The following is a 72,089-nucleotide window of genomic DNA, read 5'->3' as shown; positions in this document are numbered from 1 at the left end:
TAATTTATGGTACTGTTTTCGTTTGATAAAATCACTGTGTCTTTAATCATGAGTTCAAAGAGCTTGCAAAATCTCTCATGATCCAACTTTTGCCAACCTTCAGAGGTTGATACCAGTCATTCGAATGTGCAGTTCCCCTCATGTGTCAAACTATATGTTCCCATCCCTTGCAATGGCTCACATCCCTGCCACCTGCTGAACCTCTACACATCCTTCAGAAGTAAGCTCAAATGTCTTCCCTTTGTAAAGCTGCTCATGATTTCCACAGGTGGAGAAAACTGCCTCTCCAATACACTAGCCATTGCAGCATTTTGTTCACATGACTGTCTTTCCCACCTGACCATGAGCTCTTGCAGAGTAGGGACTGCATGTCTTTGTATCCCCAGCATTTGGGACTTAGATATCTTAGACTCAAGTTACAGATAAATGTATTAACTAGCACTTAATCAAAAATTAATTGGCTGTCTAGCTAAAAGGATGTCTTCATGATCTGAATGGACTCAAAGTTAATCCCCCCTCAAAATAAATCAGATCCTGGTTATTAGGAACATCGTACCCCAGAGAGATATACATGATACTAGCAAATCTCTCAAACGAATTTTAGTAGGGAGGACCAGGATACAAAAGTTTGAGGACAGTTAAATACATACATACCCTGCTGCTGTTGCTTCTCAGTCACTTCAGTCGTGTCCAACTCTGTGCAACCCCATGAACTGTAGCCCACCAGGCTCCTCTGTCCATGGGATTCTCCAGGCAAGAATACTGGAGTGGGTTGCTGTGCCCTCCTCCAGGGGATCTTCCCAACCCAGGGATGGAACCCGTGTCTCTTACATCTAACCTATATTAGCAGGTGGGTTCTTTACCACTAGCATCACCTGGGAAGCCAGCATACATACCTACGACCCAGAAATTTCACTCTGAGGTTTATACCCAAAAGAAATGAACATGCGTGTCCACACAAACAGTTGTACGTGAATATTTGTAGTAAAACTGGAAACAATCCAAATATCTACCAACAGGTAAGTAAATAAACAAACTGTGGTATGCTCATATAATAGCATATGAATATTACAAATAAAAAGCAGAAAGCTATGAATACATGCAACAACATGGATGAATCTCAAAACAATATGTTGACTATTCCATTCGCATGAAGCCAAACAATAAACCAAACAATAAACCAAAAGCCAAACAATAAACCAAAACCAAATAAAGCCAAAACAATAAACCAAAATATTTATAAACAATAAACCAAAACCAAAACAATAAATCATACAGTGGTTGTCTTGGATGGGAGGATTTGTGCCCCCCTTTTTAAAGGGGGCACATGGGAATTTTCAAAGATTAAAAAATGTTTCATATCTCAATTTGAATGATGATAATCCGATGAATATATTTATCAAAAATTGTTGAACTAAAGATCTGTGCCCTTTACTACATGTAAACTATTCCTCAATAAAGAAAAAAGTTTGAGGACTACTGCTTTATAAAAATCACACACTTCAAGAAGTAATACTGTAGACATTTCCCCTTGGGAGGTGGGAAACCTGGAGTATAGCTCTATTTGAAACATCAGCTCATAGGAGGGAATATACAGTGCTATAGCCAGCATAACGACAATGCAAAATATAAACCCTATTAAAAATGACAAACTGTCAGTCTATTGAGGCATCAAAGAGGAAAAACTGTTGTTCAAAAGCCTTCATTAAAATTTCACTTTTGCTTGCCTGTCCATAATAGATCTCAAATCAATTCTTTCATGATGAATTGACTATTATAATATTGCCTATTATATTTAGCCTATATTTTATGAAAGTGGAGAAAAATATTCTAACTTGAGGAGGCAATCAGGGAAATGTGATTGCAAATAACAGCAAACAAAGGCATTTTATGAAGCTGGAGTGATTGGTAAGTGCTTTGAGATCTGTGAACTAAGAGCTATGCAGCCTGAGCCTGGTCGCTGAGTAAGAAAATGCTTTTATTTTCAATAATCTGCACAACTGATGCCAGTGGTCAACACATTTACCCCCAAACCTATACTTTATATTTACTCCTCTGAAGTAATTCAGTGTTTCTAAGCCTTTAATACTGAATATCCTCCTTGATGTCCTGGTAAATATTGCAGAAACAGGAACTCCTTTACTTGTGTACACACACACACACACATTTATCTTCCACTCACTGGGTGTGCTCTAGAGTTACGGTCCAACTCTCCCACTTATTAGCTCTGGAAACTTGAGCAATTTATTTAATCTCTGTTTTCCAGATCTTTCATCTGTAAAATGATATAATAACAGAATGTACCTCAAAATCATTTACAGGTTAAATACAGTTATGTGTTTAGCACAGAATCTAGCTCATAGCAAGCATCAGTAAATGCTAGAAAAAAGCAACCATACAGTAGAACTTATCAATTAATAAAAAAAAAAAGATACTGATGCTGAAAGGGGAGGAATTGATTTCCTAAAATCATGCAGATGTTTGATGACAGAACTGGTACTAGAACAGAAATTTCCTGACTCCCCGACCAATGGTCTTTCCAAAATCCCTGCTCTTTTCTCTTCTGTCCCCCAACTTTTACTACGCCATGACTAAGAAGACACTGTGATGATCAGAGTCAAGAGACTCACATTCTACTCCCAGACTGACACTTCCCTGAACTTCTCATTTCCTTTCTATAAAATGAAAAGATTGGAAACAAGACTGCAGAGATTCTGACCAGCAAAAGTATTCTGTGATTCCATTAGCAAATCTAAACCCTGCACCATTTTTATGGATGCAGAGTGGGTCAGAAATCAGTTACACCACCAACTGTAGTCTTCTGCTTTGACTGATCACTTGTCCAGTTGTCCAGTCTTTCACTCATTACCTTGATATCTGCCTCCAAAGTTCTCACCCTCTGCCTGGAGCAACATGGGCAGGAATGTAATGAACACAGGTGAGGCAGGGAAAGGCAATATAGGAGACTTGAGAGCATGTTCCTCATGCCTGATGGTTTATACAACAGCCACCCAAATTAAAGCGCAACCAGCAATTCTATTAATATAAGAGCATATAGCATGTTTTATGAAAATAAGCAGTATACAAAGTCTGGGAACTAAGTTCGATTCTGACTGCAAGAAAATGTATTCCTCTTCCTTCTCTACCATGAAAAAAGAGTGCTCATTTAGAATAACAAGTTCTGTACACACAAGTTTTATAAGAACTCCCAGGTGTAAGTAAGCATGTGAATGCCATAGGTTAAAAGAAGAATAGAGGTGAGCTACACCACTGTGATGAGCTAGAAGCCAACTCATCATCTCTCTGCTGGCTTTTAGAGAGCTTACGACAGACTCAGATGCACTGCCTGTCTTGTCCCTGAATTCTTTTTTTCCTAAAACCCCACATAGCCCATCATGTCCACAGCAGAGGATCTGACCCACATAGGTGGGAACAAGTGGTTTATCAGCTCATCAAACATGAGGTAAAAGTAAGGACATTGAATAGTCTTACCCTTCACCCAGAGAGAGAACAATACAGGGATCCCCTTCATAGGAGGAACAGAGGAAGGAATTGAGGACATTTAGCTTAGAAAAAAGGTCAACTGAAGCAAAAAAGGAAACATCAGACATGAAAAGGGCCAAGCCATGGTGGAGAAAAGCAGTCACTTCCGTTAACTAGAATGAACATAACTCTCATTGTCCCTAGGATGCTACTGGCTTATGTCTGCGGACCCAGGGCCAGTTTAGCCTTCATCCCATTGGAAATATTTTTATTAAAGCTGCATTAAGATAACTCAGAATGGGTTTGGTAGACTTCCACTTTGTACTTCCAGCTTCTGCCTTCATTCTCCTTTAGCTTTGTCTAAGACCCCCATGCAATAAACAGATAGCTAACTTTAACACATGGTTTCCAACTGAGAGATGATTAACAATGCATCTCTCTTTTCCTGACCCTTTCCAGAGGCAAGGTAACCAGCACTTCCCTTTCAACAACGGTATACAGTGTGCCCTCTTACCCAAATGATAAAAGATATTCATACACAAACAGGAGAAACTACCCATCTCAGTTCTGGAAGACAGATTCAGGATTGCTTCCTCTACTGGCAGCTTGGTAGACTGGCCGCTGAGATGCTTAGATGCACAAAGAGGCCATGCCCCACAGTTTACCAAAGCATGGGCTGTTTTTCTTGGGTCATTAAGTCATATCCAACTCTTTGTGACCCCATGGACTGCAACACGCCAGCCTCCTCTATCCTTCACTATCTCCCAGAGTTTGCTCAAATTCATGTCCACTGAGTTGGTGGCACTATCTAACCATCTCATCCTCTACCACTCTCTTCTTCTTTTGCCTTTAGTCTTTCCCAGAGTGGGAAACGTGGGAAACTTAGAGTAGACTCTGGACAGTTCTGCCATAGAGAGAAACACAGAAAGTAGTCTAAACAGTCTTACTCTAGTATAGTTGTCATGTATTGTACGGAGTTTAACTGGTAATTTTTTTTATTTTTAACAAATTTTTTGGTAGCAATGATTTTTTAACTGCTTATTCATAAAATAGTAAGTACTAAATTTCTATTTTTCAAGAATGTTAAGAGTTGCCATCCATCATGGGGCCTATAGCAACATCACTGACCACATAGAAACATGAAGATGTGAACCTCTAAAAAGCATCAGCTTCTACTTCAAAAGTTATTTTTCAGAAGACTGTGACCCAAAATAAAGATTTAACACTTTCAGTTCCACAAGGTCTTTTTTTATGTCACTCTATGAGGCACGAATTTTGATCTAGATCAAATGACTGTTCTAAATTCATTTTACTTATTTTACATTCCAAATGTTTCTGTGCAGATACCAAAAATAAAAAGAAAGCTGTATGGATTGCCTCTGTAAGCAGAAACTGTCAGTTTTATATCAGTGTCAGCACTGAAGTTTCAAAGAGAAAAAATAATTGGTTAATTCCAAAAACAGATCTAATATTTTCAATATTTCTACCCATCTCATAAAAAAGTTCAACAGTGAATATTAAAATTCCTATGGTGGAAATATAATTTTTGGAATACAATATCATGGTTAATGCAATATTCTTACTAAATTAAGGAACCCATGGGGAGAGCAGCTGAAAAGAAAAGCTTGATTAAAATCCATGTGTTCTAGAAGACATACAGATGGCTAACAAACACATGAAAAGATGCTCAACATCACTTATCAGAGAAATGCAAATCAAAACCACAATGAGGTACCATCTCACGCCAGTCAGAATGGCTGCTATTAAAAAGTCTACAAACACTAAATGCTGGAGAGGGTGCAAAGAAAAGGGAACCCTCTTACACTGTTGGTGGGAATGCAAACTAGTACAGCCACTATGGAGAACAGTGTGGAGATTCCTTAAAAAACTGGAAACAGAACTGCCATACGACCCAGCAATCCCACTGCTGGGCATACACACTGAGGAAACCAGAATTGAGAGAGACACATGTATCCCAATGTTCATCACAGCACTGTTTACAATAGCTAGGACATGGAAGCAACCTAGATGTCCATCAGCAGACAAATGGATAAGAAAGCTGTGGTACATATACACAATGGAATATTAGTCAGCTATTAAAAAGAATGCATTTGAATCAGTTCTAATGAGGTGGATGAAACTGGAGCCTATTATACAGAGTGAAGTAAGTCAGAAAGAAAAACACCAATACAGTATATTAACGCATTATATGGAATTTAGAAAGATGGTAACAATGACCCTATATGTGAGACAGCAAAAGAGACACAGATATAAAGAACAAACTTTTAGACTCTGTGGGAAAAGGCGAGGGTGGGATGATTTGAAAGAATAGCATTGAAACATGTATATTACTATATGTGAAATAGATCACCAGTCCAAGTTCGATGCATGGAAAGGGGACTCAGAGCCTGTGCACTGGGACAGCCCTGAAGGATGGGGAGGAAAGCAGGAGGGGGTTTCAGGATGGGGGACACATGTACACCCCTGATTCATGTCAATGTATGGCAAAAATCAGTACAATATTGTAAAGTAATTAGCCTCCAATTAAAATAAATTAATTAATTTTTTAAAATAAAATCCATGTGTTCTAAACATGCTGTGTCAATGGTTTTTCTGATAAGTCTGATGTATTTCTTAGCACAAACAAACAACAACAAATGTAAGTACCACCTATGGAGCAGAAATGACTTAGCACTGGTTAAGATACAACATAATTTATAATTATGTCCAAATAAGTTGCAACATTCCACCAATAAAAATTAAATATACAGGTAAAATTTTACTAATTTTTTTATTTATATAATGGTTACAGTAGTTGAACCTGAAAATATTTTACTGAAGTTGATGTAAAATGCAGAAAGAACAAATTGCCCGTGAATTAGAAAATACTTCAGAAAACGATGCATTTTAATTATTTGTAGCTCCTTTCACTTTCAAAAGTCTTAATTTTTCTCCAAAGTGTTCTGAAGGGCACTCCATCTAAAACTCAGGAGAACAAAATGAATACAATCAGAGGAAGGCAGTAAGAGGCAGATTTCAATTCAAGGTAAGAAAGCTTTCATCTAACCAGAGACATTTGACAAGAGGGAGCGTAGTGTGGGAGGGAGATCACCTGACACAGTGTCCAGCGAGGCAGCTGATTTCATTATTGACAATGGGATGAGCCGCTGTGAGAGGCCCTGGGCTCACCATCACTGGAAATTAAACACGATCAGCAAAGGGACCTACCTGAGTTGTAGAAGGATCCAGAATATCTCTGAGCTTCCTTTAAACCCTGTGATTGATTCATTCAACAAATGATCGTTGCTCTCTCTTGCCCTGCTCACCCTGGAAGTAGCTAGTCGGCCACTGTGTCGTGTGAGATGATAAATGTTTGTTGTCGTAAGTTGTTAGAAAAAAATTGAGTGCCCCTTACATGTGAGGCATGGTTCCAGCGGTGGTGAACAACTGTATGAAGTGCCAATAAGTGCTTGATATCTGGCTACCAGAAAAATAGGCCAATAAATCAAGTAGTGAAAAATGTGAAAGTGAGTATGTGAAAAAGGACTGAAAACTCTCAAGTACAACACAGATGCGAGCTATAATTGCTGTTAAATTGAACTATGTATTTATGTCTTTAATTTATTCTTCATTTGATAATTAGTCATACACAGAGCTGTTTTATATACATGATTCTAGTCTTCCAGGTTCAGGTTTTCAGCTTTCTGTTTTCAGTTGAGTACCCCTTAATTGGTGTTAACTTGTTTTTAGTTTTGTGAAGCCATCCTTCCATGTAAGCATGTTCTACTTCCAGAATAGCTGTGTGAGTCTCAAGGTCAAGGTCCCATCTTGCCTCTTTCCACTCAGCACTCACAGTGTTTAGATCAAGGTTGGGTACTCATAGCAATCTCAGGACACCAGATTGGCCCCACAAAGATGCTTTCTTCCCCATTTGGTGTGAGTTAAGTCTCAAATTTTTCCCACCTTTTTTTTTTTCCCATAAGAAAAAAACATTTATTTCAGGAAATAAGAAAATCTGTGGTAAGAAGAAGCCATTAGCACATGGAGGATGTGCTAATAAGAGACAAAAATATTTTATCAGCCTGATATACATTTTTCTCTTGCAGAAGACTTTACCTACTAGGAAAGCTGTGACAAGCATGTTCTGATTGAGAAGAGGCATATTTTTGAAGGAGACAGTGCCTTGGACAGTGGAAGGAATGACCTGTGACAGTTGTCAGTCTTGATCCATGCTGGCAGGCTCTGCCTGGAGGGGGACCTGGCTCCCTGCATAGGAAGGTCCACATGCTGTCCCTGGGACTGTGCCACTCAACATTTTTATGACAGCTCTGGCCCATGGGAGTAGCTCACTGATGGCAGGCTGTTTGTCTCATCACTCCTCTTTGTTCTTAATACAAGAGAAACCTATGGTAGCAGTAAGGTGGACCTAATGGGGCCTGGAGTTCTGCTTTGTACCCATTTAATACTGAGGAATAAGGTCCATGGTGAAGCTCCATCTTCTCTTCTAAGATCTGTCCAACAACTGTCATGACGGCCTGAGCCTCAACAGCATTGCTGTCTGTAATCAGACTTCTTCTGACAGTTCCATGGCTCTGAGCAGTCCCTGCTGCAGTCTTGCCTTTTTGGTGGGGCTGTTCTGGTCTTTTGCCTTTCTGGGGAAAAATCCACTGCAGAAAGTGCTTAATCCTTTCTCTGAAGTGGTTTTCTAAAGAAACCTTCCCCTTCTTCAGGATTAACTGGTGAGACTTGCTTTGTAGGGACTCTGCTGATTCCTTTCTCTGGCCAGGGTGGCTCATCTTGCAGGCCAGGTAGGACCTCCATACTGCCAACCCCTTTTTTATTTTATTTTTTTTTAATTGAAGGATAATTGCTTTACAAAATTTTGTTGTTTTCTGTCAAACCTCAACATGAATCAGCCATAGGTATACATCCCCTCCCTTTTGAACCTCCCTCCCATCTCCCTTCGCATCCCACCCCTCTATGTTGATACAGAGCCCCTGTTTGAGTTTCCTGAGACATACAGCAAATTCCTGTTGGCTATCTATTTTACATATGGTAATGTAAGTTTCCATGTTGCTCTTTCCATACATCTCACCCTCACCTCCCCTCTCCCCGTGTCCATAAGTTTATTTTCTATGTCTGTTCCTCCATTGCTGCCCTGTAAATAAATTTTTCGGTACCATTTTTCTAGATTCTGGATATATGTGTTAGAATATGATATTTATCTTTCACCTTCTGACTTACTTCACTCTGTATAATAGGTTCTAGGTTCATCCACCTCATTAGAAATGACTAAAAGGTATTCCTTTTTCTAGTTGAGTAATATTCCATTGTGTATATCTACCACAACTTCTTTATCCATTCACCTATCAATGGACATCTAGGTTGCTTTCACGTTCTAGCTATTGTAAATAGTGCTGCAATGAGCAATGGGATACATGGGTCTTTTTCAGTTTTGGTTTCCTCAAGGTATATGCCTAGGAGTGGGATTGGTGGGTCATATGGTGGTTTTATTCCTAGTTTTTTAAAGAATCTCCATACCCTCTTCCATAGTGGCTGTATCAGTTTACATTCCCACCAACAGTGCAAGAGCATTCCCTTTTCTCCACACCCTCTCCAGCATTTATTGTTTGTAGACTTTTACAATGGGCATTCTGACTGGTGTGAGGTGCAATTTCATTGTAGCTTTGATTAGCCTTTCTCTAATAAAGAGCGATGTTGAGTATCTTTTCATGTGTTTCTTAGTTATCTGTATGTCTTCTTTGGAGAAATGTCTGTTTAGGCCTTTTTCCCACTTTTTGATTGGATTGTTTGTTTTTCTGGTATTGAGTTGTATCAGCTGCTTATATATTTTGGAAATCAATCCTTTGTCAGTTGTTTCACTTGCTATTATTTTCTCCCATTCTGAGGGTTGTCTTTTCACCTTGCTTACAGTTTCCTTTGCTGTGCAAAAGCTTTTAAGTTTAATCAGGTGCCACTTGTTTACTTTTGTTTTTATTTCGATTACTCTAGGAGGTGGGTCATAGAGGATCTTGCTTCGATTTATGTCACCAAGTACTCTGCCTTTCTTTTCCTCTAAAAGTTTTATAGTTTCTGCTCTTACATTTAGATCTTTCATCCATGTTGAGTTTATCTTTGTGTATGGTGTTAGGAAGTGTTCTAATTTCATTCACCCAGCGCACTGAGCGCGGGCGGCCACGCCCGGCGCACTAAGCGCGGCTGAGAGGAGCTACCCCACGTCCGAGGTCAGGGGCAGAAGCCGGGAGGACCCCATGCCTGAAGGTCAGCGGCCAAGAGGAGTTACCCCACGTCCGAGGTCAGGGGCAGTGGTTGAAATGCCAGACTGCAATGGCGCAGGAACGGCGAAGAGCTACCCAAGTCAGAGGTCAGGGGCAGCGACAAGAGGAGTTACCCTGCCTCCGAGGTCACGGGCGGCAGCCAGGAGGAGCTACTCCACGCCTCCAAGCCTGAGGCCAGGGGCGGTGGCCTCGAGGAGCTACCTCACGCCCCCAAGCCCGAGGCCAAGGGCTATGGCCAGGAGGACCAACCCCACATCCAAGGAGCCGTGGCTGTTCGGGCGCAGGAGGGCCTAGAGGAGCTATCCCACGTTGAAGGTCAGGAAGGGCAGCAGTGAGAAGATAACCCTCGTCCAAGGTAAGGAGCAGCAGCTGTGCTTTGCTGGAACAGCTGTGAAGAGATACCCCACACCCAAGGTAAGAGAAACCCAAGTAAGACGGTAGGTGTTGCAAGAGGGCATCAGAGGGCAGACACACTGAAACCAAACTCACAGAAAACTAGCCAATCTAATCACAATAGGACCACAACCTTGTCTAACTCAATGAAACTAAGCCATGCCCGTGGGGCAACCCAAGACAGGCGGGTCATGGTGGAGAGATCTGACAGAATGTGGTCCACTGGAGAAGGGAATGGCAAACCACTTCAGTATTCTTGCCTTGAGAACCCCATGAACAGTATGAAAAGGCAAAATGATAGGATACTGAAAGAGGAACTCCCCAGGTCAGTATGTGCCCAATATGCTACTGGAGATCAGTGGAGAAATAACTCCAGAAAGAATGAAGGGATGGAGCCAAAGCAAAAAGAATACCTAGCTGTGGATGTGACTGGGGATAGAAGGAAGGTCCGATGCTGTAAAGAGCAATATTGCATAGGAATCTGGAATGTCGGGTCCATGAATCAACGCAAATTGGAAGTGGTCAAACAAGAGATGGCAAGAGTGAATGTCGACATTCTAGGAATCAGCAAACTCAAATGAACTGGAATGGGTGAATTTAACTCAGATGACCATTATATCTACTACTGTGGGCAGGAATCCCTCAGAAGAAATGGAGTGGCCATCATGGTCAACAAAAGAGTCCAAAATGAAGTACTTGGATGCATCTCAAAAACGACAGAATGATCTCTGTTTGTTTCCAAGGCAAACCATTCAATATCACAGTAATCCAAGTCTATGCCCCAACCAGTAATGCTGAAGAAGCTGAAGTTGAACGGTTCTATGAAGACCTACAAAACCTTTTAGAACTAACACCCAAAAAAGATGTCCTTTTCATTATATGGGACTGGAATGCAAAAGTAGGAAGTCAAGAAACACCTGGAGTAACAGGCAAATTTGGCCTTGGAATACGGAATGAAGCAGGGCAAAGACTAATAGAGTTTTGTCAAGAAAATGCACTAGTCATAACAAACACCCTCTTCAAACAACACGAGAGAGGACTCTACACATGGACATCATGAGATGGTCAACACCAAAATCAGAATGATTATATTCTTTGCAGCCAAAGATGGAGAAGGTCTATACAGTCAACAAAAACAAGACCAGGAGCTGACTGTGGCTCAGATCATGAACTTCTTATTGCCAAATTCAGACTGAAATTGAAGAAAGTAGGGAAAACCACTAGGCCATTCAGGTATGACCTAAATAAAATCCCTTATGATTATACAGTGGAAGTGAGAAATAGATTTAAGGGCCTAGACCTGATAGATAGAGTGCCTGATGAACTATGGAATGAGGTTCATGACATTGTACAGGAGACAGGGATCAAGACCATCCCCATGGAAAAGAAATGCAAAAAAGCAAAATGGCTGTCTGGGGAGGCCTTACAAATAGCTGTGAAAAGAAGAGACGTGAAAAGCAAAGGAGAAAAGGAAAGATATAAGCATCTGAATGCAGAGTTCCAAAGAAGAGCAAGAAGAGATAAGAAAGCCTTCCTCAGCGATCAATGCAAAGAAATAGAGGAAAATAACAGAATGGGAAAGACTAGAGATCTCTTCAAGAAAATTAGAGATACCAAGGGAACATTTCATGCAAAGATGGGCTAGATAAAGGACAGAACTGGTATGGACCTAACAGAAGCAGAAGATATTAAGAAGAAATGGCAAGAATACACAGAAGAACTGTACAAAAAAGATCTTCACAAACGATGGTGTGATCACTGACCTAGAGCCAGACATCCTGGAATATGAAGTCAAGTGGGCCTTAGAAAGCATCACTATGAACAAAGCTAGTGGGGTGATGGAATTCCAGTTGAGCTATTTCAAATCCTAAAAGATGATGCAGTGAAAGTGCTGCACTCAATATGCCAGCAAATTTGGAAATCTTGGCAGTGGCCACAGGACTGGAAAAGGTCAGTTTTCATTCCAATCCCAAAGAAAGTCTATGCCAAAGAATGCCCAAATTACCACACAATTGCACTCCTCTCATACGCTAGTAAAGTAATGCTCAAAATTTTCCAAGCAAGGCTTCAGCAGAATGTGAACCGTGAACTTCCTGATGTTCAAGGTGGTTTTAGAAAAGGCAGAGGAACCAGAGATCAAATTGCCAACATCCACTGGATCATGGAAAAAGCAAGAGAGTTCCAGAAAAACATCTATTTCTGCTTTATTGACTATACCAAAGCCTTTGCCTGTGTGGATCACAATAAACTGTAGAAAATTCTGAAAGAGATGGGAATACCAGACCACCTGGTATACCAGACCACCTGACCTACCTCTTAAGAAGCCTATACGCGGGTCAGGAAGCAACAGTTAGAACTGGGCATGGAACAACAGACTGGTTCCAAATAGGAAATGGAGTACATCAAGGCTGTATATTGTCACCCTGCTTATTTAACTTATATGCAGAGTACATCATGAGAAATGCTGGACTGGAAGAAACACAAGCTGGAATCAAGATTGCCGGGAGAAATATCAATAACCTCAGATATGCAGATGACACCACCCTTATGGCAGAAAGTGAAGAGGAACTAAAAAGCCTCTTGATGAAAGTGAAAGTGGAGAGTGAAAAAGTTGGCTTAAAGCTCAACATTCAGAAAACAAAGATCATGGCATCCGGTCCCATCACTTCATGGGAAATAGATGGGGAAACAGTGGAAACATTGTCAGACTTTATTTTTTGGGCTCCAAAATCACTGCAGATGGTGACTGCAGCCATGAAATTGAAAGACGCTTACTCCTTGGAAGGAAAGTTATGACCAACCTAGATAGCATATTCAAAAGCAGAGACATTACTTTGCCAACAAAGGTTCGTCTAGTCAAGGCTATGGTTTTTCCTGTGGTCATGTATGGATATGAGAGTTGGACTGTGAAAAAGGCTGAGTGCCGAAGAATTGATGATTTTGAACTGTGGTGTTGGAGAAGACTCTTGAGAGTCCCTTGGACTGCAAGGAGATCCAACCAGTCCATTCTGAAGGAGATCAGCCCTGGGATTTCTTTGAAAGGAATGATGCTAAAGCTGAAACTCCAGTACTTTGGCCACCTCATGTGAAGAGTTGACTCATTGGAAAAGACTCTGATGCTGGGAGGGATTGGGGGCAGGAGGAGAAGGGGACGACAGAGGATGAGATGTCTGGATGGCATCACTGACTCAATAGACGTGAGTCTGGGTGAACTCCAGGAGTTGGTGATGGACAGAGAGGCCTGGCGTGCTGCGATTCATGGGGTCACAAAGTCAGACACAGCTGAGCGACTGAACTGAACTGAACTGTTGAGTTTTCCTAGCACCATTTATTGAAGAGGCTGTCTTACCCCCATTGTATATTCTTGCCTCTTTAGCCAAAAAAAAAAGGTACCCATAGGTGCATGGGTTTATTTCTGGACTTTCTATCTTGTTCCATTGGTCTATATTTCTGCTCTTGTGGCAGTACCATACTATCTTGATGATTGTAGCTTTGCAGCATAATCTGAAGTCAGGAAGATTGATTCCTCCAGCTCCATTCTTCTTTCTCAAGACTGCTTTGGCTATTCAGAGTCTTTTGTGTTTCCATATGAACTGTGAAATTTTTTGATCTAGTTCTGTGAAAAATGTCATGGGTAATTTCATAGGGATCACAATGAATCTGTAGATTGTGTTTGGTAGTAGTCATTTTCACAATATTGATTCTTCCTACCCAAAAACATGGATTATCTCTCCATCTGTTTATGTCATCTTTGATTTCTTTCATTAGTTCAATTCAGTCACTCAGTCATGTCCAACTCTTTGCAACCCCATGGACTACAGCACGCCAGGCCTCCCTATCCATCACCAACTCCCGGAATTTACTCAAACTCATGTCCATTGAGTTGGTGATGCCATCCAACCATCTCATCCTCCATCATCACCTTTTCCTCCCACCTTCAATATTTCCCAGCATCAGGGTCTTTTCAAATGAGTCAGTCCTTCCCATCAGGTGGCAAAGTATTGAAGTTTCAGCTTGAACATCAGTCTTCCAATGAACATTCAGGACTGATTTCCTTTAGGATGAACTGGTTGGATCTCCTTTCAGTCCAAGGGACTCTCAAGAGTCTTCTCCAACACCACAGTGTAAAAGCATCAATTCTTCAGCACTCAGCTTTCTTTATAGTCCAACTCTCACATCCATACATGACTACTGGGAAAACCGTAGCTTTGACTAGACAGACCTTTGTTAGCAAAGTAATGTCTCTGCTTTTTAATATGCTGTCTAAGTTGGTCATAACTTTTCTTCCAAGAGTCTTTTAATTTCATGGCTGCAGTCACCATCTTCAGTGATTTTGGAGCCCAAAAAAAAAAAAAAAAATGGTTTGTCACTGTTTCCCCATCTGTTTGCCAGAAATTGATGGGACCGGGTGCCATGGTCTTAGTTTTCTGAATGTTGAGTTTTAAGCCAGCTTTTTCACTCTCCTCTTTCACTTTCATCAGAGGCTTTTTAGTTCTTCTTCACTTTCTGCCATAAGGATGGTGTCATCTGCATATCTGAGGTTATTGATATTTCTCCCGGCAATCTTGATTCCAACTTGTGCTTCCTCCAGCCCAGCGTTTCTCCTGATGTTCTCTGCAAATAAGTTAAATAATCAGGGTGACAATATACAGCCTTGACATACTCCTTTCCTGATTTCGAACTCAGTCCATTGTTCCATGTCCAGTTCTAACTGTTGCTTCCTGATTTGCATACAGATTTCTCAGGAGGCAAGTCAGGTGATCTGGTATTCCCATCTCTTTCAGAATTTTCTAGAGTTTGTTGTGGTCCACACAGTCAATGGCTTTGGCATAATCAATAAAGCAGAAGTAGATATTTTTCTGGAACTCTCTTCCTTTTTCTATGATCCATTGGACGTTGGCAATTTGATCTCTGGCTCCTCTGACTTTTCTAAATCCAGTTTGAACATCTGGAAGTTCACGGTTCACATACTATTAAAGCCTACCTTGGAGAATTTTGAGCATTACTTTACTAGCGTATGAGAGGAGTGCAATTGTGTGGTAATTTGGGCATTCTTTGGCATAGACTTTCTTTGGGATTGGAATGAAAACTGACCTTTTCCAGTCCTGTGGCCACTGCCAAGATTTCCAAATTTGCTGGCATATTGAGTGCAGCACTTTCACAGCATCATCTTTTAGGATTTGAAATAGCTCAACTGGAATTCCATCACTTCCACTAGCTTTGTTCATAGTGATGCCTCCTAACACCCACTTGACTTTGCATTCCAGGATGTCTGGCTCTAAGTGAGTGATCACACCATTGTGATTATCTGGGTCATGAAGATCTTTTTTGAATAGTTCTTCTGTGTATTCTTGCCACCTCTTCTTAATATGTTCTGCTTCTGTTAGGTCCATACCATTTCTGTCCTTCCCATCTTTGCATGAAATATTCCCTTGTTATCTCTATTTTCTTGAAAAGATCTCATCTTTCCCATTCTATTGTTTTCCTCTATTTCTTTGCTTTGATCACTGAGGAAGGCTTTCTTATCTCTCCTTGCTATTCTTTTGAACTCTGCATTCAAATGGGTATATCTTTCCTTTTCTCTTTTGCCTTTCACTTCTATTCTATTCACACCTATTTGTAAGGCCTCCTCAGACAACCATTTGGGATTTTTCCATTTATTTTCCATGGGGATGGCCTTGATCCCTGACTCCTGTACAATGTGACAAACCTCCGTCCATAGTTCTTCAGGCACTCTGTGTATCAGATCTAATCCCTTGAATCTATTTGTCATTTCCACTGTATAATCATAAGGGATTTGATTTAGGTCATACCTGAATGGTCTAGTGGTTTTCCCTACTTTCTTCAATTTAAGTCTGAATTTGACAATAAGGAGTTCATGATCTGAGCCACAGTCGTCTTCTGATCTTGTTTTTGCTGACTGTATAGAACTTCTCCATCTTTGGCTGCAAAGAATATAATCAATCTGATTTCAGTATTGACCATCTTGTGATGTCCATGTGTAGAGTCTTCTCTTGTGTTGTTGGAAGAGAGTGATTGCTATGACCAGTGCGTTCTCTTGGCAGAATAGCTTTTGCCCTGCTTCGTTCTGTACTCCAAGGCCAAATTTGCCTGTTACTCCAAGTATTTCTTGACTTCCTACTTTTGCTTTCCAGTCCCCTATAATGAACAGGACATCTTTGGGGGGTGTTACTTCTAGAAGGTTTTGTAGGTCTTCATAGAAACGTTCAACTTCAGCTTCTTCAACATTACTGGTCGGGGCATAGACTAGAATTACTGTGATATTGAATGGTTTGCCTTAGAAACGAACAGAGATCATTCTGTCGTTTTTGAGACTGCATCCAAGTACTGCATTTCAGACTCTTTTGTTGACTATGATGGCCACTCCATTTCTTCTAAGGGATTCTTGCCCACAGTAGTAAATATAATGGTCATCTGAGTTAAATTCACCCATTCCAGTCCATTTTAGTTCTCTGATTCCTAAAATGTCAATGTTCACTCTTTCCATCTTCTGTTTCAACACTTCTAATTTGCCTTTATTCATGGACCTAACATTCCAAGTTCCTATGCAACATTGTTCTTTACAGCGTTGGATTTTAAACTATTTCATTCATGTCTTATAATTTTCTGTGTACAGTTCTTTTGTCTCCTTAGGTAAGTCTATTCCTAGATATTTAATTCTTTTTGTTGCAATGGTGAATGGGATTGATTCCTTAATTGATCTTTCTGAATTTTCATTGTTAGTATATAGAAATGCAATATATTGCATTGTGTATTTATTTTGTATCCTGCAATTTTTCTAAATTCACTGATTAGCTCTAGTAATTTTCTAATGCTACCTTTAGGGTTTTCTATGTACAGTTTCATGTCATCTGCAAACAGTGAGAGCTTTACTTCTTTTCTGATCTGGATCCCTTTTACTTCTTTTTCTTCTCTGATTGCTATAACCAGGACTTCCAGAACTTTGTTGAATAATAGTGGTGAAAGTGGATACCCTTGTCTTTTTCCTGATCTTAGGGAGAATGCTTTCAGTTTTTCACCATTGAGAAAAATGTTTGCTGTTGGCTTATCATATATGGCCTTTACCATGTTAAGGTAAAAGTGCATGATCAAGGTGCATGAGATTTTTGATGTGTTGCTGAATTCTGTTTGCTAAAATTTTATTGAAGATTTTTGCATCTATGTTCATCAGTGATATTGGCCTGTAGTTTCCCTTTTTTGTGTTGTTTTTGGTTTTGGTATCAAGGTGATGGTGTCCTTGTAGAATGAGTTGGAAAGTGTTCCTTCCTCTGCAATTCTGCAGTTTTTTCGAAAGAGTTTTAGAAGGATAGGCACTAGCTCCTCTCTAAATGTTTGATAGAATTCTCCTGTGAAGCCATCTGGTCCTGGGCTTTTGATTTAGGGGGAGATTTTTTATCACAGCTTCAATTTCAGTGCTTGTAATTGGGTTATTCATAATTTCTATTTCTTCCTGGTTCAGTCTTGGAAGATTGAACTTTTCTATGAATCTGTCCATTTCTTCCAGGTTATCCATTTTATTGCCATATAGTTGTTCATAATAGTCTCTTATAATCCTTTGTATTTCTGCATTTCTGCATATAGTTGTTCATAATAGTCTCATAATCCTTTGTATTTCTGCATTGTCTGTTGTAACCTCTCCTTTTTCATTTCTAATTTTGTTGATTTGATTCTTCTCTTTTTTCTTGATGAGTCTGGCTAAAGGATTGTCAGTGTTGTTTATCTTCCAAACAACCAGCTTTTGGTTTTATTAATCTTTACTTCTGTTTCTTTCATTTCTTCTTCAATTATTTATGCTCTGATCTATATGATTTCTTTCCTTATACTAATTTTGGGGATTTTTGTTCTTCTTTTTCCAGTTGTTTTAGGTGTAAAGTTAGGTTGTCTATTTGATGTTTTTCTTGTTTCTTGAGGTAGGATTGTATTGCTATAAACTTCCCTCTTAGGACTGCTTTTGTTGCATCACATAGGTTTTGAGTTATGTTTTCATTGTCATTTGTTCCTAGAACTTTTTTGATTTCCCTTTTGATCTTTTCAGTAACCTATTGGTTATTTAGAAACGTGCTGTTTAATCTCCATGTGTTTGTTGTTTCTTACAGTTTTTATCTTGTAATTGATATCTAGTCTCATAGTGCTATGGTTGGAGAAGATGCTTGATATGATTTTAATTTTCTTACATTTACTGAGGTTTGATTTGTGACCCAAGATGTGGTCCATCCTGGAGAATGTTCCATGTGCACTTGAGAAGAAGATATATTTTTCTGCATTTGGATGGAATGTCCTGAAGATATCAATGAGATCCATCTCATCTAATGTATCATTTAAGACTTGTATTTCCTTATTAATTTTATGTTTTGATGATTTGCCCATTGGTATGAGTGGGGTGTTAAAGTCTCCTACTATTATTGTGTTACTGTCAATTTCTCCTTTTATGTCTGTTAGTGTTTCTCTTATGTATTGAGGTGCTCCTATGTTGGGTACATATATATTTATGATTATTATGTCTTCTTCTTGTATTGATCCCTTGATCATTATGTAGTGTCCTTCCTTATCTCTTGTAATCTTCTTTATTTTAAGGTCTAATTTGTCTGATATGAGGATTGCTACTCCAGCTTTCTTTTGCTTCCCATTGGCATGGAATATATTTTTCCATCCTTTTTCAGTCTAGATGTGTTTTGAGCTCTGAAGTGGGGTTCTTGTAGACAGCATATGTATTAATCTTGTTTTTGTATCCATTCAGCCAGTCTGTGACTTTTGATTGGAGCATTTAATCCATTTAAATTTAAAGTATTTATTGATATGTATGTTCCTATTGCCATTTTCTTAATTTTTGGTGTTGCATTTGGAGATCTTTTTCTTCTCTTGTATTTCATGACTATATAAGCCCACTTAATATTTGTTGTAAAGCTGGTTTGGTGGTACTGAATTCTCTTAACTTTTGCTTGTCTGAAAAGCTTTTGATTTCTCCATCAATTTTGAATGAGATCCTTGCTGGGTACAGTAATCTTGGTTGTAGATTTTTCCCTTTCAGTACTTTAAATATATCCTGCCATTCCCTTCTGGCCTCTCTGCTCCCCTCTGGCCAGCAGAGTTTCTGCTGAAAGATCAGCTGTTAAGCATATGGGGTTTCCCTTGTATGTTACTTGTTTCTTTCCCCTTGCTGCTTTTGATATTCTTTCTTTGTGTTTAGTCTGTTAGTTTGATTGGTATGTGTCTTGGCATGTTTCTCCCTGGGTTTTTCCTGTTTGGGACTCTTTGTGCCTCTTGAATTTGATTAGCTATTTCCTTTTCCATGTTGGGGAAATTTTCAACTATAATCTCTTTAAAAATTTTTCTCATACCCTTTCTTTTTCTCTTCTTCTTCTGAGACCCCTATACTTCAAATGTTGGTGTGTTTGATAATGTCCCAAGGTTTCTGAGACTATCCTCAGTTCTTTTCATTCTTTTTACTTTATTCTGCTCTTCAGAAGTTGTTTCCACCATTTTATATTCCAGTTCACGGATTCGTTCTTCTGCTTCAGATATTCTGCTATTGATTCCTTCTAGAATATTTTTAATTTCAATAATTGTGTTGCTTGTCTCTGTATGTTTATTCTTTAATTGCTAGGTCTTTGTTAATTGATTCTTGCATTTTCTCCATTTTGTTTTCAAGGTTTTTTATCATCTTTACTATCATTATTCTGAATTCTTTTTCAGGTAGTTTGCCTATTTCCTCTTCATTTATTTGGACTTCTGTGTTTCTAGTTTGTTCCTTCATTTGTGTAGTATTTCTCTGCCTTTTCATTACTTTTTTTTAACTTATTGTGTTTGAGGTCTCCTTTTCCCAGGCTTCAATATTGATTTTTTTCTTCCTTTTGGTTTCTGCCCTCCTAAGGTTGGTCCAGTGGCTTGTATAAGTTTATTTTAGGGTGAAATTTGTGCTGAGTTCTTTGTTTGGTTTTCCCCTGTTGGGCAAGGCTGAGTGAGGTGGTAATCCTGTCTGCTGAAGATTGGGTTTGTATTTTTGATTGTTATTTAGATGAGGCATCCTGCACAGGATGCTACTGGTAGTTGGGTGATGCTGGGTCTTGTATTCAAGTGATTTCCTTCCTGTGAGTTCTCATTATTTGATACTCTCTAGGTCCAGTACTCTTGCCTGGCAAATCCCATGGACAGAGAAGCCTGGTGGGCTGTAGTCCATGGGGTCGCTGGGAGTCGGACACGACGGAGCGACTTCACTTTCACTTTTCACTTTCATGCATTGGAGGAGGAAATGGCAGCCCACTCCAATGTTCTTGCCTGGAGAATCCCAGGGACGGGGGAGCCTGGTGGGCTGTCTCTGGGGTTGCACAGAGTCGGACACAACTGAAGCATCTTAGCAGCAGCAGCAGGTAGTTCTCTAGTAGTCTAGGGTCTTGGAGTCAGTGATCCCACTCCAAAGGCTAAGGGCTTGATCTCTGGTCAGGAATGAAGATTCCACAGGTGGTTTGTTATGGCATTAAGTGAGATTATAAAAAGTATCCAAAAATGAGAAACCAAAAATGAACCCCAGACAAATAGCAGTTAAAAAATCAGGCTAGTAATAATTAAAATAATGGAATGTGCACATATTACACATACACCCATGAGCAAAGTCAAAGCAGTCCAACAAAAATAAAGTACAGTAGACTCACCTGGCAAACAAAGGAAATCAAAATTATATGTACCACTTAAGTACAAAACTAATTAAAGCACAAACTAGAAAGCAAAACTAAAGCAAGGTGCCAAGTGGTGAATAAAGCAATGAAAACAAAACTATCAAATATGTTGATAGGAAAGGAAAGAAAGAATAGATATACAAAGTTAAATAGAGGTAGATGAAGAAGATTTGTATACATTAAAAATTAACTGCAATGGGAGAAGAACAATAGGAAAGGCAAACAAAGGAGTAAATGTAGAAAAAATATAGTAGGTTTAAAAAATTAAAATTAAAAAAAGAGAAAAAAAGAAACCTCCACAGAACTGAAAAGCCCAGTGTAGTGACAGAGGTTTATAACAACAATAAAAAATGTGACTGAGAAAAAAAGCTTAATTAGATTTCATAGTGCCAATAAAATCGACAACTACAACAGAGGCGGGGGGGAGGGGGCGGTGGTGTGCGGTGGTGGGGGGTGGGGGTAGAGAAAAAAGTCCAAAAGGATCTATAGAACAATCAAAACATAAGAATAAGAAATGATTTTCTTGAATCACTGCTGTCAGACCCCTTTCCCTCACTGAGTGTCACAGTCCTCCTCAACTCCCTAGGATGCCCTCCAACACCGTGCTGATCTCTGGACCTACTGTGGGGCAGCTCAGATTCTAATCTGGTCCTACTCCTGTGTGTTCTTGCCTCCAATGCTCACAGCTATCAGAACTAGTGTGTTTTCTTTTGTGGGAGCTTTCAATGTCCTTTTATATATTCCATAGACACAGAGTCTGCCTAGTTGACTGTGTGGATTTAACCTGCACCTCCTACAACTGGTGGGAAGTTTGGGTCTTCTTCCTTAGCCACACTGCCCCTGGGATTCAATTGTGGTTTTATTTCCACCTCTTCATGTGGGTTGTCCACTGGGGTTTGCTCCTGAGGCTTCCCTGGAGGACTTTGGTTTGCCCCTGTGAGGGCCAGGTGTGGAGGTGGTGCAGTTGCTTGGGTCACAGGGATTCTGGCAGCACCAGGTACTCAGGGGAGTTGGCAGTTAGGACAGCAGAAAATATAGTGCTCTAGAAGGGTATGGCAACCAGTATTGACCAATATGCTCCAGTATTCTTGCCTGGAGAACTCCCCTCCCTGACAGAGAAGCCTGGCAGGCCACAGTCTTCAGGGTACAAAGAGTTGGACACGACTGAAGCGATCCTGTGTGCAAAGATAGATGCAAGATATTTTTTGCTTGTGGCAGCTCTGCCCCAGCGAGAGTTGAGAGTGAAGGTGGCACTGCTGCTTGGCTTGTGGGGACCCTGGTGGTGCTAAGTGTGCAGGGACACAGGACTGCCTCTGCCGCAGGAGTTATGGCCCTATCAGAGTCTTTTTTTGAGCCTCTTGTAGCTAGCGATCAGAAGGCCTCTTTGGCCAGTCTTTCTCCATAGCTCCACCCATTCAGGCACTTAGAGGGCTCCATTGCCTGGGACCCTTCTCTGTTGTTTGGCATGTCAGGCACAGAGAGAAGCCCCCCTAGCTGGGGTCCTACTCTGTAGATTGGTGTTTCAGGCACTTAAAGGGGCACCCTGGGTGGGGTCCTACTCTGTAGTTCAGTAAGTCGGGCATTTGATGGTCTAGCCTCTCTATTGTTCAGCTGCCAATGCTGGCATGGGGTGAGAGAGAGGTTATGGTGATGGCTCCACCCCCTACGCATGACTCAGCAGTATTGCCTTGCTTCCATGGCTGCCCAGCTTTCCTCTATAGGCGTTTCCCACCACAATCTCCTCCCTCACTTCCCCTCAATCCGTCTCTCCACTGTCAACAGCAGCCCTCACCTGGGGTTGCTCCACAAGCCCAACACTACAGCTCCCAATCGCTGCACCTTCCAGGCGACCTGCGGCCCTGTCCGGGGTATGTATGGCTGCAGCAAGGGCTGTCTGATTCTCATTCCATTTAGGCTGCCACAGATTAGCTGTTTCACTCTCAGCCTTAAATGTTTCTCCTCTGACTCAGACAATTGCCCCGATGTGGGGATCAGACCCCCTGCTTCAGTTCCCCCACCCACCTAGGGCAGGTCCATTCCTACTAATGCTCCTGTTTTTCCCCCTCTAAGTTTCTACATCCTATCGAGTTTTGCATGGTTCTATATGTTCTTCTTCACTGGTCAGGTACTCCTGTCTGCTCTCAGCTGGTATTCTGCATGCACTTCTGTGTCTGAAGATGTGTTCCTGATGTATCCATGGAGAGAGATGTACTCCATGTCCATCTACTCCTCCGCCATCTTGTTCTCCCCCCACCTTTCTTTTATAGAGTAAGCCCTTTCTGTGCTCCTTCATTGTTCCCATCTCCTACTATTCCCCCACAAAATGAAATGTTATTATGACCAAGATTCAGCAAACAAAACTAACACAACTCAAATCCTTAAAACCTAAGAATACATCTCAGTAGAAATTCAAACCCACTACTGTACCCAGCAGCTTTTGATTCCCAAAAAAGATAAAAACCTGTGCCTTAATATCTAATTCTTCTCCACTCCCCTCAATCACACTGGATCCTTTTATCATTATTATAATGTTTCTTTGCATAAATGGCTGAAAGCATTCTATGCTCTTGAGAGCTTGTCTGAATCACACCCACAGATCATATTGGGTGAACTTGCAATTATTTCCTGCAAATGCTCCATGAATGTGCCGAAACCAAGCATGAACACTGCCAGCCCAAGTGTATTTTTATTTTTCCCCAAGACTTTACAGCATCTAATTTCTGAAAACAGGGGGTGTAAATAGTAGTTTCTAACACAAAACTGCGGATGCTCAATTTGCAGAGGAAAAAGTTTCCAGTTCCTACATTCATGATTTCAATGTTTAAATTGGGCTTCCCTCATAGCTCATTTAGTAAAGAATCTGCCTGCAATGCAGGAGACCCCAGTTCAATTCTTGGGTTGGGAAGATCCGTGGGAGAAGGGATAGGCTACCTACTCCAGTATTCTTGGGCTTCCCTTGTGGCTTAGCTGGAAAAGAATCTGCCTGCAATGCAGGAGACCTGGTTTTGATTCCTGGGTTGGGAAGATCCCCTGGAGAAGGGAAAGGCTACCCACTCCAGTGTTCTGGCCTGGAGATTTCCATGGATTTTATAGTCATGGGGTCACAAAGAGTCGAACACGACTGAACGACTTTCACTTTCACCTTTTCACCTTCGGTAAAACCATAAATAGTATTTGATCAGCTGCCACATCTCTTTCATTTCCAGCAAAGGTTATGACAGAAAACTCCCACAGTTTAAGGACGACAGGGGCTCCTACTTTCTTCTAACTTTCACATAACTGGGAAAACATTTATGAAACCCTTACTGATATATGGTTTATGTTCCCTGACAGCTACTTTGTATGCCAGGGAGCATGAAGGTGCAATGGGAGGAGAGTCAACATCACATCAGAAAGGAGCAGAATGTGACATGGAGGAAGGCCCATCCACACAGGAAGAGAAAACAGAAAGCCTCCCACTTCCAGATCCCAGTGCAGTACAAGGAGGAGAGCCCAAATGCCCGTGACTACCCTGTTCCCTCTGAAGTGGGACCCGAGGAGTAGGAGCCATAATAGAAACATCTAGACAAACAGACACAGAGAAGCATGAGAGCTTTTGGTAGGATCTGTGATTTGGTGTGCTTTCCTGAGCAGAACTCGGGAAGCCTATGAGGCTACAGGGAGGGTTTCATCCTAAGTAGCATGGGAATGAAGTTCAGGCCTGGTAGAGGGAGGAGCCTAGACAGAGGAGCCCTGGCAGTGCTCCTGGCTTCCTGAGGCTTAAGCAAGGTGTGCAACAAGCAAGGACTGACTGTACAGCACAGGGAACTGTACTAAGCATCTTGGAACAACATCTAATGAAAAAGAAACTGAAAAAGAATATGTGTGTGTGTGTGTGGCGGTTGTTGGGGTGGGGAGGGTGGTTATTCCCAGATGATTCAGTAGTAAAGAACCTTCCTGCCAATGCAGATTCAATACCTGGATCAGGAAGATCCCCTGGAGGATGAAGGATGAAATGGCAACCCAGTCCAGTATTCTTAAATGGAAAATTCCATGGACAGAGAGTCAGACACTGAGCAACTGAGTACACACATATATATGGAGCTGAATCACTTTGCTGTACACCTGATACTAACACAACATTGTAAATAAACTAACTTAAATAAATTTGTTTTAAAGGCATCCAAGAGATCTTGGACCTCCCACCTGCTCTGGAACAGGGGTTCAGGGACCAGAAGGGATTTGTGAAGGACTGTAATTAGGACAAAACAGTTGCAGCAGAAAGAACTTCATGATCAGAGGCAAAAGTAAGAACTCAGTATTGGAGATCTGACATCCAAATGACCAGAGGGGCCCATATCCAACAGTGGGAACAGAGGGAGCAGCCACAGCATAGAGAAGATTAGTGAGGAGCCAAAGAATACTGCATGGCTCTGAAATTCCCACCTCTCCCCTGCTGACAGGAGGTCACACGTGCCTCACCCTTTGATCTATCTAAGTATCATCTTAGAATAGGAGGGGCAGGAGGGACGGGCCTCTAAAAGACTGAATAGTTACCCAAAGGGGACTTGGTCATCCAAGGGAGGCTATTTAAACCCAAAGGTTCAGATAATAGCCTATATCTTTGTGACTGTGTGGATCACAAAAAAACTGGAAAATTCTTCAAGAGATGGGAATACCAGACCACCTTACCTGCCTCCTGAGAAACCTGTATGCAGGTCAAGAAGCAACAGTTAGAACTATACATGGAACAATGGACTGGCTCCAAATTGGGAAAGGAGTACATCAAGGCTGTATATTGTTCACCCTGCTTATTAAACTTATATGCAGAGTACAACATGAGAAATGCTGGGCTGGATGAGGCACAAGCTGGAATCAAGATTACCAGGAGAAATACAGTAACCTCAGATATGCAGATGACACCACCCTTATGGCAGAAAATGAAGAGGAACTAAAGAGCCTCTTGATGAAGGTGAAAGAGGAGAGTGAAAAAGCTGGCTAAAAAAAAAAAATTTTTTTTTTTTTCGGAAAACTAAGATCATGGCATCCAGTCCCATCACTTCATGGCAAATAAATGGAGAAATATTGGAAACAGTGAGACTTTATTTTCTTGAGCTCCAAAATCACTGCAGATTGTGACCGTAGCCATGAAATTAAAAGGCACTTGCTCCTTGAAAGAAGAGCTCTGGCTTATTAAAAAGCAGACGTTACTTTGCTAATAAAAGGTCTGTATAGTTAAAGCTATGGTTTTTCCAGTAGTCATGTACAGATGTGAGAGTTGGACCATAAAGAAGGCTGAGCATCGAAGAATTGATGATTTTGAACTGTGGTGTTGGAGAAGACTCTTGAGAGTTCCTTGGACTGCAAGGAGATCCAACCAGTCCATCCTAAAGGAAATCAGTCCCGAATATTCATTGGAAGGACTGATGCTGAAGCTGAAACTCCAATACTTTGGCCACCTGATGTGAAGAACTGACTCATTGGAAAAGACTCTTATTCTGGGAAAGATTGAAGGTGGGAGGAGAAGGGGTCAACAGAGGAAGAGATGATTGGATGGCATCACTGACTCAATGGACATGAATTTGAGCAAACTCTGGGAGATGGTGAAGAACAGGGAAACCTGGCATACAGTCCATAGGGTTGCAAAGAGTTGGATACAACTGAGCAACTGAACAACAGGGATAGCATAAACTGACAAAGTTAATTTCCACACCTCCCACTACCTACCCCCACCCAGCTGAGTATGGTCTGGTAAGGAAGATCACATCAGATTTAGGAAACAAAGAAATCCCATTTGTTTTGCACATCTGTGTGAGTCATGTGAATTTAACATTCTGCTTACTATCCACAGTCCTAAGCTCTCCCTTGCTACCATCCAATTTTAAAATACTCAATTTATTTCAAATGTTGTGTGTGTGTATGTTTTCAGTCCCAATAAGATTTCCTTTTTCTTCTAGGTCTTATCTCATCAAGATATACCTGAGAAAATATTGAAACTTGGTAAAAGATGCCCCCCAAAAAAATCCCAACACTGCTCTGACAAAACCAATGGGGGGACATCCCCAGATTGCCAGCCACTGGGATCCGAGGGCTATGATGACTTAATGAAATCAGGAAGGAAGAAGGGTGTGTGTTCGTGTTGCCAGACCAACAAGCTCTGCCATTCATCCACTGAAACATTCAAAACCAGACTGGGAGGTTCCAGGGGCATCTAAATGTAAGGAAGACCTTTAAATTTCCCCAAATGAAATACACATCCCCTCCAAATCTTCAAAGCCTTAAAAGTGTCTACAAACTGACCCAGTGGTAGGAGATAATAGTGAACCACCCCTACACACAGAGCAATCTTGTGTTAGCTTCCCACCACCACCATAGCATGCCATCGCCATGGTAACAAGGCAAACCTGTCCCCTCTCTCATCCCAGGGGCAGTCTCCTTGAGTCTCTATGTTACCCATTTGTAAGTTATTTTCCTCCATTCAAGTTCACCCTTGATGTTCCATCATCTTCAAATCCTTTTGGAAAGAGAAAGTGAGTGAGTAAATTCATTTTATTCTTATAAAAATGAATACCATTCCAAGATTAACCTGGGACAGGAATAAAAAGGATGGAGTATATGCCTTTCTCAAGGCAAGCCAAAGCCCTGCAGGACAGGATTCCAGGGTTTGACTGCTGTTCCTTCTATTGCTGTCGACAAGGTCCCTTCCCGCTGACAATTTCCTTTGCTTTCATCTGTCCAGGGCCTACCATGGTTTGAGTTGTTCAAGCCTGAGACCCCATTCTGTATAGTGATGTCAGAGACCTTTGCCTTCTTCAAGTTAGCCTTGCTTCTACACTTTCCCTATGCACTCTTTTGTAGGCAGCGTGCTTTCAGTTATAGAAGTCACACAGTTATACTCTGGTTTGCTATTTTAAAGTGCTAGCCTAGAGGGTTAGGATGAGGGGATGGGAGGAAGGCTCAGGAGGGAAGGGATATATATATAGTTATGACTAATTCGTGTTGTTGTACCACACATTGTAAAGCAATTATCCTCCAATTAAAAAATAAATAAAAGGGCTTCCCTGGTGGCTCAATGATAAAGAATCTACCTGCCAATGCAAGAGACACAGATTTGATCCCTGATCCAAGAAGATTCCACATGCCTCAGTAGATTCATTCATATCAAATGCTGGTATGTGGCAGGTACTCCAATGGTGGCTATTGCTATCCCCACCCCCAACCCTCTATAAACCCCAGTCATTTCAGACTCCCCTCTCCCTGTGAACACCAAGATTTTTCACAACTGTGTGCTTAGTTGCTCAGTAATGTCCAGCTCTTTATGACCCATGGACTGTAGCAACTAAACCTGAGCACCACAACTGTAGAGCCTGTGCTCCAGAGCCAGGGAGCCACAACTACTGAGCCCATGAGCCACAGTTATTGAAGCCTGAGTCCCCTAGAGCTTGTGCTCCACAAAAAGAAAAGCCATCACAATGAGAAACCCATGTACTGCAACTAGGGAGTAGCCCCCGCTTGCCAGAACTAGAGAAAAGCCTGAGCAGCAATGAAGACCCAGCACAGCCAAAAACAAATAAATAAAATTATAAAAAAAAAAAAGAAGAAGAAGAAACAGCCCCAAAAAGTGCCAGTTCTTTCTTGTATTCTGCCTTGTAAAATGCCTCCCTTCTCTCACATCTTAGGCAATAATTAGCATCTGGGGGAGCAGGGGGTGGGGAGTGGGGAAGGGGGGGTCTGCTGTTAAAAAACAAAAGAAGGCATCCTCCTTCCAAATAGTTTTCTTCCTCCTTGAAGTCCAGGTATCACTGGATGATGAAAAGTCCAGTTGCTGCTGCTGCTAAGTCACTTCAATCATGTCTGACTCTGTGCGACCCCATAGACAGCAGCCCACCAGGCTCCCCCATCCCTGGGATTCTCCAGGCAAGAACACTGGAGTGGGGTGCCATTTCCTTCTCCAATGCATGAAAGTGAAAAGTGAAAGTGAAGTTGCTCAGCCATGTCCGACTCTTAGCAACCCCATGGACTGCAGCCTACCAGACTCCTGCATCCATGGGATTTTCCAGGCAAGAGTACTGGAGTGGGGTGCCATTGCCTTCTCCGGAAAAGTCCAGTGCACATGGATTATATTTCCCAGAGTTGCTCTTTCCATTTTTACTAGTAGAAACTTTTTTTTAAATGCTTTATCAATATTTAATGATAGCAATTATCTTTGGCAAAAGTTCCTTCAATTACATAAGATAGAAGGACAACATTTGTATAGCCCTGGTATAAAGATTCTCATTCCATTACATTCAGTGGGGGAGAAAAAATGTAATAAATTATTAACTACCTAAAATTGTTGCCATGAATAATAACGCGGTCAGCAAGGACTTCCATCAATACGCAAAATCAGTCCTATGAAGACGCCACCACCTACAACCGTACACACAGCCCTCCCTTCTCACTCCTGAGGCAACCCCAGGAGCATGTTTTCACCCTGACTACACCTCCTCTTCCTGAACTGGTGTCAATGTTGAGAAGTGAAATCTGAAATCCGGAGAGAGGCACAGTGTTTTCTAAAGGGAAAGTCTGGCTGCAAGCAGAGCCCTCAGCCTATGGTGTCACCACTAATGCTGAAAAGCCAGAACCCCAGTGCTGTCCTCACTGTGTGCTGTGCCTCATTGCTCAGTCCTGTCCGACTCTTTGTGACCCCATGGACTGTACCCCACCAGGCTCCTCTGTCCATGGGGATTCTCCAGGCAAGCATACTGGAGTAGATGACCATGCCCTCCTCCAGGGGATCTTCCCAACCCAGGGATTGAACCCGGGTCTCCCGCATTGCAGACAGATTCTTTACTGTCTGAGCCACCAGGGAAGCCCCACAGGCTCTGTGAAATCTGGCCACTGGCCTGAACTCTCCCAGACGCTTCCCAAGGATGACTGTATGACTTCCACCAACACTGTTTTGAAAAAAGCAAGACAAAAGAAACTGAGTTTTCATGTGAAAAACAATTGAGCATTTACATCTTCCCAAATATTTCTAGAACTCTAACCCAGTAATGAACTCTAAGCAGTAATGAAAAAATTACTGATAAACAAAAACTAGAAGCCACTTTCTTAGCACCACAGCTGAATAGTTCTCCCATGTGGACCACAAGAGCACTGAGGCTACTCACTGCAGTGAAAATGAAAGTGTTAGTCACCCAACAGTCCTAACTATTTGTGACCTGCATGGACCGTAGTGCTGTAGGCTGACCGTTCATGGGATTCTCCAGACAAGAGTACTGGAGTGGGTTGCCATTCCCTTCTCCAGGTACCTTCCTGACGCAGGGATCAAACCCAGGTCTCCTGCATTACAGGCAGATTCTTTACCATCTAAGCTACCAAGGAAGCCCACTCACTGCAGCGATTCCCACTATTTTGTCCCAGGTGGCACTTTCTGCCATTGCTACTTGAGCTCCTTTTCAAGAAGAATGCAGCTCTCCCTGGGAGAGGAGTAAAGAAGACCAAGGGACTATCTCATCTGATCCTTTATCACCTCTTCCTGAACATGGAAGAAAAGTTCTTCAGGAGGGAACCCTGAGAATTTCTCCCAGCTTCATCCTAAACCTGGAATCCATACCTCTTTGCACTGGATTCATGGTGTATTTTCTACCCAAATATATATCTCTGTCGTTACTGCAACTACCTTCTCTACCACCACAGCTCATCCATGTAACTATTAATAAAAGAGTATAGATCATCTCTATGAGAATCAGCTGATAAATCCAGCGGGCAAAAATTCACCTAGCTAGGCGACTGAAGCTAGCTTCAACCAAGCACATCCAAGATTTCATCGATAGGAGAAAGGGAACAGGCCTTGGTCCAGATGCCCCACTATCTGTTTGATGTCCATAAGAAAAGCATTCTTCATGGTCTTGAAGGATTCTTACTCAAAATGGCAGCAGGATAAAGAATACAAGCAAGCAAAGAATCACATGGGCTCCCAGAACTTGGTGTAGAATATAACGTGTCAGAAGGAGCAGAATCGCACACCCGGTGGTGTGGAGCAGAAATTGTGCAGAGCATCCCTGCCTGGCAGGAAAGGAGATGACCGCCAAAAGCAACTCAGATCTGAAGCTGCCGACAAAGGCTCTGCAAATGAACCCCAATTTACGAGAGACAGCAGGAAGCAGTTTGTAGTCTGAATGGAAACTAGTCTGCACAACAATGAAAACTTTCTGTATAATGTTGGTCCTAAAACTAATCATTACTGAAAAAGAAAGTTTGGAATTTTGTAATACTCAATATCTCCCCCAACTTTACTTTTTTTTTTCATTTTTCTGTGACTACTAATAAATAAATGGTTTTTAATTAAGTATGGTATATTACTAAAGATTATCAAGTTATGGCTTAAATTTATAACTTAATTTGCCATCTTGAAAAAAATTAACAGCTGAATTGAGGTTTACAAAATTCAAGGAAAGCAGGGAGGGAGGGAAAGAGAGAGGGGAGAGATGGGAAACAATTCACTTGTCTGAAAATTGCACAATGGTAATCTATACAATGGAATATTTACAGAACCATTAAAATCATTTTCACAAAAAAATAGTCTATGTCATGGGGAAATGTTCATGATATAGCAAGTAAAAAATCAGGAAATAATACATTATAAGACAATTTTTCTAAAAAAAAAAAACTCAGCCCTGGTAAAAATACCCCAAAATACCACTTTTTCCCCTTGATGATATGATAGAGGGATTTTTATTTCCTTTATATTTTTCTGTGTGTGCATGCATGCTAAGTCGCTTCAGTCGTGTCCAGCTATTTGCAACCCCATGTAGCCCTCTGTCCATGGGATTCCCCAGGCAAAATACTGGAGTGGGTTGCCATACCTTCCTCCAGGAGATCTTACTGACCCAGGGATCAAACCTGCATCTCCTGCAGCTCCTGCATTGCAGGCAGATTCTTAACTGTTGAGCCACCAGGGAAGCCCATATTTTTCTGTATTTTCTATAATACATGCATGTAACTTTTATGTTCAAAAAAATAATAGTGTTTTTTAAAGACTATCTCAATCATAAGACTTAAATCATAAGGATTTAAGCATATAAAAAGATAAGGTAAAGGATCAGAGAGGTAGATATTGGCCGTGACCTTCCAAGTTCCATCTGGGGTAGGACCCTGGAGATGACCCTAGCTGATATTAGGGGTAAGAGCAGCAGGCTGTCACTGACTGATGCTATTTAAGATTCAGATTAGAACCACCTCTTCATTTGGGGGGTTCATTGTTGCTGAAAAGTTCTTTTGAGATTCAGTTGTATCTGAATTAAGTGGGTAAAATTTCGAACCTGTAATTATTCCCTAATCTGGCCATGTCTTACAATTTTCTGCAACGATTAAGATAGGCTTTACAAGCCCAGAGATAAATCCATGCACCTATGGACACCTTATCTTTGACAAAGGAGGCAAGAATATACAATGGAGAAAAGATAATCTCTTTAACAAGTGGTGCTGGGAAAACTGGTCAACCACTTGCAAAAGAATGAAACTAGAACATTTTCTAACACCATACACAAAAATAAACTCAAAATGGATTAAAGATCTAAACGTAAGACCAGAAACTATAAAACTCCTAGAGGAGAACATAGGCAAAACACTCTCCAACATAAATCACAGCAGGATCCTCTATGACCCACCTCCCAGAGCAAAGGAAATAAAAGCAAAAATAAACAAATGGGACCTAATTAAACTTAAAAGTTTTGCACAATGAAGGAAACTATAAGAAAGATGAAAAGACAGCCTTCAGTATGGGAGAAAATAATAGCAAACGAAGCTACTGACAAAGAATTAATCTCAAAAATATACAAACAACTCCTGCAGCTCAATTCCAGAAAAAGAAATGACCCAATCAAAAAATGGGCCAAAGAACTAAACAGACATTTCTCCAAAGAAGACATACAGATGGCTAACAAACACATGAAAAGATGCTCAACATCACTCATTATCAGAGAAATGAAAATCAAAACCACAATGAGGTACCATCTCACACTGTTGAGAATGTCTGCTATCCAAAAATCTACAAACAATAAATGCTGGAGAGGGTGTGGAGAAAAGGGAACCCTCTTACACTGTTGGTGGGAATGCAAACTAGTACAGCCACTGTGGAGAACAGTGTGGAGATTCCTTAAAAAACTGGAAATAAAACTGCCATATGACCCAGCAATCCCACTACTGGGCATACACACCAAGGAAACCAGAATTGAAAGAGACATGTGTACCCCAAAGTTCATCACAGCATTGTTTATAATAGCCAGGACATGGAAGCAACCTAGATGTTCATCAGCATGAATGGATAAGAAAGCTTTGGTACATATACACAATGGAATATTACTCAGTCATTAAAAAGAATACATTTGAATCAGTTCTAATGAGGTGGATGAAACTGGAGCCTATTATACAAAGTGAAGTAAGCCAGAAAGAAAAACACCAATACAGAATACTAATGTGTATATATGGAATTTAGAAATATGGTAATGATAACCCTATATGTGAGACAGTAAAAGAGACACAGATGTATAGAACAGTCTATTGGACTCTGTGGGAGAAGGCGAAAGTGAGATGATCTGAGAGAATAGCATTGAAACATGTATATTATCATATGTGAAACAGATCACCAGTCCAGGTTCGATTAATGAGACAGGATGCTCAGGGCTGGTGCACTGGGATGACCCAGAGAGATGGGATGGGGAGGGAGGTGGGAGGGGGGTTCAGAATGGGAAACACATGTACACCCATGGCTGATTCATGTCAATGTATGGCAAAAATCACTACAATATTGTAAAGAAATTAGCCTCCAATTAAAATAAATTATTTTTTTTAAAGGACACACAAACAAAAAAAATAAGATAGGCTTTACAATCATAGCAGCTTTGTCTTATAACAAGACAGAAGACGGTGCCTATCTCTTTATATTGCATGGAAGAAAAATCCAATGAAGACATCTGTCCCTCAGGATGAAGAACAGAGAAATTAATCAATCTTAATTTTTCTCAAAATTTTTCATCTTCATTGACTGTTCAACTGTCCAAGGCCCTTTGTTTGCACTATTAGATCATAAATCTAATTTAATAGCATGCAAAAACTAAGCAATTTTAGGTCCAAGTGGACTGTTTACTAGTTTTCCTTTAATTAAAGATGATTTTCTTCTTAAAGGAGACTCCTGCTTCTGATTTTACATTTTCTTTCTCGAAGAGGGAGCTGATGTTGTTTCTACATGCAACTTACATACTGGCAGCAGCAGTACCCAGCTTTACCAGACAGTAACCTTCAAGCCATGGTGTTCAAGGTGCTGGAGGCTCCATTTTCATAGGAATGGGATCTGGGTTAATACAGCAGATCACTGAGGCTGGGGAGGGCTAAGAATGTTTCTAGAGGACTTCTCAGAACTATCTGGCCTTAGTATCTCTGCACAGAACTTGTCCCCCACACCCTATCCTTCAGAGCACCAACATTTCTCTAAAATCTGGCATTTGCAGCCCTCAAGGTTTAGATTCCTACTCAACATTTATCTGTGTTTTCCCAATATCTAATAGAACTCATTCCCTAAACAGAAGCATATTGAGCATCTCCACTGTGCTCAACAGACACTGTGATAAGTGTTGGTTTGAAGGCACTGAACAAGACAGACCCAGCTGCCATTCTCAAGGGTTCATTCAATAGGGAGAAATAGATGAGAAAAATACTTAAGCCCAATTTCAGTCAGAGAGAGATCAGTGAGGAAAATCAAGCACAGTAGTGAAATAGAAAGTTACAGGGGCAAGAGCTTGGGTTGGGTGAACAAGGAAGGCTCCACTGAGGAGGAGGAATTTAAGCTTAAATCTCATACAGAGAAGGAGCTGCCATTAAGAGAGCAAGGGAGGTATGCACCAAGAAGAGAACTCCTAATTCAAAAGGACTGAGGCAGAGCAAGTTTCATTCACGAGAGGAACAAGCAGGGAGCTAGTCTGGCTAGCATCTAGGGAAAGGAGGGCCAGACAACATTAGAGAGGTAGACTGAGGCCAAATCATGCAAGATCTTGTAAGAAGGAAGCTCACATTTTATTTTAAACATGGATGGGAAAATGCCAAAGCTGTACTACCACTGTCTGAAGAAGCTATCATCTCATCTATAAAACTTAGGAAGGATGATTCTGGTCTGTACCATTTTACTTCAAGGCACCCCCAACACTGGGATTTCCTAATGGACACAGCTCCAGGGTACCTGAAGGTCTTAAAGGTGCTCAAAGCCCTGCAGTAGCTTCATGAATTCGAGGCAAGCCCATCAGTCCTTCCATATTCATTTTAATCTAAAATACTTTTGAAAGATATCACAAACTTTAATTGTGGTTAGAGAGAATATAGCCAAGTTCCACATTCCCAGCTCCCTCCACAAGTACCCCCAAGCTCAATCTCAACCCACTCCCACCTGTCCTTCTCTGAAACCCACCTCTCCCATAGCATCCTGCATCCAAGGACCAACAAATTCACTTCTCTAGTTTCAAAAGCCAGGTATAATTACCTAACACCTTGCACACCCTCACCTCTTATTTAATCCTCACCAAGTCCTTATAAAGCCTTCAATTCCACCTGCTTCTCTCCAGCTCAGTCATCATTATACAGCAAGTATCTCTGAACTGGTCTCACAGTCACTTTTGTTCTCCTGCAATACACTGCAGCCTGAAAGGTCTTAAAGATGCTCAAAGAGCTCTGCAACAGCTTCTCGATATGCTTAGGACAACTACTGAGCCAGCCTACAAGGTTCTGTGTGGTCAGGTCACGTTACTCACTCTAGACTTATTTGTATATGTGTGCTCCAGCCACTCTGGCCCCAATCCATTCCTCAAATCATCTCGAGGTCTCTGCCCTTATTTTTACAACCCATATCTTTGCTTTACTTGGTTAATGCCTACTGATTTTTAAGATCTCACCACAAACATCGCTTCCTTAGGAAAGCTTTCTTGGATTTCCCTATTTGATTTTCTCACAGCTTGTATATTCATTTAGCTCCTATGAAAACAGTGGAAACACTGCACAAAACTAATTCAATTGTTTTTATTTCACTTCCTGATACATACACATTCTAGCAAACTTAGGTTAACTGATGAGTAAGGAAGGACTGAAAGGAATAGGAACTCTAGGTTGTCTAGTCTTTCCTTTTATGTCATCATTCTCAGTGTAAGCAACTGGCTAATGAAGGGAAGTAACACAAGTGAAAACGGGCAAGATAGATTTCTCTGATGTCTGACATTTCTTAGAATGCTATTGCTAACTCCCATCACTCAAAGCAAGTTCTGGTTCAAATGCAAAGTGTGGCTTCATGGGTAGGGTTGCCAGAGTTTGCAAATAAAATATGCAAGACATTTAAATCTAGATCACAGATAAATAACAAATCATTTTTCGGTATAAGTACATCCCAGATATTGCATGGGACATACCGTATCTTAGGGCTGTTGGTGCTCCCTTCTTCCTCAGTCCTAGGTATAACCTTTTTTTTTTAATTGTGATAAAATACATGTAACATAAAATTTACCATACCAACCATTTCTATGACTCAGTTGCATTAACTACATTCACGTTGTGCAACCATCACCACCAAACATCCACAGAATTATTTTTATCTTGCAAAACTGAAACTCTAAACCCCTTAAACACAAACTTCATTTTCCCCTCCCCAAAGTCCCTAGCAACCACCATTCTGCTCTGTGTCTCTATGAATTTAGCTACTCTAAGTGCTTCAGATGATTTAATCGTAGAGGTTTGGGGTTTTTTTTTTTACAGTATTTTGTAGACAGGCTAGTTCAGTTAGCATAACGTCTTCAAGGTTCACCTATGTTCGCCTAGTGTATGTCAAGATTTCTTTCCTTTTTTTGTTAAAAAAAATTTAATCTTTTTTCAGCTTTATTGATGTATAATTGACAAAAATTGTATATTTCAAAGGTGTACAATGTGATGGTTTCATGTAAGTGTACATTGTGAAATGATCACCAAATCAAACTAACTAGCATTCATTACCTCACATAATTACCTAGCCTTCTCCCCCTCTGGCAACCACCTGTTTGTTCTCTGTATCTATGGTTCTGTTTCTGTTTTGTTATGCTTGTTCCTCTATTTTTTAGACTCCACATATTAGTGAAATCATACCATATTTGTCCTTCTCTGTCTGGCTTACTATCTGTCTCACTTAGGATACTACCTTCTGGGTCCATCCATGTTGCCAGCAAGATTTCATTCTTCTTTATGGTTAATATTCTATTACGTATACCTACCATGTCTTCTTTATTCATCTGTCTATCAGTGGACACTTAGGTTGCTTCCACATCTTGGCCATTGCACACAATGCTGCAATGAACCTAGGGGTGCACACATCTTTTTGAAATAGTGTTTTTCTTTGGAAAAGAGCCTGAAGTGGAACTGCTTTACCACATGGTAGTTCTATTTTTAATTTTTTGAGGAAACTACATATTGCTTTCCATAGTGGCTGTACCAATTTACTTTCCCACCAGCAGTATGCAAACAGTCCCTTTTCTCCACATCCTCACCAAGACTTGTTTTTTGCTGTCTTTGGGTGATAGATTCTGAGAAGTGTGAGGTGATATCTCATTGTGATTTTTATTTGCATTTCCCTGATAATTAGTGATGTTAAGCATCTTTTCATGTGTCTTTTGGCCATTAGTAAGGATGTTGGGGAAATGTCTATCCAGGACCTCAGCCCATTTTTCAATCAGGTTGTTTGGTTTTTTATGTTGAATTGTATGAGTTCTTGGCATATTTTAGATATTAACTTTTATCAGATATATCATTTGCAAATATCTTCTCCCATTAGTAAGCTACTTTTTCATTTTGTTGATAGTTTTCTTCATTATGCAGAAGCTATTCACTGAGATGTAGTCTCATTTTGTTTCCCTGAGGAAATAGATCCAGAAAATATTCCTAAGATAAGATCAAAGAGCATACTGCCTATGTTTTCTTCTTAGAGTTTTATGGTTTCAGCTCTTACCTTTAAGTCTAACCCGTTTTGAGTTAATTTTTGTACCTGGTGTAATAAAGTAGTACAGTTTGATTCTTTTGCATATAGCTGTCCAGTTTGGGGGTTTCCCTATTGTATAGCTTCACTGTATTTACCTTTCCTTTATATCATTTATCAAAGTTTGTGAGTATATTTTAAATTGAAGTATTACATTATTCAATCAAGCTTTCCTACAAGTCTATGAGCTCCATGAGGATAAGGGCGTTGTCTTCTTAGTTAGCCATCACCATGATCATCTAATATTGAGCTGAGCACCTAAGAGATGTTCAACAAATATATGTTGACTGAGTGAATGGGTTGTAACACCCAAGATTGCAATTGCATTCACATTCTATGCATAGCACAAGCTAGAGGCTATGGTGATGTAAAGGAACTAAATGTGACCCTACCCTCAAGAAGATTTGGAGATGAAAACAGACAGGTAGTAAAAGAGAAGGTGTGAGAAGCACATGAATAACAGAAGCAGCCAAAGAAGGGAGAGATTAATTCTCTAAAAAAGATGGAGGCAAAGTTAAGAAATATGGTCTGAATCCCCAACTTTCATCTAGGCTTTCTTCAATCTCCTAACAGATTTTACATCCTACTCAATACTTTAGCTTTCCAAAATGAAGATCTAATTCTTTAACCTATTAATTTATAGACTGGACCAAAGTATATAAAGGTGAAATGGAAAAAAAAATTATCACTTTCATTTTCAAACCTGATATAGTCTTTCTTCTCCATCCAAAGCTGCTTGGAATGCTATCAGAAGATTTCAGTACCAAGACCTCTGCTCCAACCTTGCTGTGTGTGTTAGTCAGCTCAGGCTGCCGTAACAAAATACTATATACCAGGTGTTTAGACAACGGACATTTATTTTCCCACAGTTCTGGAGTCTAGAAGTTCAAGATCAGGTTGCCAGCATGGTCAGGCTCTGGTAAGAACTCTCTTCCTGGCCTGCAGATGGCCACTGTAGGGGAAATTCACTGTTTTTACCTCTATCCTCACGTTCTCAACACTTCAGATATCACATACTTGGGGCTTTTTCCCTGACCAGTTTTCCAACCTCAGCTGAGTGTCCTACAACTCAATTCTGACACTAATTGGAATTACCACTAACCCCAGAGGATGAAGATTCAGTCCTATAAGACTGCCTCCCTCCTCAGATGTCAGTTGCAAGTAGTAGGTCCCCGGGTTACTACCCGCACCTCTGTCTGACTTGGCTATAAATCATGTCTCCCAACCTCCATTTCAGGTTTGAGAATTTGCTGGAGTGACTCACAGAATTCCAAAAACAGTTTACTTACTACAGCCCATTTAGTATAAATGGTATTTTAAAGGATACAAATAACCCGTCAGATGAAGAAATACATAAGTGAACTCTGGAAGCATCTTTCCCTGTGAAGTTGGGGTGTGCCATGCTCCCAGCATGTGGGTTGTTCACCAGACTGGAAGCTCTATCAACCCTGTACTTTGGGGGCTTTTATGGAGGTTTCATCACATGAGTGAGTGAAGTCGCTCAGTCGTGTCCGACTCTTTGCAACCCCATGGACTGTGGCCCACCAGGCTCCTCAGTCCATGGAATTTTCCAAGCAAGAGTACTGGAGTGGGTTGCCATTTCCTTCTCCAAGGGATCTTCCCAACCCAGGGATCGAACCCGGGTCTCCCACACTGCAGGCAAATGCTTTACCATCTGAGCCACCAGGGAAGCCTTTGGAGACTTTTATGGAGGTTTCATCACATAGGCTTGACTGATTATTAACTCAACTTCTAGTCCTTCTGCCCTTTATGGAGAATGGGGGATGGGGCTGAAAGTTCCAAGCTTCTAGTCATGGCTTTGTCTTTCTGGTGACCAGCCCTCACCCAGGAACCCATCAAAAGTGGCCTTATTAGAACAACAGATACTTCTATGACCTGGCTAGATTCCAAGGCATTTTAGGAGCTCTATGCCAGGAACCAGGGGCAGAGACAAGTAACTTTTCTATTATTTCTCATCTGTTTTTTTCCCTGTGTCCTCACATGGTGGAGAGAGAAAGAGATCAGGAGTCTTTCCTTACAAGGACAGTAATCTTACTAAATATCAGGGACCCAGCCTATGACCTCATTTAACCTTAATTATGTCTCTGTAGTCCCTATCCAAATATAATCACATTGGCAGTTAGGGCTTCCATATATGAATTGGAGGGTAGGGAACACAATTCAGTCCATATTTCTGTGATCTTGTTCAAATGCCAAACTACTCTGGTCTTCATCTTCAACCAGAGCCCACAAGCTCCTTGTTTTTGTGTATCAAGTTTTATTGGAATGCAGCCATGCCCAATCATTTACATGTTGTCTATGGCTGTGTTTGCACTTCAAAGGTATAGTTGAATAATTGCAACAGTGATCTATCTAACAGCCTGCAAAGGCTAAAACACTGACTACCTGGCCCTATACAGAAAAAGTTTGCTGACCTTGTACTTTGGTGATCCCTCAGGACTCTTTCAGCTTTAACATTCTAGGATTCTATTCATGCCTTCGACCTGGAATATCTTTTAGTTCAAGTCTTCAGGTTCTGTAAAAACATTAGTGACCTAATGACTCTTTTAGTGAGTATTAAATGCTTATACCAATAGAGATGTTTTCTTTAATCTCACACTGTAGCTAACCTCTGCACTGTTATTAAGTGAGCTTAAGTAGACATGGAACAAAGTCCTTAGACATAGTAAATGCATTTTATATCTCCATAGCCAAATACATTCCCGCTAAATCATTGTTTTAGGGGCTCTGTTGAGTGCCTAATGTAGCGAGAAAAAACAGAAGTGTTCTGGCCTCACTGGTTTCCCCTCTCTGCTCTTGTATAGCCCCTCTAATCTGTACCAAACAATCTGACACAGAGATATGCACCATTTTGAACTGCTTTCTAGTTACATTATGTGCATTAGCCTTGTATCCCACACTAGACAGTCAGCAGCTTGGGATCAGGGATCATGCTTTCTGAATCAAAAAAGTACAGAATTATAGAATTAAAGAGCTAGAAAAGATATTAATAATCATAATCCAACCTTCTTGCTTCACACATGAATAAACTGAGGCCCAGACCAAACAAATAGCTTATCTTACTTCTCCTTAACTACCATAGTACTTATCAAGTGCTTGATTCAGCATTTCTGTATGGCAAGGACTTGCAAAATGATTAGAGAAGGAAATTAGAAAAGGAAATTAAGAAGAAAGGAAATTTCCTGGGTCTTGACTTGAAAGACTTCTGGTGGTATGTTCTAGAAAGCAATCTAAACTCTACATTTTCATGTACCTCTAACACAACATTTTTTAACATGTAGTCTGTGGAACACCAACCCCAAGAGATACTTCAAGAAAACACGGTCTGATAGTTAAGTAAGCTTGGAAAAGGCCTCATACTGTATACCTGCCTGGAGAACCATATGTATACCATTATAGCAAGGCTCTGAGAAGCTCTGAGGTAAATATACCTGATTTACACCAAGATGCACAAACACCTAGCAACAAAGCCACTTTTTTTCACAGAATATCTATCATCTCAGAAACACAGGGAAATATACAAGAAAGACAAAGTCAGACAAACGTGGAATTTGGTTAAACCAGTGGATAACTGCCCACTCTCTAAGAACAGGTGAACTCTTTAAAGTCAGGCCAGTACACTGAATAGATTTTTACTCCCACAGCCTACATACAACTGAAACACTGATGTTCAGTTCAAAGAAGGCAATTATCTTCTTCTCAAAATGAGTGCAATGATATCTTTCCAATTAAAGGTAGAATCCACTCTATTGGCACCCTGCTAAAGAGTAAATTGAGTTGATGAAGACAGCTATCAGTAATAACCATGGGTGTCAAATGGTAAAAGTAACAAATTAATGGAATATTTTCTGAGAGAAGAAAAGGTCTATTTAGGAACCACGTATAACTTGCTCTTCAGGCTTGGTCACAGTACTAGTAAGTTGGTGTTTAAAACACTCCCAGAGACTCCCACTGCTGGCCAAGACCAGATAGCAAGGACCAGATTTACCTTCCCAACTAAATCAAAAAGTGGACAAGTATATGAAATAATAGGTTTCAAGGCATAGGACATAGGCAACAAAGAACAATGATTCCTGAAACACAGAAAACAAATGAGGTGAACCATACAATTGATCTAGCTTACTGCCTTGAAAAAGCTCCATGACACAGCACAGAGAGAGGGAATCATGACAGAGCCCAGTAGACAACCTGAGACAAAGAGAGAGCGCTAGGAGTACAGGAAGACCAAGACAGCTAGAATTCATAAGACAGAGTAGCAGAGAGAAGACGTATGAGACATAACTCCAGATAGCTGAAGAAACCACCTGAGAAGATTAAAGGGAGCCATGCCCAGGTGTTCCCACCAACCAGATTGGAAAACCTCATGACTCATGGGGCACTGAGTAGAATGACTTGCACAGAAGTGACTTGCACTGACAATAGGGAATAATTGTTTAGTTGCCAAGTCATGTCTGACTCTTTTGCGACCCCATGGACTGTAGCCAGAGGGAATAATTAACCCAAGACTAAATGCTGCCCTGCTCCTCAAAATAACCTTAAAAGCAAGACCCCAAAAGAACAAAAGTTTTCAAGTAAGTTAATTGTTCCCATGAACAAGGCTCAAGAATATTAATAGTTATACAAAAATATCCAGTGTATAACAATGTAAAATTCAATGTCTTCTATTCAAACAGAAAATTACCAGATATGCAAAGAACCAGAAAAACACAACCAAAAATGAGGACAAAAAGCAAATTAGAATTGACACAGATGTTAGCATTACAGATAGGACATTAAAACAGTTATTACAACTGTGTTTCATGTGTTTAAAATGTGAACTAGAGACATGGCAGCAGCAGCAGAGACACGGTGATACAAAAAGACCCAAATTGAATTTCTATACATGCGTATGACAATGTCCAAAATAAAAAAATCATTTGTGAAAACAATTGGAGTCATTTTTCTAAATTCAAATCTCTACAAAATCAACTGCTTTCTTAATTAAGAAAGCAATTGCTGACAATTTTCAATTTACCAATGAGTTTACAAATTCCAGAAGTTTTACTTGGTCAGTCCTAGTGTGGAATTAAGAACTTATTGCCCATGAAAACAATGCTCTTATTTATTGATTCATTCAGCAAACTTCTAGAAGATTGCCTATAAATTGAATCCTTTGAGAATTCAGAGTGTGCAGGACATTGTTCCTATATACAAAGAGTATTTTAGTAGAGAAGATACAGACATGCAAAAAAACAAAATAAAATAAAAAATATATATGTTGATATATGTTAAGTACTAAGAATGTCATTTAGATCAGTGTTCCTTAAAATTTGGTCTATGAGCTAGTGAGCACCCCAATTCCCTAGGACTTGCTTAAAATGTAGATCCTTTAGTCTTTCTCCAACTCTCCTGACCCCAGATCTCTGGAAGTTATTTGTATAAACCCCAAAGTTTCAGGGTAATGGCATATGTGATACAAGCAATATACGGTAGAAAAAAAAAAATTTTTTTTCATCTCTTTCAGCTGCTATGGCCAGGGAAATGTTTAGAAATTCAGAAATTGATTAAAAGAATTTCATTACATGGAAACTGAAACTCAAAGCATTTTATGCAAGGATTCTGATTTCTGAATAACAGAGTGCATGCATGTGTGCTCAATCATATCTGACTCTTTTTTTTTTTTTTAAGATATCATCTATATTTTTTATTTTTATTTTTTTAATTTTATTTTATTTTTAAACTTTACAATATTGTATTGGTTTTGCCAAATATCAAAATGAATCCGCCACAGGTATACATGTGTTCCCCATCCTGAACCCTCCTCCCTCCTCCCTCCCCATACCATCCCTCTGGGTCGTCCCAGTGCACCAGCCCCAAGCATCCAGTATCATGCATCGAACCTGGACTGACAACTCATTCCATATATGATATTATACGTATTTCAATGCCATTCTCCCAAATCATCCCACCCTCTCCCTCTCCCAACCCCACAGACTGTAGCCCACCAGGTTCCTCTGTTCATGAGATTTCCCAGCCAACAATACTGGAGTGGGCTGCAAGGATCTTCCTGACCCAGGGATCAAACCCACATCTCCTGTATTGGCAGGTGGATTCTTTACCACTAGGCTACCTGGGAAACCTGACTGACAGAGTAAGGAACTCTAAAAATCCACTTCGCCCATAAAAAAGCAATGAGAATACTAGCAAAAATTGTCAAAATTATCTTTTTCAGAACTCTAGAAATTAGCCAAAGTTTTTGACAATCCAAGGTGTGTTTATTCAAAACAGTAGCTGAATCTCCATAAAAAACAGGGAGTTTTGTCTAACTAGCCCTATTCCTATTCATCTCTCCCTAGCTCTGCAATGATCTTGAAAACCAGCAGCCTTGCAATCACAATAGTCATGAACACCAGCAACCTAGAAACCATTAGAAAAGGAAGAATGAATTTGGGGCTGTTCAAAAGCCCCATTCCACTATTTGACCTACCTGGCACATCCCTAAAAACCCCCACTTTCAGGGTTCGTCTTTATTCCTCCTGATTCAGAGCTCATTCATCAAAAACAGACTTTTCCCCTTGAGTCATTGTTCAAAAATAATCAGCAGCAATTGCTTAATAATAACTCGCTGAGGCAGCAATAACAGCTGGGACAAATGAGATGCTAACCAAAAACTTAAGAGGAAAAGCTGGAGAATGGGATGTCCAGAGGGAACTGTGAAGGGTTGTGGCCTATTTTTGGGTATTTAGAAGGTCTTTTGCAGGACTGGGTATAATTCTCACCTCTGGCTGACCATGAAGCTCTGGACAAGCAGGAAATAAAGACTAAAATAGTGTTGTAAACTGTCTGCCACAGCATTAAAAACATTTCCTGACACACTCAAACACACACACACATACACACACACACCCCCTTGCTGAGGCTTCAAGATTTATTAGTGCAAAGTATATAAGGAAATCTCTGTCTTATCATTAACTGACCACTAAGATAACTGAGCAGAGACTGCAGTGACCACACACAACAAAGAATACAGACTTTACAGAATTAGTTCAGGAAAGTCACTAAACCAGAAAACAAACAAAGAAACAACAACAGCAACAAAACCGCAGCAGCAGCAACAACCAAAACAAACAGCAATAACCAATCCAGGATGAGTAGGGAGTGGAATCTGACTTCCAGAATTCCTGTATTACATTATTTTAAATGTTCCAATTTTAACAAAAAATTATGAGACATGCAAAGAAACAGGTGAATAAGGCCCATATAGGATGTGAGGGGCAATAAATATCAACTGTTCCTAAATTAGCTTTGTATCAAAATCACTAGACAAAGACTTTAACTTAGATAAAGATGTTAAAAGAACTAAAGAAACTTATGTCTACAGAACTAAAGAAGAGTAGAAGAACAATGTCTCACCAAAGAGAGAATATCAATAAAAGGACAGCAATTGTTAAAAAGAACAAAAATTATTGAGTTGAAAAGTACAATAACTGAAATGAAAAATTCAGTAGAACACTTAGCATATTTGAGGATACAGAGGAAAGAATCCATGACCCTGACAATACAACAATTGAAGTTATCCAGTCTGACAATACTACAAAGCTACAGTAATCAAAACATCACATTGGCACAAAAATAGACACAGGAATCAATGGAAGAGAGTAGAGAGACCAGAAATAAACCCACACACCTACAGTCTATCAACTTTCAACAAAAGACACAAAAATATATAATGAGAAAAAAAGTCTCTTCAGCAAGTGGTGTTGGGAAATTTGGACAATCTCATGTAAAGCAGTAAAGTTAAAACACATCCTCTTACCATATACAAAAATTAAGTCAAAATGACTTAAATATTTAAACAAAAGACATGATATCATAAAATTCCTAGAAAAGAACATACAAAAAACACTCTCTGATATAAATCATACCAGTGTTTTCTTAGGTCAATCTCTCAGGGCAATAGAAATAAAAACAAAAATATATAAACGGGACCTAATCAAACTTACAAGCTTTTGCACAGCAAAAGAAACCATAAACAAAATGAAAAGACAACCTACAGAATGGGAGAAAGTATTTGCAAACTATATAACCAATAAGGGCTTAATTTTCAAAATATACAAACAGCTCATATAACTCAAAACAATAAGCAAGCTACTTGAAAAATGGGCAGAAGACCTAAATAGATATTTCTCTTAATGGAGAAATACAGACAGCCAATGCTGCTAAGTCACTTCAGTCGTGTCCGACTCTGTGCGACCCCATAGACGGCAGCCCACCAGGCTCCCCTGTCCCTGGGATTCTCCAGGCAAGAACACTGGAGTGGGTTGCCATTTCCTTCTCCAGACAGCCAATTGGCACATGAAAAATGTTCAACATTGCTAATTATCAGAGAAACGCAAATCAGAACTATAACAAGGTACCACCTCACACGAATCAGAATGGCCATCATTTAAAATTCAATAAATAATAAATGCTAGAGAGGGTATGGAGAAAAGGGACCCCTCCTACACAGTTGGTGGGAATGCAAGTTGATGCAGTCACTGTGGAAAACAGAATGGAGGTTCCTCAGAAAATTGAAAATAGAATTATCCTATGATCCAGCAATCCCACTCTTGGGCATATATCCAGACAAAACTCTAATTCAAAAAGATACATGCATCTCTGTCTTCATAGCAGCACTCTTCACAATAGCCCAGACATGGAAACAACCTAAATGTCTATTGACAAATGCATGGATAAAGAAATATGGAGAGAAAAGGTAAGATAAGAATATTTGTAAAAAATAACAACCAATTGTAAAGGAAAAAATAAACATTAATCACATCCAAGAAACTCTACAAACTTCAAATGGGATAAACTCAAAGATACTCTCACCCACACACATCATAACCAAACTACTGAAAGCCAAAGTATTCTGTACAAGACAGGAGACAGTAAAGGACCTGGATTAGATATGCATAGAGTTCTGGGATAACAGGAGAAAGCACAGTTTAAAAAGTTCATTTGGGATTAGGCTACCAAAATAGTACTGGCTTGAAGCGATAAAGGCCTGAACCAAAATAGCAGCATTGAAAAATGGAAAGGAAGGAATAAAATAGAACATTATAAAAGCCAAATCAGTAAACCTAGACATTGATGTCATTGGCAGTGTGTATGGAGAGCACTCAGAAATGACCCAAGCTTTCAAGTCTCAGTCGCTGCAAGATGGCAAAGGTAAAGAAATCAGGAATAGTTGGTTAGAAAAGGAAAGATAAAAATATGAAGAGTGTGATTTAGGATATGTGGAATCTGAAGCCCTGAACAGACACAGAAACCACTAGTAAGGGGTTGAAAATGTGGAACTGAGAGAGACGGGAAGGGCTGCAGTCCTGGTTTGTTCCTACTGCCCTGACATCACATCCAGTTAAGCATCTGTGCCAGGCAACAGTGTCCCAGTTTGGGCAATAAATTATATGACCACACTATCTCTGAGGGAGAAAGTAAAAAGATGAGCTTAAAAGCTCACAGCACAGAACACTGGGAAATGCCCACAGATAGGTGAGAAGAGAAGGAATAAAAATGAGCCATGGAAACATGAAAACAGAATCAGAGAAATAGGAAAGTATCTTCAGAGAAGAGAACAAGGTGTATGACTGGGGGAAGATGGTCAGCTTTGATGTGATTTTCAGAAACCCCAGGAGAGCAGATTCCATCAAGTGGATTATGAAACATCCAAATTTTTTTTTAATTTTGTCATTCAAGAAAGTAACAAGTTAGAGGATGGTTTGTTTTTTAATGCTAAGTATATATGCTGGCTGAGGGGAAGGAACTAGCAGAGATGAAGTGATAGAAGTAAATGCCAAGATAATGAAAAGAGTGAGGTCTCAAAGGAGATGAGCACAGCAGGAAAGGAGATGACAAAGACCAGAATTAAAACATCATGTGAAAGTCACTCAGTCATGTCCAACTCTTTGGGACCCCAGGGACCCATGAAATTCTCTAGGCCAGAATACTGGGGTGGGTAGACTTTCCCTTCTCCAGGGGATCTTCCCAACCCAGGGATTGAACCCAGGTCTCCCACATTTCAGGTGGATTATTTACCAGCTGAGCCACAAGGGAAACCCAAGAATACTGGATTGGGCAGCCTATCCCTTCTCCATCTTCCCGACCTAGGAATCAAACCAATGTTTTCTACATTGCAGGCAGATTCTTTACCAACTGAGCTATCAGAGAAGCCCAAAACATCATGTAAGTGGAGCTTTTCTTAAAAATAAATGAAGGCAGAAAATGTTTGAAGCAATGAGAGGTTGTGGTAACAGAAGAAAGGAACAGAAAATGAAGGCATTATCATTCCTTGCAGTCAGGAATGGCCTTATTTATTGAGTGTAAATGCGCCTGACCACTTGGATTCAAATTCAGCTCTGCCAATTCTGTTATTTCAAACAAGTTGTCTGACACTCTGTGCTTCCATTCCCTCATCTAGAATAAGAATAATCATATCATTGTTGTAAGGTTGAGTGTACACAAGCAAAAGTGATTAGTAACACTGAGTGCTTAGTAAGCACTCAATTGTTATTTGCCTAGTAATTTCTGAAGCTCCCTAAATATCCCACAAATATATGAAATCAGAGTCGACATAATCTGCTGGAAGCTAGGATTTGGGAATGGTGTTGAAAAATAAAGATCAAGAAGATGAGAATGCTAGAATTCTACAGAAGGCAAAATTAAAATAACTAACATATCAAGATCCTGGTTAAGGGAGAGACTCCTAAAACCAAAGAAAGTTGATGGTGACTGGTATGTGATAAGGATGAAAGGAAGTCTGAGTAGGTATCAGGGAACGTGAGGGGAAGAACCCAGCAAGCTAAATGATGAACTCTCCAATATTCCCACATAATGAAATGCCCTAGTTATCCCCACAAGGTCTGGGAGATCGTATTAAGACAACATATTACAAAAAAGCACTTGCCAATTAGGCACACACATGGAAACCAGAGGAATATGCCAAAAACTTCTTTGCTTTCTCATAAAGTCATCTTTCAGTTAATTTAGTCCACCTCAGATAAACCACCTGAAGTTTCACATTCTCTTTCTGGATTTCTTCCCTCTTCCATCTCTCCCTGCTTCACCTCAACTCACTAGTCCTTTTCTATCCCCTTCCTCTACTTCCAAGTCCCAGCTCCACCTGAGAGAGGCAATATTCCTGTGTAAAGAGACTCCAGGACCTTCAAATCTTTCTCAATTAACATTGACAATATCTTGTCTGACTTGAAAGAACTTGTCTGACTCTTTTTGACCCCATGAACTAAAGCCTACCAGGTTCCTCTGTCCATGGGATTCTCCAGGAAAGAATCCTGGAGTGGGTTGCCATTTCCTCTTCCAGGGGATCTTCTCGACCCTGGGGTGGAACTCATGTCTCCTGCAGCTCCTGCATTGGCAGGTGGATTCTTTACCACTGAGCCACCTGGGAAGCCCAGAGCAAACTTACTACTATATTAACAAAATCTCTATCTCTTTATTTCAATTTAGAAAACACATCTCTAAGATGAGAAAAGAAACAGAAGGTGGCAGGGGCAAATAAAATCCTGTCTTGTAAGGTAATCATTTTAAATACAGAGTTTGTCCCAGCCTCCAGAACAGTGTCTAAACATGATCATCCCCTAATGAATTTTGGATGGATGAATAAATGAAAAAATACAAACTTCAAAGTAAAACATGACTGCCTTGAACAGTAATGACTGTTGGCATCTATGATAGTCTTTCCTGAACTTTTTGTTTGCTAACTCACTGTTAGACTGAGTCCCAATGTTTCTCGCTTCCCTGTATCCACACCCTTGGCTGGTTGTCTTCTCACTTTGATTCTGGGAATGGCCATTTGATTTGCTTTGGAGAATGAGAGAAAGCAGTCAATTCGACTGAGCAGAAGCTTAAAAAGATGCTTGTATATTAACTATCATGAACATGAGAACAAGCCTGAGCTAACCTAGTGGAGGAATGTAACAAACACAGGAAGGACAGATGACGTGTCCCTATCAAGTTCATCCTAGGCCCACAAGCCACTGGCCTACCCACCAGCTCATCACATCATTGAGATCAGTGGAACCACCAAATTCTTGAAATATAATAGTTTTTGTTTGAAACCACAAGGTTTGAAGTCATTAAGCAACAATGGCTAAATTGTTCCAAATCCCCCCGACTCCCAACTGCATTAGACTGGCAGCCCCACTGCACCACTCTGAAGGGTGAGGGGACCATTCACACCATCATCTATGTTGTGCAATGCGGGGCCTTTCAGGCTGCACACAGCAGCACCGCTGGGGGAGCACCACAGTAAATCAAACCCTCTCTCTCCTGCTTGCCCTTCACCTTTAATGACAAAGGAAGAAAGTGAAAAGAAAGTTAAAGGCAGCTTGAGCTACCAAAACTAACTGCATATTGCAAAAGGAACCATTTCACTTGACTGAACAGTTCAAACAAATTTCAGCTCCTGAGCATTTTAAAGACAGAGAGAAAACAATATAAATAATGTATGTGTGTGTGTATATGTGTGTGTACATACATATACATACATATATATCTATATGGCTGTTAATGAATCATTTGCAAGGGATATTTTGAATGTAAAATGGTGTGAATTTCTACACTCCTTCTTTCTGGCTTTCCAGGCACAAGTCCCATCAATCTCTAAACCCTGACACCAGGCAGTTCATTGTTTTTCAAATTTATGACATTTTTCAGTCCACTGTTTTTAAACTGTCACCCTCAGTGGGTAGCTGGCACAACTCATTGCTACTCTCAGCTCCCACTGAGCTCATCGCCCTAGGAGTGATGTGCTAGCAAAATTTCCAGTTGACTGATCTCCAGGATGGTAAACACTCTCTGTGTGCTTCCTCTGATGACATCATTAGTTTTGTCCTCCAACCTTATCCAGAACAGAAATAATTAAGATTGTGATTGTCCATCCCAAACACAGATAATGAAAATGAAGGTAATTGAAAATAGAACCAGTCATTCTACTCAATCTCTTGGTGGGATGGAAGACTAACTCTCTCCCAGACATCCCAATAGTTTTATGTCATCGTTGCAAAAACGTCTCTAATATTGCAGGGTCTATCTGGTCTATTGAGGGACTATTCTGTATCTGGTTCTTCACTGAAACAGGCTTATTTTGACCTGCTGAATTTTCTCATTTATTTTATGAAATGCATAACTTACACACTCAATTCTCATCTCAGGAAACAGTCTGATTTCTCTCAGAGTTCTCAAACTAAGTACATGGAATTCAGTGAATGTGGAAGTCAGTTTCTCCCCTTTGTCCTTGGCTGGACATTAGGGTGGAGTAGGTGCCTGAATGGGCTTCCCAGGTGACTCAGTTGTAAGGAATCCGCCCGCCAGGAAGGAGATGTGGGTTCGATCCCTGGGTTGGGAAGATCCCCTGGAGAATGGAAATGGCAACCCACCCCAGTACTCTTGCCTGGGAAATCCCATAGATAGAGGAACCTGGCGGGCTACAGTCCATGGGGTCGCAAAGAGTAGACACGACTGAGCGACAGTTAGGTAGTTAGAATAGAAAAAAGGAGTTCAAAATGGCGGTAGCTAAAAGACAAAGAAAGGAAAAGCCTGTGAAAATAGAACAAAGGAAGGTTCAAGGACCAGAGTGAGGACCTCAGGTAAAACAAACATCCCTCCTGGCTAGCCCAATTTACATAAGGCAGGCCCAGAGGGGAGGAGAAAAAAACATATAAAAAGAGGAGCCAAAATTGAGCTGGGGGGCCTCTCTTCTCTTTGGTCTTTTGGGTCAGCATGCCCTCATGCCTTGAGGATGTATTTTCCTTTACTTTCTAAAGAAAACTGACCTGTAACACGGAGCTGTAACACTGGTCCATTTGAGAGCTGTAACGCTGGTCCATCAGTCGCTTCAGATTTTTGTTGCAACAAGACAGAACCAAGGATATTACACACTCCCCCAACACGACTGAAAAACAACAACATGTGCCTGAGTGGAGGAATCAGAAAACCAGGATCAGCTGCTTCTGCCCCAAGCAGGGGTGCAGCCTGCACACGTCACTGTCATGTCTAATCCTCAGATGCCTTAGCGACAAAACAAGGGTTTGGATGATTTCCAAGGCACTGAAAGCTTATATATTGGAGTGAGCAAAAAGTTCATTTCAGTTTTCTCAACAGATATTATGGAGAACCCAAATGAACTTTTTGGCCAGATCAATATTATCCACAGATTTTTGTGATATTTCCATTCACTTTGCTAGAGAGCATACACTTATTTCAACCTTTATCGCATTTCCAATCGATATACCTCTTTTTTTAATTGTTTGCCTGGATAAAATTTTCATAAGTGTATTTTTAGTTCCCCTTCAATCTTGGGCTTGAAAGGATCTGAAAAGTAATTGTGCAACTCACTCATTTAACAAACATTTAGTGAGCACTTATTGTGTGCCAGTCCCTAGGCTAGGGGCTTGGGAAAATAAAATGTAAATGATTATAATACTGATGTTCTTAATTATTTCTCTTCAAAAACACTGAATGAGAGACTTGATCTCAGCCTCAACCCAAAGTATACATCTAGTCTAAGAAAATGTTTAATTCAAAAGATCACTATGTTATACCAGACCCAAGAAGACACTAAAACCCTTTGCTAATATGGCATTGGCAACTCATACCCTCCAGCACATTTTAAAGAGATAGTGTTAAAGTGATTTGAGTTCTGAAAGTGTGTTAGTTGCTCAGTTGTGTCTGACTCTCTGCAACCCTATGAACTGTAGCCTGCCAGGCTCCTCTGTCCATGGGATTCTCCAGGCAAGCATACTGCCATTTCCTTAACTTGTCTAGCCAGTGCCTGGTACAGTGGGAAAGAACTATTGTAAGTTTTATCTTCCTACCCTTCCTTCCTTTCTTTCCATCTCTTTTTCCCTAAAATTAGCCTGTCTTCTCTCTCACTCTTCCTACTCCAGCTGTACTCAAAGGGTACGTCACTGAAGCAGCAAGATCAGCAAGCATCTTCTTCATCCCCACTTTCAACACTAGTGAACTGACAACTGCCTACTTTGCTTCTAACCTGACTGCATTCCCAACCTTTTATCCAGTACATGCTTACACCAACATAAACTGGAAACCAAGTGGGTGAAAGGAAACCTGGTATTATCCATAATTTGCTATGTTATTAAGAAAGCTGCACTTTTGGACTCTGTGGGAGAGGGCGAAGGTAGGATGATTTGGGAGAATAGCATTGAAACATGTTTAATATATGTGAAATGAATCACCAGTCCAGGTTCAATGCATGATACAGGATGCTCGGGGCTGGTGCACTGGGATGACCCAGAGGGATGGTATGGGGAGGGAGGTGGGAGGGGGGTTCAGGATGAGGAGCATGTGTATACCCATGGCAGGTTCATGTTGATGTATGGCAAAACCAACACAATATTGTAAAGTAATTAGCCTCCAATTAAAATAAATAAATTTCTAATAAAAAAAAGAAAGCTGCAGAGTCTGATATTAACCAGGAAGTCAAATAATTCACGTTTGCAGGAAAATTCTACATCTGCTGTTCTCCACTCCCTAACAAGGCTCAGTAAGATTGAATCTGTTGTGTGACTACATATTTACATAACAGATTTTTCTCTGCTTTTCTGTTGCTCTAACTGATTTAGAATGTAACTCTAATCTCCAGTGCCCCTCCCGCCAGGAACTAAGTCTATTAGAATTCAAGAATAATGAAGACTCATTAGTAGTGGTGTATAAGTCATTACAAAAGATAATTTACCACACAAAGAAAATAAATAATTAAAAAGGTTTTCAAACACAGTATTTGGTCACTTTTTTAATGAAATATATCCTAAGAACTAATCACATGGACCACAGCCTTGTCTAACTCAATGAAACTATGAGCCATGCCATGTAGGGCCACCCAAGATGTATGGGTCTTGTTGGAGAGTTCTAACAAAATGTGGTCCACTGGAAAAGGGAATGGCAAACCACTTCAGTATTCTTGCCTTGAGGACCCCATGAACAGTATGAAAAGGCAAAAAGATAGGACACTGAAAGATGAACTCCTCAGGTCAGTAGGTGCCCAATATGTGACTGGAGATCAGTGGGGAAATAACTCCAGAAAGAATAAAGAGATGGATCCAAAGTAAGAACAACAATCAGTTGTGGATGTGACTGGTGATAGAAGCAAGCTCCGATGCTGTAAAGAACAATATTGCATAGGAACCTGGAATGTTAGGTCCATGAATCAAGGCAAACTGGAAGTGATCAAACAGGAGATGGCAAGAGTGAACATCGACATTTTAGGAATCAGCAAACTAAAATGGGCTGGAATGGGTGAATTTAACTCGGATGACAATTGTATCTATTATTGTGGACATAAATCGGTTAGAAAAAATGGAGTAGCCATCATAGTACACAAAAGAGTCTAAAATGTAGTACTTGGATGCAATCTTAAAAAGGACAAAATTATCTCTGTTCATTTCCAAGGTAAACCATTCAATATCACAGTAATCCAAGACTATGCCCCAACCAGTAATGATGAAGAAGCTGAAGTTGAATGGTTCTATGAAGACCTACAAGACCTTCTAGAATTAACACCCCAAAAAAGATGTCCTTTTCCTTATAGGGAACTGGAATGCAAAAGTAGGAAGTCAAGAAATACCTGGAGTAATAGGCAATTTGGCCTTGGAGTACAGAATGAAGCAGGGCAAAGGCTAATAAAGTTTTGCCAAGAGAATGCACCCGTCATAGCAAACACCTTATTCCAACAACACAAGAGAAGACTCTACACATGGACATCACCAGATGGTCAACACCAAAATCAGGTTGATTATATTTTTTGCAGCCAAAGATGGAGAAGCTCTATACAGTTAGCAAAAACAAGACCAGGAGCTGACTGTGGCTCAGATCATGAACTCCTTATTGCCAAATTCAGACTGAAATTGAAGAAAGTAGGGAAAACCACTAGACCATTCATGTATGACCTAAATCAAATCCCTTATGATTATACAGTGGAAGTGAGAAATAAATTTAAGGGACTAGATCTGACAGAGTGCCTGAAGAACTATGGATGGAGGTTCGTCACATTGTACAGGAAACAGGAATTGAGACCATCCCCAAGAAAAAGAAATGCAAAAAGGAAAAATGGTTGTCTGGGGAGGCCTTATAAATAGCTGAGAAAAGAAGAGAAGCAAAAAGCAAAGGAGAAAAGGAAAGATATACCCATCTGAATGCAGAGTTCCAAAGAACAGCAAGGAGAAATTAGAAAGCCTTCCTCAGTGATCAATGCAAAGAAAGAGGAAAACAACAGAAAGGGAAAGACTAGAGATCTCTTCAAGAAAATTAGAGATACCAAAAGAACATTTCATGCAGACAGGCTCAATAAAGGACAGAAATGGTATGGAACTAACAGTAGCAGAAGATATTAAGAAGAGATGGCAAGAATACACAAGAAGAACTATACAAACAAGAGTTTTATGACCCAGATTATCACGATGGTGTGATCATTGACCTAGAGCCAGACATCCTGGAATGTGAAGTCAAGTGGGCCTTGAAGCATCACTACAAACAAAGCTAGTGGAGGTGATGGAATTCCAGTTGAGCTATTTCAAATCCTAAAAGATGATGCTGTGAAAGTGCTTCACTCAATATGCCAGCAAATTTGGAAAACTCAGCAGTGGTCATAGGACTGGAAAAGTCAGTTTTCTTTCCAATCCCTAAGAAAGGCGATGCCAAAGTACTGCACAATTGCACTCATCTCACATGCTAGTAGGGTAATGCTCAAAATTCTCCAAGCCAGGCTTCAGCAGTATGTGAACCATGAGCTTCCAGATGTTCAAGCTGGATTTAGAAAAGGCAGAGGAACCAGAGACCAAATTGCCAACATCCATTGGATCATGGAAAAAGCAAGAGAGTTCCAGAAAAACATCTATTTCTTCTTTATTGACTATGCCAAAGCCTTTGACTGTGTGGGTCACAACAAACTGTGGAAAATTCTGAAAGAGATGGGACTACCAGACCCCCTTTCATGCCTCCTGAGAAATCTGTATGCAGGTCAAGAAGCAACTGTTAAACTGGACATGGAACAACAGACTGGTTCCAAATAAGAAAAGGAGTATGTCAAGGTTGTATATTGTCACGCTACTTATTTAACTTATATGCAGAGTACATCATGAGAAATGCTGGGCTGGATGAAGTACAAGCTGGAATCAAGATTGCTGGGAGAAATATCAATAACCTCAGATATGCAGATTACACCACCCTTAGGGCAGAAAGTGAAGAAGAACTAAAGAGCCTCTTGATGAAAGTTAAAGAGGAGAGTGAAAAGCTGGCCTAAAGCTCAACATTCAGAAAACTAAGATCATGGCATCCAGTCTCACCACTTCATGGCAAATAGATGGGGAAACAATGGAAACAGTGACAGACTTTATTTTGGGGGGCGCCAAAATCACTACAGATGATGACTGCAGCCATGAAATTAAAAGACACTTGCTACTTGGAAGAAAAGCTATGATCAACCTAGACAGCATATTAAAAAGCAGAGACATTACCTTGCTGACAAGGTCCATTAGTCAAAACTATAGTTTTTCCACTAGTTATGTATGGATGTGAGATTTGGACCAAAAAGAAGGCTGAGTGCCAGAGAATTGATGCTTTTGAACTGTGGTGTTGGAGAACTCTTGAGAGTCCCTTGGACCTAAAGGAGATCCAACCAGTCAATTCTAAAGGAAATCAATCCTGAATATTCATTGGAAGGACTGATGCTGAAACTGAGGCTCCGATACTTTGGCCACCTGATGCATCAGAAAAGACCCTGATGCTGGGAAAGATTGAAGGCAGGAGGAGAAGGGGATGACAGAGAATGAGATGGTTGGATGGCATCACTGACTCAATGGACATGAGTTTGAGCAAGTTCCAGGAAATGGTGAAGGACAGAGAAGCCTGGCGTGCTACAAATTCATGGGGTCACAAAGAGTCGGACACAACTAAGCAACTGAACAAAAAAACAAGCACATGAAATATATGTTTGGAAATGAGAAAGGTAAAGGGAAGAAATGAAGTTGGAGAATTAAGCAGGAGTTCATATACTGAATACTTTCTACCAAAGTGAATGTGAAACCATGGGAGGATTTCAAGTGTGATCCTATTTGCATTTAAGAAAGGAAACATTGACTATTTTATGAAGAGTAGACTGGAAAGAGCAAGAGAGTTTAGGGCAACAAGTTAAGAGGTTGGTGCCTATCCCAGCCACTAGGATCTCTCCACAACACCAGTATCAAAACATTTTGAGGCTCCTTCACAGCCTTTATCCCTCTGCTTTAAAGCATTTACATACATGCTTTCTCTCTCCTTCCGGAACAATCTTCTTAAGGTGGGAACTAAGTCACATAGCCTCATAATAGCCAGCAATTAACACTTAGGATATACTAGCACCCTAGGTACAATGCAGGAGACTCCGGTTGGATTCCTGGGTAAGGAAGATCCACTGGAGAAAGGATAGGCTTCAGTATTCTTGGGCTTCCCTTGTGACTCAGCTGCTGAAGAATCCACCTGCAATACAGGAGACCTGGGTTCAGTCCCTGGATTTGGAAGATCCCCTGGAGAAAGGAAAGGCTACCCACTCTAGTATTCTGGCCTAGAGAATTCCATGGACTGTATTGTCCATGGGGTCACAAAGAGTCAGACATGACTGGATGACTTTCACTTTCACTTTTAGGTACAAAACGTTTAACTCCACAGTAACCACAGGAGATAGCTATTATTCCCCATTTACCAATGAAGAAATTCTCATTCAGAAATATTTGCCCAAATAGGCTGGTAAATGGTGGCGCTTGGATTCCCACTCAAGTCTGCCTTGCTCCAGGTCTCTCTTCACTCCTGCAGTGATCAATAAACACACACACCGTTGAGCTGCAAGATGTCTGATTCCAATCTTATCAAACTACAGATTTTCTTTTGATGTGTGCTTTCCGACAAATGGGTGGGAAAATGTTAACCATATTTCAGGCTTTTTTTTTTTTTCCCAGAGTATGCTGTACCAGGGGGCTTTTTATTCTCACAGTAAATGTAAAGGTGCAATTTGGGGTTTTTCAAAACAGTATCGTAAGTACTGAACAGACTTACCAGCCAAGTCGGATGAAAAGGAAAAGGATGCTGGAACCAAAGAGGAAAGCCAAGGCCAGCCAAGAGCATCCGCGGCAGGCTCTGTGCAGTACCAGGAAACATTAAAGGCTGGCATCACTCCCCTCTTAATCCATAATGTGACTGAGCTGCAACCCCAGTGGTTTTGAGAAAAAAGAATCAGCAGAATTTTGCAACTTTAATAGAATGTATAAGCAACTAAAAGTTGCAGGGATGCCTTCTCTTCATTACCTCAGCAGTCATACTCTGACCTTGTGGCCGCTCTTTGTGAAAAACCCTTTTATGTTTTCTCACTTAAGTAGAATTAACATTTTTCCCTCTGTGGCATGAACTCATGGTAGACGAAAGCTTTCATAGATAGCAAGTAGTTTTTCAATGTCACATTCCTATCACAGTGTTATGGAACAAAACTAATTGTCATCAGGATTGAAGGCAATTCTATTCACAGCAAGATAAATTGGATTTCTAAACTGTGATTTCCATTGTGTTACCTCTGTGTATCATGAAAGTTATCCTGAAGTGCACAGCAGTCAGGCTACTTACTTATACAGTGACGTCCAGCTTTATGCTGAATCTGTCATCTTTTGCTTCCCAAGGGAGGACAGAAGCACAACAGAAGCATAATTGTAGACCACCATTCAATGGAAGGGGTTAATGAGGATACATTGCTTTAAATATCAGTGTGAACATTCAAAGACTACAAGAAAATAGTCCATTCCCTTAGAAGAGTAGGCATTCTTGTGAATTGTCCATTTCATCACTGTGGAGTTTTATGTGCATGTGAGGTTTTCTCTCTCTCTCTACTTTTTTAATAATACTTTTTTAGATATATGCATACAGTATAACTGGGCTTCCCAGGTGGCTCAGTGGTAAAGAATCTGCCTGCCAATGCAGGAGGCACAAGAGACAAGGGTTCGATCCCTGGGTTGGGAAGATCCCCTGGAGGAGGAAATGGCAATCCACCCCAGTATTCTTGCCTGGGAAATCCCATGAACAGAGAAGCCTGGAGGGCTATAGGCTGTCACAAAGAGTCAGACACGACTGAGCCACTGAGAACAGCATACAGTATAACTATTTCAAAATGTAAACCACCACCAATAAAAATATCCCATCTTGCAATCTGTAAATTTGGACTCCACTCATCTTAACTTTTAATATATTGAGCAATGTCTTAGGTTGCACTTTCAAAATCTTTTAGAAAAAAATAAGATTTTCTAAGTTAATTAATAGATTAAAAATACTATGGAGAACGAGATGGACAGTGCAAATGTTCATGCTGTTGTCATTAAAAGGCAAACTAGGACTTGCGTGGTGTCCAGGGGCTAAGACTCTGAGCTCCCAACATTGGGAACCCAGATCTGATCCCTAGTCAGGAAACTAGATCCCACATGCCACAACTAAGAGAATGAGTGCCGCAACAAAGATCAAAGATGCTGCATGTCGCAACCAAGCCCCAGTGCAGCCAAATTTTTTTTTTAATTGTTTTCTAAAGGCCTCTCACAAAAAGAAAAAAAAAAGTCAAACTGGGGATAGTAAAGCCTAGAACCATGGACTTCAGAGTCAATCCTCTGGGTTTGAATCTTGTCTCACCACTGTTGTGATCTGGACAAATTACTGAACCTTACTGTGCCTCCATTTTCTTATCTGCAAAATGTAGATTATAAGAATACACACTTCATAGTAGATTGTCATGAAGATTAGAGCTAACAACATACTTAGAAAAATTCCTGGCGCACACTAAACACTCGGTGGTACAACTTATTATTACTACTACTATTATTATCTGAAAGCAGCCTGTTTTTTACACAAACAAGTGATAAACTACTCATAGTTCTATCTCAATCATTCCAGCAGGTTAACTTAAAATCTCTTGCAAGCAGTATCATGTTGCCTCATTCACATTTCTAAGCATCTTTGAAAATAAGAACACTGCAGTCCTAAAAAAAGAAAAACAAACTTCTTATAGTTTACTTTTCCCCACTTATTTTTTATTGATGGTAATTTTCTATGTTGAAAGCAAATCCAAGTTATCCAGCCCATTGCTGTTGTTCAGTCACTAAGTCATGTCTGACTCTCTGCGACCCCACAGACTGCAGCATGCCAGGCTTCCCTGTTCTTCACTATCTCCCAGAGTTTGCTCAAACTCATGTCTATTGAGTAAGTGATGCCATCCAACCATTTCATCCTGTTACCCCCTTCTCCTCCTGCCCTCAATCTTTCCCAGCATCAGGATCTCTTCCAGTGAGTCGGCTCCTCACTTCAGGTGGCCAGCGTATTGGAGCTTCAGCACTGGAGCCAAAAAAATAAAATCTGCCACTGTTTCCACTTTTTTCCCTTCTGCTCGCCATGAAATGATGGGACTGGATGTCATGATCTTCATTTTTTGAATGTTGAGTTTTAAGCCAGCTTTTTCACTCTCCTCTTTCACCCTCATCAAGAGACTCTTTAGTTCCTCTTTGCTTTCTGCCATTAGAGTGGTATCATCTGCATATGTGAGGTTGTTGATATTTCTCCTGGTAATCTTGATTCTAGTTTGTGAGTCATCCAACCTGGCATTTCACATGATGTACTCTGCATATAAGTTAAATAAGCAAGGTGACAATATACAGCCTTGATGTACTCCTTTCCCAATTTGGAACTAGTCCATTGTTCCATGTCTGGTTCTGACTATTGCACTTGACCTGCATACAGATTTCTCAGGAGGCAGGTAAGGTGGTAGTCCCATCTCTTTAAGAATTTTCAAAAAAAAAGAAAAGAAATTTCCACAGTTTGTTGCGATCCACAGAGTCAAAGGCTTTAGCATAGTCAATGAACCAGAAATAGATGATTTTATGGAATTTCCTTGCTTTTTCTATGATCCAGAGGATGTTGGCAATTTGGCCTCTGGTTCCTCTGCCTTTTCTAAATCCAACTTGTACATCTACAAGTTCTCGGTTCACATACTGCTGAAGCCTAGCTTGAAGAATTCTGAGCACTGTCTTGCTAGCATGTTAAATGAGTGCAATTATATAGTTTAAATATTTTTTGGCATTGCCTTTCTTTGGGATTAGAATGAAAACTGACCCTTTCCAGTCTTGTGGCCGTTGCTGAGTTTTCCAAATTTGCTGGCATATTGAGTGCAGCACTTTAACACCATCATCTTTTAGGATTTTAAATAACTCAGATGGAATACCACCACCTCCACTAGCTTTGTTTGGTGTCCAATCAATACCTGGGCGTTGTTCCTTGGTTTCCTGTCAAATCCTTATAGGATCTTGGAAAATATCACCGCCTGCAACATTCCCCACTGTTAGACACAAGATAAAATTCCTTTGTTTTTGACATGGGTCATTTATGGATACTGGAAATTATACAATCATACATCTTATTTGCTAAATACTAAAAGGAAAGGAAACATTATACCTTACAGTGTCTCAGAAAGAGGTAAAATAAAGAGAATGCGAACAAGTAACATTTTCCTAGTTCATTTGGATTAAAGAGAATTCCTAGTTACACACGATGAGGTTTTCACAAGCAGCAAGTTAGAGAACCTATATTTTTGTGTCAATACAAAACTGCCAAATGATTTTTCCCAAAATTTAAATTTTTCTATCTAACAAAACTGATTTTCTTGAGTCCAAGGAGGGTATGTTATTCATCCAGCAGTATCTAGCAAATATAGATTGTACAATACTTATTGACCTAAGTAAATCTGAATGGCACAGCACTGGGCTCAAGGGAGACACTCAAATATTTTTCGAATGAAATGAATGAATCAGACAAAGACTAACAGAAACTGGTTCTGCGTGATCTGTCTTGCTGGTTGTAATAGAGATTAAGAGAGAAATATAGGAGGGCGGAATGGATACCATCCCAAAGCTACACACACACATACATATCTAATACAGAAAGTCCCCTCCATACTAATGCATTCCATTCTGATACCACGTTCCATTTGTTCAGTTGACTAACAAGTCCAACAAAGGAAGCCTAGGTAGCCAACTGACACAACTGGGTACATAGTACTGTACTGTAATAGGTTCATAATACTTTTCACACAAATAATACATTTAAAAAAACACAAAAAAATAAAATAGGCTTAATCTTTCAGTACAATACCTTGAAAAGTATAATAATATGGTACAACAGTAGTACAGGAGTTGGCATCAAGTGAACAGACAAGAAGAGTTACTGACTAGAGGAGGGAGAGGAGGTGGGAGATGGTAGAGCCAAAGGATCATCAGCAGTAGCAGATGGAAGGCAAGCTTCAATTTCACTCATCCCTGACATTGATGGCATAGCTTCTGGTTCCTTGCTGAAACCAGATGCCCATTTCCCACCTTTGAAAGTTTGCAACTTGAAGGTTCCTAGGTAGCAGACTTGTTATATATGCATTCACATACACAACCTGAAGCAATATCAATAATTTACATTGAGAATTAATAGGAGCCAGGACTTCTCTGCTAGTCTAATGGCTAAAGACTCCAAGCTCCCAATGCCAGGGGACTGAGTTCAATCCCTGGTCAGGAAACTAGATCCTGCTTTCTGCAACTAAAAGATCCCACATGCAGCAATGAAGATGGAAGATCTTGCAAGTCACAACTGTTGTATAAATAATGACAATATTAAACAAATTGCTTGAATATAATCCACCATTTACAATAGGCTTGATCTGTTCTTGAGGGAGAAAATTTCCCCAATTTGTATCGTTTTGGCTTTTAAATCTGAAAAAAAAAGGAAAGAAACTTTCTGAAATGTCTACTGAGATAGATCGAAGCTGCTGCATCCCTGTTCATCACATTCAGGCCTAGGGTAACCACGTGTCATCATCATTCCCCAGCACTGGAACTGAGAACTGAGTTCAGTCCTCCCACATGACATCATTATTCCTAAGATCTTTCAAGACACTTGAAAGCCCTTCAAACTCTCTTATTCTTCTCAGTCCCTGTCCAGTCCAACCAGGAAGGCAGACAGTTGCCAGAACGGTTAGGTCAAGGATTGAAACAAGTGGGGAATATCTCTTTCTACAATGATGAGTATATTCATCCTATGCAAAAAGATAAGTAGATAGAGGTAAATCTATATTATAATCAAGGGTACTGCTCTTCATAGTAGAAATAAGCAAGACATTTCCTCCAGATTTTATTTCATATGCCATCATTTCTCAACACTGATTTCTGTTCATAAACAAGTTTCACTGGGAAATTTCCATTTAAGACAGTATATTTAAAGTAGCCCAAAGAGAAACCATTTACACATTTTGCTGTAGTTCCAAGTAAGGTCAATTTCACTGAGGCATATGGCAAAATTTTAAAAATACTTAAAAGTCATTGAAAAAAGTTCATTATCAGAGGAGATCATATGCATGTTCACAGAGGAGATGCAGATGTTACACTGAGATTTGTCAAGTTGTCAAGGAAAACAACTCAGGGCCAGGGCCAGAAGGAAGGAATTCTTGTCTCCTAAGGCTAACCTAAGTAAGGAGAAGCACCCCAGCTTGCCTCTGCCAAGAATGCTGTTCCATAGCAATTAAAAACTCTGGATGGAATATTGAAAACATCTTTTTTTTTTAATGCAAGTATGGGCTTGTCAAGAAAACAAAGAGTCCTCAAAACCCAAAAATAAAGAGAAATGGGAAACACAGAGAAGCAGAGCCCCAAAATTGACAGTTACTCTGATGGCATTTGCCAAACCCCAGAGTCCTTGAACTTCATTTTCTGACCTTAAAGATCATAAGGGTCAGTCTAAAGTGGGAGGCTCTATAAGAGATTTCCCCCTGAATCACAAAAGGCCACACTCACAATATCAGAGTGAAGTAGAAATCAGCCAGCCCCAGTTCAAGGAGGCAGCAAATAAAATTGCCTGCCTGCCCTAAATGCTGTCACTAGTTTGGGGGTAGGCGTGGAGGGCGTGAATCTCCCTTGAGAATTCTTAACACAAGCTGATTCTTTCTAAAGCTTGTAGCCCAAACAAATAATACCTTGGAGTGAGAAAACTTAAACAGATACTTCAGAATAAAGTGATCTCACATTGGTAATGCCCCGGACATCTAGCAGAAACGAATGAAAACCCTAAAAGAACCCACCCTCAATGTAGGCATGAAAAATTCTCACGGATAAAAATAGGAAATCAGAGTCACAAATCCCAAACCAGGGAAGCATTTAACTCACTGTGAAAGGCAGCAGAAACAGCAGACGACATAAACTAACTTGTAAACTTCAAATATAGGAAGAAACCTACAAGTATGTTTACTTTTGTTTAAAAATTTAAAAGGGAGGGTTGAAACTATGACTAAGAAGAAAAAGACTTCAGTACTCACAGGAAGAAGCAGAATCTCTGGAGCTATGGCAGGAAAAGAGGGACAGGAAGGGGCAGGGCCACCTTGCCTGCAGTCAGCCATCCCTCAGGCCCCCAGTCTGCAGTGGCTGCTGCTCTACGGGGAGCTTAAGTATCAGAGATAGATACCTGATTGGATACCTGGATGATCTAGTAGTTTTCCCTACTTTCTTCAATTTAAGTCTGAATTTGGCAATAAGGAGTTCATGATCTGAGCCACAGTCAGCTCCCGGCCGTGTTTTTGCTGACTGTATAGAGCTTCTCCATCTTTGGCTGCAAAGAACATAATCAATCTGATTTCAGTGTTGACCATCTGATGATGTCCATGTGTAGAGTCTTCTCTTGTGCTGTTGGAAGAGGGTGTTTGCTATGACCAGTGTGTTCTCTTGGCAGAACTCTACTAGCCTTTGCCCTGCTTCATTTTGTACTCCAAGGCCAAATTTGCCTGTTACTCCACGTATTTTTGACTTCCTGCTTTTGCATTCCAGTCCCCTATAATGAAAAGGACATCTTTTTTGGGTGTTAGTTCTAGAAGGTCTTGTAGGTCTTCATAGAAACGTTCAACTTCAGCTTCTTCAGCATTACTGGTTGGGATATAGACTTAGATTACTGTGATATTGAATGGTTTGCTTTGGAAACGAACAGAGATCATTCTGTAATTTTTGAGATTGCATCTAAGCACTGCATTTTGAACTCTTTTGTTCACTATGATGGACACTCCATTTCTTCTAAGGGATTTTTGCCTACAGTAGTAGATATAAAGGTCATCTGAGTTAAATTCACCCATTCCAGTCCATTTTATTTCACTGATTCCTAAAATGTCGATGTTCATTCTTGCCATCTCCTGTTTGACCACTTCCAATTTGCCTTGATTCATGTACCTAACATTTCAGAGGTTCCTATGCAATATTGCCGTTTATAGCATCGGACTTCACTTCTGTCACCAGTCACAACCACAACTGAGTGTTGGTTTTGCTTTGGCAAATAGATGGGAAAACAATGGAAACAGTGAGAGACTTTATTTTGAGGGGCTCCAAAAATCACTGCATATGGTGACTGCAGCCATGAAATTAAAAGACATTTGCTCCTTGGAAGAAAAGTTATCACCAACCTAGATAGCATATTAAAAAGAAGACACATTACTTTGCCAACAAATGTCCGTCTAATCAAAGCTTTAGTTTTCCCAGTAGTCATGTATGGATGTGAGAATTGGACTATAAAAAAAGCTGAGCACCAAAGAATTGATGCTTTTGAACTATGGTGTTAGAGAAGACTCTTTAGAGTCCCTTGGACTGCAAGGAGATCAAACCAGTCCATCCTAAAGGAGATCAGTCCTGAATATTCATTGGAAGGACTGATGCTGAAGCTGAAACTCCAGTACTTTGGCCACCTGATGCAAAGAACTGACTCATTGGAAAAGACCCTGATGCTGGGAAAGATTGAAGGCAGGAGGAGAAGGGGCTGACAGAGGATGAGATGGTTGGATGGCATCACTGACTCAATGGACGTGAGTTTGGGTGAACTCTGGGAGTCAGTGATGGACAGGGAGGCCTGGTGTGCTGCGGTCAGTGGGGTCACAAAGATTCGGACACGACTGAGTGACTGAAATGAACTGAACTGAACTGATAGATTTATCATGTCCTTCGTTGTGACTTCCAAAGAATGACTGCACCCTCACCGGCTCATTGTCAGTATTCCTAACACAAGTGTGCTACAGACTGAGAGGTGAATTTCCCCTGCTGACACTCAAACGTGTTTTCTGAAAGGGTGTTTGCAAGGCGTTGTGGTTTATCAATCAAGGGATCCACAAACATTAAGGAGATGCCTTCCAAGCAGGGTGAAAATCTAGGATTCCCATGGGTCCTGAGATTTCTTGGACAGCCTGGAACTCTTCACCAGAAAAGAAGCGGGTGAAGGCCAGTTTACAGATTTCAGTGGAGGCTTTGGGGGCTCCATATACAAAGGACTTCCCTGGTGGCTCAGGCGGTAAAGCATCTGCCTACAATGCAGGAGACTCGGGTTCAATCCCTGGGTTGGGAAGATCTCCTGGAGAAGGAAATAGCAACCCACTCCAGTATTCTTGCCTGGAAAATCCCATAGACGGAGGAGCCTGGTAGGCTACAGTCCATGGGGTCTCAAAGAGTCAGACACAACTGAGCGACTTCACTTTCACATACAAAGATGTGGATTCAGATTATTCAGATCAAGGAATAATCAATTTTGAAGGTGATTGACACAATCAAAACCAGCCCTGAAAACAGAAGAATCATCCTGTCCGCTTGGAATCTAAAAGATCTTCCTCTCGTAACCCACCTCTTGACCCTGCCTCTGTGCCATACCCTTTGCCTTTCTATGTGGGAACCGTGAGCTGACCTGCTGGCTGTACCAGAGGTCGGGAGACAGGGCCTCAGTGTGCCCTTCAACATCACCACATGGTCAGTGAATTTCAAGAGTGGCATATAGCTATTCCCCCAAATTTGAGCAAGCTGAATAATACCATCAGTCATAATAATGGCTAGTGTGGTTATGAACACTTAATGTTTATTTGTTTTATATCTTGCTGTAATAAAGAAACGTTCTGCATTCAGAGAAAGACTTTAGAAAAATTTTTAATAGAATCCTTAGAAATTAAAAATCTCATAATTAAAATTTAAAACTCAGTAAACAAGTTTACTGTGTGGCTAGACCCACTGAAAGAGCATTTATGAAATAGACTATAATCCTGAAGAAGTCAGCAAGAATATGGAACAGAGAGACAAAGAAGTTGAAAATAATGAAACAATCATTAAAAAGCAAAGAAGATAAAGTGAGATGCAATGGGAGATCTAAGTCAGTGAAGTAAGGCAAGAAAATGAAATAAATGAATTTAAGTACTAGAAAGGAAGAAACTCCTTGTGTATGATATATTATCTATACAGAAACCTCTGAAAAAAATTCCAGATTTTTTTTAATAAACAGTAGAACTTAACATGAGATCTGAATATAAAATCAATTGTCCTTCTAAACCAACAGAAAAGAGTTCAAATGCATAGTTTTTTTTAAAGATATAATTTATGGCATTTTAAAAATGTGAAGAATCTAAAAATAAACATACCAAAGATCTTTATAAGAAAAAATTATAAACTTTTATTAATAGACATTAAAAATATCTAAATAAATTGAGGCCGTGTTAATGTATAAAGAGAATCATTATTAAAAAGATGTCAATTCTCTTCAACTTAATTTACGGATTCAAGACAGTCAAAACTGTAGCGAGTCTTCTGAGTCTTGACAAGCTAATTCTAAAAGAATATGGAATAGAAAACATCCCATAAAGCCTAAAGTATGCCTGAGGAAGAACTAGGTGGGAGAAGTTGTTTTTTAAGTGATACTTGAAGCTATGTTAATGAATATATTGTGGTATTTGCATTGGAAAAGACAAATACACCACTAGGACAGGATAGAAACCCAGAAACAGCCCCATGTGTTTGGAATGTGATTTATATTAATAGCAGAGATGTGGAATCACAGGGCAGTGGGAGAAAGCTGGATTTCCAATGGATTCAGTTCAGTTCAGTCGCTCAGTCGTGTCCGACTCTTTGCGACCCCATGAACCGCAGCACGCCAGGCCTCCCTGTCCATCACCAACTCCCGGAGTTCACCCAAACCCATGTCCATCGAGTCGGTGATGCCATCCAAGCATTTCATCCTCTGTCGTCCCCTTCTCCTCCTGCCCTCAATCTTTCCCAGCATCAGGGTCTTTTCTGATGAGTCAGTTCTTCGCATCAGGTGGCCAAAGTATTGGAGTTTCAGCTTCAACATCAGTCCTTCCATTGAACATCCAGGACTCATCTCCTTTAGGATGGACTGGTTGGATTTCCTTGCAGTCCAAGGGACTCTCAAGAGTCTTCTCCAACACCACAGTTCAAAAGCACCAATTCTTCAGTGCTCAGCTTTCTTTATAGTCCAACTCTCACATCCGTACATGACTACTGGAAAAACCGTAGCCTTGACTAGATAGACCTTTGTTGGCAAAGTAATGTCTCTGCTTTTTAATATGCTATCTATGTTCGTCATAACTTTCCTTCCAAGGAGTTAAGCGTCTTCTAATTTCATGGCTGCAATCACCATCTGCAGTGATTTTGGAGCCCAGAGAAATAAAGTCAGCCACTGTTTCCTCTGTTTCCCCATCTATTTGCCATGAAGTGATGAGACCAGATGCCATGATTATGCTGCCCCAACTAGTTATCCATATTAAAAAAGGGGTGAGAAATCTCACCATACCCACAAAACTCAATTCTATATGGATTAAAAAGTTAAATGTAAAAGGCAAAACCGTAAAATGTTTGGGTGAAAATCTCAAAGATTATCTTTATGATATTAGGGAAGGGAAGGATTTCTTTAGTAAAGTACACATATGTATATACACAAACACACACACACACACACACACACTCCTACCAATAACAATGGGTAAGTTTAAGTAGGTTAAAATTAAGAAATTCTGTTCACCAAAAGATACCATTCAGAGAGTGAAAAGGCAAGGCACAGAGTAAGGACCTGAAAAAATGACAAAATGTTCAGATCTAGACTATATATGGAACGAATACAAATAAATAAGGAAAATACAAGCAATCTTATAGAAAAATGAGCAAGGATGAACAGAAGTTTTGTGGAAGAGGAAGATAAAAAACGTTCAACAAGCACAGGAAAAGAAATTCAATTCAGTTCAGTTCAGTCACTCAGTCGTGTCCAACTCTTGGAGACCCCATGGACTGCAGCACAACAGGCCTCCCTGTCCATCACCAACTCCCAGAGCATACTCAAACTCATGTCCATCAGGTCAGTGATGCCATCCAACCATCTCATCCTCTGTCGGCTGTCTCTCACTGTTTCCATTGATTCCCCATCTATTTGCCATGAAGTGATGGAACCGGATGCCATGATCTTAGGTTTCTGAATGTTGAGTTTTAAGCCAACTTTTTCATTCTCCTCTTTCACTTTCCTCAAGAGGCTCTTTAGTTCTTATTTGCTTTCTGCCATAAAGGTGGTGTCATCTGCATATCTGAGCTTATTGATATTTCTCCCGGCAATCTTGATTCCAGTTTGTGCTTCATCCAGCCCAGCGTTTCTCATGATGTACTCTGCATGTAAGTTAAATAAGCAGGGTGACAATATACAGCCTTGACGTACTCCTTTCCCAATTTGGAACCAATCTGTTGTTTTTTAGTAATTAGGAAAATGCAATAAGTTCTGGCTTAGAACCATAAGTTATGACTTTACTCCTGCAAGATTTGCAAAAATTTAAAGATAATGTTGTCAAGTGTTGGCAAAGATGTGGGATAACAGAAGCAGTGATATCTGCTGGTAGGGAGGGTAAATTGGTAAAAATCACTTTGACATTTATATAGTTTATCTTAAGGTTCACACAATGCAGGGCCTATCAACTTCACTCCTGGATAAACTTGAGAAGCTCTTGCACGTGGGCACCAACTAACAATGTTCAGAGCACCACTGTTTTCTAGAGGAATGGATAAATTATGATATTTCATGTAATGGAATTCTTTGCTGACATGAGCTACAGCTACATGCAAAAAAAAAGTGGATGAACCTTAGAAACATGTTGAGTGTAAACAGTTGTCAAAGAAAACTTACAATATGATTATATTTATATGTCAGAAACATGTAAGCTAAGTACTATCTTATTTGCAGACACAGATTTATGTAGCAAAACCACATGGAAAAATAAGAGAATGATAAACTCAAAATTCAGGGTTGTGATTGTTCTGAATGTGGAGAAAAGAGGATGGAACCCAAGGGACACATGCAAGACTTCATGAGTAATGAGGAAGTACAAGTTTTCAAACTGGGTCATGAATTCCTGGCAATTTATTCTATTGTCATTCTTTGGAGATTAAACACGTTTCATGTATACTGCTTTGTATCTGCAATATTTAATTTAAAAATTTTTAAAGATGATAAGACAAATAAGTGACAGAAAATATCTATCATATGTGTAAAAACAGACAAAATGAAAAGCACAAAATAGAATAATCTTCTACCAATTACTAAGAGAAAATGAAAACACAATAGAAAAATGAGCAAAGGGTATTGTGCAAATAACACAATAAGAAATACAAATGGCCAATAAATACATGAAAAGACATTTAATTTCACTAATCAGTGCAAATGAAACAGAACTATATTTCACCCATCAAACTGAAAGCATTTTTTAATGTGATAACAGCAGGATTAGTAATGGTGTGAAAAATGAACTGACAAAATCTTGTGGAGGACAATCTGATGTTATCTATCAAATTTTAAATGTAAATACTCTTCTGCTCAGCAATTCTGTATCTAAGAACCCATCTGATAGAAATACACATACATTTAGGTCATGTTGTATATAAAATGCTCATTGTAGCATTGTAATAATGGAAAATTGGAAATGACTTAAATGTCCATCAGTAACAAATAGTTTATTTATTTTATCATTTTGAAGTGTCTTCAACTACCAGCAGAAATTGTGCCTTAAATAAATAGGGACTCTTTTTTCTGTTTTTTTTTTTTTAATCATATAACAAGCTCTGCATAAAACTCATACCACTGTTTGCTCAGCTGCTCCACTTTGTCATCAAGGACCCAGCATCTTTTCATCCCTCAACTCCTCCATCTTTGAGTACTGACTGATTATGTTCTCAGCTCTTCACTCTCTTTGTCTGCAGTGTAACCTTGCAGTGTGCTATAACAGGCTGATGTTAGACTTGGCCTTGCAACCTTGATTAGCCAGTTGAATGTGAGTGGAAGTAACTGTGTATATGCCAATTCTAAGCCAAGATCATAAGTATCTTGTGTTTCTACTCACCTTCTTGCACTCCTGTGTTGCTTCATAAAAAGAACTGCATTAGAGAGCTACTGATGCAAGGAAAATGAGGAAATACATAAACAGACCTGAACCTAACACCCAACTTGGAGCCACACCCAGCCAGTCTGAAATGAACCCAGCAGAGCCAGAGATCGCTCGCATACCTCTGAGTGTGGAAACAAAAGTTTACACTTGTAATCCACTGTGATTTCAAAGTGGCTTGTTAGACAGAAAAATGAAATAATAAGCTTGGCATGGTGACTTTGCAGCCTTATGCCTGTGGCCTTGGGGCCTCAAGATAGTTTCAAGCTCCATAAATTGCAACTGACTTCAAAGCAGGAAGTGGAGGATGTGAGAATGGCCAGGGCAGAGATAAACCTCCTCGTGATGCTTTTGCCTTTTTTCAAGGAATAGAGATTCCCTGGACACCTCTCTGCCAACTTCCCCTCACATTTCATACTCCAGATTGTGTCACACGGTCTCTTTAGCTATTACAAAGGGTAGAAAGTACATACTTGCAAAGGGGACCGACTGGCTGGAGAAAAGGCCTATCTTCTCTGAGAACAAGAGATATTTGCCCTTTCAGTCAGTTCAGTTCAGTCGCTCAGTCATGTCTGACTCTTTGCGACCCCATGGACTGCGGCATGCCAGGCCTCCCTGTCCATCACCAACTCCCAGAGCTTGCTCACACCATGTCCATCGAGTTGATGATGCCATCCTTTACCTGGACAAAATCAAGGGCTTACTGGCAAAGTATGTATAACTGTGGTTTCTTCCACACACGTTTTGTAACACTGAGCAGAGCTCAGATAGAATAAGGTAGATTTATATGTAGTGACATGACAAAAATTTAAGGTCATTCAAAAAGAATAGGCAATTGCAAAACAATACATGTAATATTTTCACTCATGTTAAAAAATAAGAAATTCAAGTTACAGTGC

The 72,089-nt window shown here is 40.3% G+C and overlaps 1 pseudogene; it reads left to right on the top strand.

Annotated features, from left to right (window-relative positions):
- The first annotated feature begins 22,538 nt into the window (after positions 1-22,538).
- On the top strand, positions 22,539-66,767 carry LOC102280564 (thymidylate synthase-like; annotated as a pseudogene).
- Positions 66,768-72,089: the final 5,322 nt, after the last annotated feature.

The sequence above is a fragment of the Bos mutus genome, chromosome 5 (assembly GCF_027580195.1).
Source record: "Bos mutus isolate GX-2022 chromosome 5, NWIPB_WYAK_1.1, whole genome shotgun sequence".
NCBI lineage: Eukaryota > Metazoa > Chordata > Mammalia > Artiodactyla > Bovidae > Bos > Bos mutus.
Note: the sequence above shows the minus strand (reverse complement) of the source record. Positions and strands in the feature narration are given on the sequence as shown.